The 63,197-nt window shown below is 36.8% G+C and overlaps 4 protein-coding genes across 5 annotated transcripts; 2 read left to right on the top strand and 2 right to left on the bottom strand.

The window, feature by feature from the left end:
* The first annotated feature begins 4,131 nt into the window (after window positions 1-4,131).
* LOC123307015 lies at window positions 4,132-7,279 on the top strand. The gene is made up of 2 exons (XM_044889216.1): window positions 4,132-5,743; window positions 6,528-7,279. Exons 1-2 carry the CDS (start codon window positions 4,132-4,134, stop codon window positions 7,277-7,279), a joined length of 2,364 nt encoding a protein of 787 aa, XP_044745151.1.
* An 850-nt stretch (window positions 7,280-8,129) lies between these two features.
* LOC123307367 (glutathione S-transferase C-terminal domain-containing protein homolog) lies at window positions 8,130-33,113 on the top strand. Of its 2 annotated transcripts, XM_044889651.1 has the most exons (4): window positions 8,130-8,292; window positions 8,363-8,508; window positions 8,584-8,857; window positions 31,392-31,417. In XM_044889651.1, exons 1-3 carry the CDS (start codon window positions 8,237-8,239, stop codon window positions 8,838-8,840), a joined length of 459 nt encoding a protein of 152 aa, XP_044745586.1. In that variant the 5' UTR covers window positions 8,130-8,236; the 3' UTR covers window positions 8,841-8,857; window positions 31,392-31,417. The 2 variants fall into 2 exon arrangements, with proteins under 2 accessions (XP_044745586.1, XP_044745585.1); XM_044889650.1 differs by lacking the exons at window positions 8,130-8,292; window positions 8,363-8,508 and having other exon boundaries at window positions 8,724-8,857; window positions 31,392-33,113.
* An 11,036-nt stretch (window positions 33,114-44,149) lies between these two features.
* On the bottom strand, window positions 44,150-47,248 carry LOC123308142. The gene is made up of 2 exons (XM_044890692.1): window positions 45,840-47,248; window positions 44,150-45,561 (listed from the first exon to the last, which is right to left on the bottom strand). The coding sequence occupies exons 1-2, from the start codon at window positions 45,933-45,935 to the stop codon at window positions 44,917-44,919; spliced, it is 741 nt and encodes a 246-aa protein (XP_044746627.1). The 5' UTR covers window positions 45,936-47,248; the 3' UTR covers window positions 44,150-44,916.
* A 5,637-nt stretch (window positions 47,249-52,885) lies between these two features.
* Window positions 52,886-57,217, bottom strand: LOC123307014. Its single transcript, XM_044889215.1, has 2 exons — window positions 56,837-57,217; window positions 52,886-53,578 (listed from the first exon to the last, which is right to left on the bottom strand). The coding sequence occupies exons 1-2, from the start codon at window positions 57,053-57,055 to the stop codon at window positions 52,886-52,888; spliced, it is 912 nt and encodes a 303-aa protein (XP_044745150.1). The 5' UTR covers window positions 57,056-57,217.
* Between the last annotated feature and the right edge of the window lie 5,980 nt (window positions 57,218-63,197).

Below are 63,197 nucleotides of genomic sequence, written 5' to 3'. Positions count from 1 at the left end.
AGCGGTTGACGGTTTGCACCGTGGCATCATAATCGTTGTTTACTTTAATCATTGATAGGTTTGGCAACACCACTCACACCATAAAAAATTCAAAATTTCAGCCAAGCACATCATAGAAGATAATTTGAAAAGAAAAAGAAGTCAAGGTTTTCTGACTGAACTTCTGTTGTCAAGGTGGGAAATTTGAACATTTCTTTTGGAGTTTCGGTGTTGTGTTTTGAATATTTGAAGTTAGAACATGGATAGCATCAACACATCCTATTACTCGAGGAAAAAGAGCCTTCTTGTGAAAGGACTGTTGAATTTGCACTATATCCTCATCTTTGGTCATTGTCATGAATTCGGAATATAATTTACCAATTGCTAATGAAACTGCAGCAATAATTCTTGATACTTTCGATACATCTGCATTTAAGAAATTATCAACAGAAGCCAACTGACCAGCACTAGCATAAAACCGCAATGTAGGTAGGGTAGCAATTGATTTATTGGGTCAACAATATTATTCATGAAATATCTATATATGTATAATATAACTAATTATTAAATTCCAAATCATTCTCCATATATGGCAGAAAAATAACACGGTTTCTTTCGTTGAACGAAATCTTCTGAAAAAAGTGAGGTCCATTCTTTCGAAATAATTTCTACTACGGGGAAAATATCTGGGAAATCCAAATTCGATATTGCCAAGTGCATCAAGATCATCATCAAGTAATATCTCATCTTCCAAATCATCCATTATTAATTCGAATTTTATATCGACACAAATAGAAAACAGTTGTCAATCGAATTTGAAGTATTACTTCAATCAACGTTTTAATCGAGCAAATTTCTGCGATTAGTTTAAACAAAGTTTAAAAGCCTTATAATCAACGTTTAGGAACGGTGCAACCCGGTTAGGGAATTAAACGTTGTTTAAGAATATAATCGTTGTTTAGAGAAACGGTGCAAACGGCCATTATGGTTGATTGAAGTAATACTTCAAATTCGATTGACAACTGTGTTTTCTATTTGTGTCGATATAAAATTCGAATTAATAATGGATAATCTGAAAGATGAGATATTACTTGATGATGATCTTGATGCACTTGGCAATATCGAATTTGGATTTCCCAGATATTTTCCCCGTGGACGAAATTATCTCGAAAGAATGGACCTCACTTTTTTCAGAAGATTTCGTTCAACGAAAGAAACCGTGTTATTTTTTTGCCCTATATGGAGAATGATTTGGAATTTAATAATTGGTTATATTATACATATATAGATATATCAGGAATAATATTGTTGACCCAATAAATCAATTGCTACCTACATTGCGGTTTTATGCTAGTGCTGGTCAGTTGGCTTCTGTTGATAATTTCATAAATGTAGATGTATCGAAAGTATCAAGAATTATTGCTGCAGTTTCATTAGCAATTGGTAAATTATATTCCGAATTCATTACAATGACCAAAGATGAGGATATAGTGCAAATTCAACAGTCCTTTCACAAGAAGGCTCTTTTTCCTCGAGTAATAGGATGTGTTGATGCTATCCATGTTCGCACTTCAAATATTCAAAACACAACACCGAAACTCCAAAAGAAATGTTCAAATTTCCCACCTTGACAACAGAAGTTTAGTCAGAAAACCTTGACTTCTTTTTCTTTTCAAATTATCTTCTATGATGTGCTTGGCTGAAATTTTGAATTTTTTATGGTGTGAGTGGTGTTGCCAAACCTATCAATGATTAAAGTAAACAACGATTATGATGCCACGGTGCAAACCGTCAACCGCTAAGCAACGTTTAAATATTAAACATCGATTAGTTTAACCATGGTTACCAGCGAAACGGTGCAAACGGGCATAATTCCTTAACATTTCTTCGAAATGGAAAATATAAAAATTATGTGAGTTTCATTCAAGAATAAATATAATATGAATAATAATCAACGTATGAACACCTTGTGGGCAACGTCTGCGTTTATATCCATCATATGATTTTGACATTGCCCACACGGAATCAGTTCATCTCTTTCTTATTCGATTAGAACGCATAAGCTCTTCTCTCTTTAATGCACCCAACCTCTCGATCTACTGAAAAGTCACGTGACAGTGAGTCTTCTGGTTAGTAAGTGGGTCCGTATATGTCGAATTCCTGACATATGGTTCAATATCAGTCACCAGAGTAACCGCTCTGGTAACTTTCGGTTACCAAATGTGTATATACGGACCATACGCTTGGTTGTAGATTTGACCATAGAAGAGGGAGTTTCACCCATAGACATATTAAACATAGGTCTATGGTTTCACCCCCCTGCTTTCTACTTTCTCTATGGCATAGAGAAAGGGAAAGAGACTCTCTTGTCTCTGCTCTAGGATTATAGAGATGACTCCATACATAGACATAGATATATGGACTGAGCAATGTCAGCATGAAAATGTCTTTTTTATAGAAAGAGAGAAATGATCGTCGGGCATTTACCTGTTTCTTTTTTGTTCACATAGAGGTGAGTGTGGATGAATCAAAATTCTAGAAAAAGACAACTGCACGCCCGACGTGCGTTTATCTCTGTAATTTTTTTTGGCCGTATTTCATGCATCGATATAAAGGGAAGGCACAGTCCATGTCTATATGTCTATGACTTGTACTGTCCTGGCCTTAAATTACCTTGCGCTGGTCAGTGATGCGTGTAGAATTCTTTTTACTTCGAAGATACTTACGAATGACAGCACTTTAAAGACACTTTACTACTCTATGGCCAAAAATCGTGATCGTCTGGTTGTGGTAGGACTCCACATTACGTAGGCAACCCAATGTACTTACCCTGATTACTAATAGAAAAACTGACGGGAGGTTGGGAGATTCGAAAGAAAACAACACATTTAAACCCAAACAAGAAACGTTTATTTCGGGTTTCATTGGAGACGATTTCCAATGTCATAGCTCTAGGGCGCAGCAGAGGGGAGGAAAAAGAGCTGCGAGAAAACCTCCCCTTAGAACAGCAACAACTACCTAATTTACTATACAGGTATGATTTTACGTAGCTACGGCAACAGATTCAACTGGCGAGAGAAAATCTCATGTGAAATGCACACTTGGTGGAATCATCTACAGCTACCAGCTCCTTAATGATGACTCTTAACCGATATTTCAGTGAGATGGGTTACGTTCAGCATAAAACCGTTCTGAATTGGGTAGGGTTCAGTCAGGCGGTTGTGGGAAGGATTAGACTCAGATGCAAGGGCATCCAGCCTAAAGGGTTGGAGACGCAGTTACAACGGTACCCGGCCTCAAGGGTAAGAGACGCAGCTGCAAGGGAATCCGGCCTCAGAAATCGACGCAGATACAACGGTATCCGGCCTAAAGGGTTAGAGACGCAGATACAACGGTACCCGGCCTCAAGGGTGAGAGACGCAGCTGCAAGGGCATTTGGCCTCAGAAATCGACGCAGATACAAGGGTATCCGGCCTGCAGGATACTAGGAAGGGCAAAATCCACAAAAGTTGTATGTTTGTCCAGTAACACAAATATGAATTATTTCCGCTCTTGGCTATCACGTTCAAATATGTCCTGTATTGACCAACTCCACCAGTGAAGAGAAAAATAATAATAATAAAAGAAGAGGAAAAATGATAATTAAGGGTCCTTAATGCAATTACAGTATTTACCCTGTTGGTCGTACCTAAGTAATCGAATCATTGGTTTGGCTTGGTGACGCTTCCGTGATATTTACAAGTATTCATAAGATAAGCACAAAAAAAGTATGTAGAAATTAAGAAATTAACACTAAGAATATAATCCCGCCAAAGCCTGTCCTAAGCCAGGTTGAAAAAGGGAGAAGGGGAGGAGTAACAACCTCGTTAAAAAACCAGGGTTCATCTGACCCGGATGATAGCACCCTGTTAGGGTCCCAAGCCAGGGTACGGCTAACCTGCTGCCTTGTAGGATCGATGTTGGCTCATCAAAGGCTAAAGGAAGATAACCTTGACTAAAAATTCCTGGTCCTCCAAGTAGGGGGTTTTGGCAATGGGCTAGCTCCTCATTACAAGTAAAAAAGAAATAAATGCTAAAAAACCTAATACACAGCCTCGGAAAGATTATAGATGTAAACGGATACGACCACGGAACGGAAATAAGGACACGATTATGGCAACCTGGAATGTACAAGGAATAAATAAAAAGTTGGAAGATGTGATAAAAGGATTGGAACACATGAAAGTGGACATAGCGGTACTCACCGAAACGAAGAAAAAGGGCAATGGAATCGAGCACATTTCAAACTATGTTCATATTTACAGTGGGGTTCCTAAAAACGAAAGAGCCAGCAAAGGAGTGTCAATACTGATAAACAAGAAATTCATCGGGAAAATACACAACTGGAACACAATAAACGAAAGAATATTATCGGCGAACCTAACGATCAAAGGACATAGAACAACTATTGTCGGCGTGTACGGCCCTAATGATGACTCGAACCAGAAAGAGAAGGATGACTTCTACACTACATTGGATAACACTCTCACAGCCCTCGGAAACCAAAGGGAAATTGTGGTTCTAGGAGATCTCAACGCCAGAGTGGGAAGAAAGAATGGAAGCAAAATAGTGGGTATACACGGAGAAGAGACACTTAACGATAGTGGGCGGAGACTTTTGGAGTCCTGTGAAGAACATAAAATGAGGATACTAAATGGGTTTTATAGCCATAGAGATATCCATAAGTACACATGGCACCAGGAGACCAGGGGTCTTAAGTCTATTATCGACTATATAATCCTCAAACAAGACACCAAATGGCAGACTAAAGATATAAGAGTGTATAGAGGAATTGAGTGTGGCTCCGACCACTTTTTACTCATTTCAAAAATTTATATCGCATATAACACTGATAGGCAAACAACAGAAGATAACATCCGAGAAACTAAAACTAATCAAAACAAATATAACCTTGTTAGTTTGAATGAACCAAGCACTAGAACCTTATTTCAACAAAGGCTAGATCAAAAACTTAGTGATCAATATTTGACGATGGAAACAACACATCTTTATGAACATGTAATGGAGTCCCTACACTCGGCAGCATACGAGGCCCTCGGAAAAGAAAGCCAACCCCACACGAAAAACTACAACATAACTTGGAACAGTGTATTAGAACAACAGAAACACATTAAACAGGCAGCATACAACAAGTGGATGAGTACAAAAAACATCAGTGACCATATAACATACAGAAGAGAACAAAATAAATATAAAGACCTAATAACTAAGAACAAAAATGAAACATGGGAACGGAAATGTAGTGAAGTGAACAGCTACATGGGCGGAACAAGATCAACAGTGGCTTGGAATCTGATTCGTTCACTAAGGAAAGATACTTCTCATAAAACGAATTTACAACCCATACCAATAGACAAATGGAAAGAACATTATGCTCGAGAGCTAAGAGAAGACAGACAGCCATATCTTGCCAACTCGCCTATACGGTGCTCTGTACAAGGAGAAACAGTTAACATCAACGAAGATTTAATAAAGAAAGTATTGAAGTCTATGAAAAATAGAAAAGCACCAGGACCAGAAGAGTTACCTGCGGAGCTCTTAAAGAATGGCTCTAATAAACTAATAAAGTTCCTAACGGAGTTAATGAACAGATATATTAACGGTGAACCGATACCATCTACTTGGAAAGAAGCATGGATAACACCCATCCATAAAAAGGGAAAAAGAGATGACTGCTCCAACTATAGATGCATTTCAGTCACAAGTACGATGAGTAAAGCTACATTCACAATCAATTCACGGGCCGAAGTGCACTTCGGCACGGAAGCTTAGCAGATGGCGTTCTCTGTTACCATTCACAATGAAATTCAAGACAAAATTTCTTGCAAGTTGCAGACTATCACTTCAGCAAGGAATTTCGTGCCGGCTATGGATGATGCTGATGCTTATGTTTTGATCAGTTAAATTTTTGGTTCATTTGAGTATTTAGTTCCAAGATTATTGCGAATGGTAAATTTCGTGCCGAAGTGCACTTCGGCCCGCGAATTGATTGTGAATGCAGCTTAAACTGTATGGTCGAATCCTCCGAAGTATAGTCGAGCAAGAATACGCATCACACGAAATAGAAGAGCAGGCAGGTTTCCGCACAGGACGATCATGTGTAGATCATATTTTCAGTTTGGTTCAACTAAATGAAAGGAAACTGGCTACAAACAGGGAGGTCCACCTTCTTTTTGTCGATCTAACAAAAGCCTACGACAATGTCCCTACCCAAAAGCTCTGGCAAGTCTTAGAAATGTCCTCAATAAATAACACAGTCATACAAGCCATCAAACAGCTCTATAATCAGGCAACATCTCGAATAAAGCTAGGTAAGAGTATGTCCGAAAGTTTTCCAATATCAAAAGGCTTACGACAGGGATGCTGTCTGTCCACCACGTTGTTCAAAATATATCTGAACGAAACGCTACGGAAATGGAGAAAATCTTGCAGTGGTATGGGAATACAACTTAACGATATAAAAACTTTGTACACTCTTCATTTCGCAGACGATCAGGTGGTAGTGGCCCAAGACAAGGAAGACTTAGAATTTATGGCAACAAGACTCTTCGCCGAATACGAAAAGTGGGGACTGTCTGTGAATAAAACGAAAACCAAATATTTATGCATTGGGCAGAAAGCAGATAGTTTACACTTGGAAGACAACATAGAAATTGGAACATGTAGTGAATATACTTACCTGGGTGCTCAAATTGATCACACCGGCCGAACAGAAACTGAGATTGGGCTGAGAATATTGAAGGGTAGAAGGGTCATTGGATGTTTGAACTCAATATTGTGGTCCAAAAACATTTCGCGGGAGAAAAAACATCAAATATATAATTCCATCTTTGAGGGTATAGTGCTATACGGCTGTGAGACGTGGCAATTGACTAAGGGTGTGGAACGTCGACTTTTGGCCCTTGAGATGGATTTCTGGCGACGATCTGCAGGAAAATCCAAAATGGACAAAGTGAGAAATGAAACGATCAGAAATATAATGCAAGTTGAAAGAACCATCATAGATGAAATCCAGAGAAGACAGCTGATTTGGTACGGGCATGTGGAAAGAATGTGCGACGAGCGCCTACCAAAGATGATACTGAAATGGACACCACCAGAAAGAAGAAAGAGAGGAAGACCCAAAAAAACGTGGTTTGAGGGAATAGAAAAGGCTATGTCCGAAAGAAATCTACATCCAGGGGACTGGCAAGATAAAAAGGCTTGGAGATTAGGAACCGGAAGGCGTAGGACGCTATGAACCCGGATATATATATATATATACACTAAGAATATTACATGACACAAGCGCATCCACCATGAAACAAGTTTATTATAATAACTAGTCCTCAAATCATAAATGGAATAGAATTGGAAGCAAAAAGGGGTAGCGTCCAAAATGGCGTCTGGCGTCCCTATGACGTGTTCAAGGAAAGAAAAACTCAGAAAGTAGGTTTTTATCTAGAATAAAGAAAATGAGTTATATTGTGTGTGAAGCACATAAATTAGAGACGGACGGAATTGGCCCTCGAGTCATTAACGAAATACTTTAACAATGAAAACTAATATGATGCATCAAGTACCCAAAACCGCATATTCGCAATAAAACCTTCAAATTAATAATATAAGAAACGGTAATAATGAAATGAGTGGTAACTTACGTATGGAATTCACTGAACAAAATAAAGAAAAAAACAAGCTTTGTCTTACTCAAAAATTCACTCTAGGAAAAAAAACTAACTAACAGGAAAAACCGGTTTAACTCGTTTCAAGAAAGGACGCTTAATGAAATCCCTTCTTCATTAGGAATTTCTTGCCTTTTCGATCTCAAGTATCTACTTGAAAAAGAGCGTCTTCCAGAGGGTTCTTAACGCTTGCGCCATCTCCCCTTTCAATTCAACAGCTAGTACAGAAAACCTCTAACATTTCATTTCTTACTGGTGGTCTTTGATAAAGTCCACTAGAGGGCAGTCGTTATGTCAATATTGGAAAAAAAAAAGCAGTCCACTACAGGTGCAAAGATTAATTAATCTTTGGTTAGGTGCATAGACATATAATCTTATCCATATGTCTCTATGTCTATGATCTAATCTAAGTTTATTAGGTCTATGGTTAGGTGTTAGGTTAGGTTAATTATATTCTCATCTTTGATTTTTATTTTTTATATTAGTGTTCTGTGATTTTCATTAAGAACAATGACCACATGTAATCTGTGACAATGATAGAATCTTGTCCAAAAAGGCGTATGTTCTTGGGAATAACTGTTTTAGGATTGTAAGTGGTCCTCAGGATTTATGATTATTAAATACCATATTACTGTGAAGTTACTGTCACTGTCTTATAGCTTAACTATATTGGTGTTGATCATTGAATCACAGTGGACAGAGGCTAGGGATATCTCAAGGAAACGTACATTTGTTATCGAACAAAACTCAACTTGTTGGCAACACGAAACTTATGAAATTATCAAGGATTGTGAACCTTGCACAGGTAGGTTTACGTTAGACTTTTCTCTGAAATGAAACAGAATATTATAACACTTTCAATATTTTCCTTGAACTATAGAGTCGGAGATAAATAGCAGAAACCTTAGAGTTTGTATGAAGACACACTATAAGGAACTATTAAAATGTTCAAGTGGAGAAGTAGTCCTTCGGAGTTGTGATAGTGCTGCCTATTATGATGAACGAGCATTTTGGACATTTGAGCTGTTTATGTTCATGTTATCAACTATATCTTTTTTATGCTTCATATCCCGTCAGAAGGTTTTGAATAAGCGAATGATGCAAAGAGTTCAGAGACAGCTTGCTAATAGTGTCTGAAAAGAAACCTGCAAAATGTAAGTTGAACCATATTATAATATGATAGTATAGAATAGTTTATTCATTTCGTTTCAACAATTAATATACACAACACAGATATGCCAAAAAAATATCTCGGAAACAATTTTTTTCTTCCAAGTTATGAGGTTCACACTGATGTATATAGTTGTGAATCCTCAGAAAAAGGTTAAACTGATTGATGCCTTGAAAATTCCTTGTTAAGGCATTAAACAATTTCATCGCTCTATAATGGACACTTTTCTCCCTTAGAGTTGAGGAGTGTATGGGTTAAAAAGTAGGGTTCAGTTCTTCTTGTATTAATAACATTCCTACAGCCCTCAAAGTAATACTGGTGTTTGTGGAGAAATAGAAGTAGTCTATATAACGTGCGTTCAAAAAAATTCGTCGTAAAGTAGGCTATGAAATTTTGAAGGCTGATGTTCGGTGGCTGAACATATGTCTTTCCTTGAATTACTTCTTCCCAAAATGTTAACAATGATGGCATTAACCTATAAATCGTAATTCTGTATGGAAAGGCACTTTTTAGAAAAAGTTACCTGTAAATTTCACCCAACGTTCGAAAAGCATTTCTTTCATTGAGTAAGATGACAAGAATCCAAACAATCTGAGGCGGTTAGAAGAATTCTTCGTAAAAGTTTTAACCGTCCACTATTTTCATACGTAAGAGACATGAATCTTGAATTGATCGTGGTATTATGTTTTTTTTTGTAAGAAGGTTCTGGCTACTTCAGTCATAAGAATAAATCACAGTAAGAATCTCAATAATATGTTTATTAATTCTCTATAAATATTGAATTGATTCAGTCGTTACTGAAAATCCATGACTTAACTAAAAGAACTGAATTACATGAAAATAGCTGTTGGACAATTTATTAAAATTCAATTCAGCTTTAAAAAGTCATGATGCTTTCTCCTTCATAACGTTCTGCTATTAAAGTTCCATAAAAGAAAGTAGGTCCACATTTTGCCTTTGACTGATGTATACTGAACTCCAATTTTTCTTGGATGCTACAAGGTTAGGTAATCACAACCTTTTCAGTTTTCTGATAACATGTCAATCTTTATGGAAACAAATGGATATCTTTTTTTCAAAATCGGGTGGCATATGCCAACGGATACTCCATCCACTTGAGATAAAACCCGAACAGAGGTTTGTCGAGCTTCTGTCATCATGTTTTCATTATTGCTGAACTCTAGAGTTTTCTTCTTTGGTCGACCACTTCCTTTTTTGTTTCAACATACCTGTTTCGTCAACACATCGCAAAACAAGACAATGGAAAAGTTCATACTTAATAACCTACAGCAACATAGGCTTCTATGAAATCGCCGGAACAGAATATTTCCATTCTCCTTCAATTTACTTCCCAATTTTGAAGTAGGATTCAATACTAAAAGCCTTTCACACGTCCGTAAAAACCATCTTTATAATTTGCTGATAATTTTAATTCAACAACAATCCAAAATGCTAAAATGACAGTCCACCTGGAAAATAGTAAAGCACGAGCTAAGAATTACGTTTAGACACGAAATATCGACGTTCAAAATTCCATAGCCTACTTGACGACGAATTTTTTTGAACCATAGACATAGAGACATGGACTGTGCCTTCCCTTTATATCTATGCATGAAATACGGTCAAAAAAAGTGACAGAGAGAAAAACACGTCGGGAATGCAGTTGTCTTTTTCTAGAATTTTGATTGGTCTACACTCACCTTGTGAACAGAACACCTTGTGAACAAAAAAGAGAAAGGTATATCCCGACGAGCTTTTCTCTCTTTCTAATAAATAGCCAATTTCATGCTGGCATTGCTCAGTCCATGTCTCTATGTCTATGTTTTGAACGCACGTTATGTAGAGACCATAGACTGTCAAAATGATATTTTTTTAAAGTGACCCTGACATGATTATTTATGTCCAAATGATAGTATAGATCTTATTGCCCATTTTTGTATGACGAAAACAGACTCAACATGGGTGGACCCTTCCTAAAAAATTATACCATAGAATAATCTTGACTGAAAGTTTGTTTAATAAAGGATCTTTAACTGTCAATTCAATGGTAATGTTAAAAGTGAGCTACGGTGTTAACGCTTAAATAATAATAAATTCAAGAAATATCATTAACATTACGCTTGACATTAACATTGATGTGAACAGTATCGTAGTATCTCTATCATTTATTATTATTTAAACGTTTACATTGTAGCTCACCGTTAACATTACCATAACCATTAACATCATTGTGAATTTGCAGTTAATGAGTGCCCCATTTCAGTTGAGAATCAACAATAATTCCCAGGAACTTAACAGAATCATGTACTTCTATATTATTATCCTGATTTTTTATGGTTTGTGGATATTTAATCTCAGATCGACCAGATCCATAAAATATACACTCGGTCTTTTGGATGTCCATTACTAGCCCATTATCACAACACCATTGTCCAACCAAGTTCAAAACATCACCTAAGATTTTCAGGACAGATGGCATATCCATAGACTTAACAAAGAAATTCGTGTCATCAGCATACATCATTGTCAGCACTCCATCCCCAAAAAAGGTCCAAATGAGTGAGTTCACATAGATAATAAAAAGAAGGGGACCTAGCATACTACCTTGCGGTACTCCCATTTTGATCTCTCTCTCCCCCCAGACTCATAGGAGTGCACAAGCTTCCAGACTTGCCAGCAAAAGTGCATGGTCTACACAGTCAAAGGCCTTGGGCAGGTCTAAAACCAGGCCAGCTGAGATCACCCCCTACCCCAATGCCTCAACTATTGCAATGTTGACACAGCAAAAATCGCTGTGTCAACATTTTTGTCCTTCATAAAACCATGCTGATATTTTGCAGTGATGTCAAAAATTTCCTGAAAAACCTCAGAAGCCTGTTTGCCAACAACTTTTCAGATCATAGAAAATAATGATAAGTTGGTTATTGGTCTATAGTTACCTGGATCTTCAGTGTCTCTTTTTTATGAACAGGCCTGATGACGGCAATCTTCAAATTATCAGGATAGATCCCTTCTGTAAAAGAGGGTTAATTGTATATGCTAAAGGAGTGCTTATTATGTTCAATGAGGCCTTGATCACACGCATAGGGATATCATCATGTCCATATGAATCCTGGTTTCTAAACGTTTTCACCACCCTAGTGATCTCCGACCCTGCAACATCAAAAGCAAATAAGGATTTCCCAAGCCAAGTCTGTACCTCTGAATGCTGCCTGATCTGACAAGCCACGTGTGAGGGTGGGTGCAATTTCACCAAAGTAGTCCTTGAATTCTTTCACAATGGTTAAAGGATCTCCACTCCTTACTGTTTCTTCTCCAGTTTTCCTTGAGGGACTTAATATGCTCTGTTTGTTTGAAAGACTTAACTACTTTTTTTTTTACTTTGGGGAAGGATAGGTCAAATCAATTTTTATTTATCATTCTTTTAGAGATAGTTCCTCCCCTATTGGTCCTAGAAGAATTGACGCTCACCCATTATAACATATTCCGTCCTTTCACGGCAAACAATTTCTAATATTCGAGTTTTTGGAGAAAGGTATCCACATCAGCTTGTGGAGTAGTATTAGACCTTAGAATATAGAATAACAGGAAGGAGCATATTGCTCATTTCAATTTGACCGGAATAGAGGAGAAATATGGCCGACATATATTTCCGTTTCAACAGTGGCGTAGGACAATGAAGTTTCCAAAACACTAACTTCAATAATCAGTTGATTCTGATTAATCAAAAAAATTTGGAAAGCACTGACGTAAAGTCAGAAGCTTTTTCACGCTCGTTCAAATTGATAATCAAAGCGGAAATTCACCCCGCCTAACACTGCTTGGCTATATACTTAATGGTATTAAGGTCTTTGACTTAAAATCACCTACGCCCATGGAGTGTTATTGTCATGGAATAACCTTGTTATGTCATGAAATTCAGAAACTCATAATAATTACCTGATATTCAGCTTAAAAAATCACCTACCTATGAATTATTCACGATAAAATATCCAAAATCCTTATTTCCAACAAATTTCAAGAATCCAAATTACCAAAATGAAGTTAAAACATCACTTTGTTCATTTGGCCACAGATAACAGAATCATTTGACTTCCAAGTCTGCCACTTTTCAAATCAGAACTTGGAAGACCAATATGGCCGTTTCCGTCGCACAATTCCCGTCACATTTATTCGAAAAAGCTCCTTCCTGATATTCTATGTTCTAAGTATTAGGGTACGTTCATACCGAAGATGCCTGGATGAGCGCGGTGGAGGTCGCGGTCGCGATCTTTACATCGATGTCAAAACAAACCTTCATATTCTAATGAGACCGTACATACCAAGGATGTTTCACCCGTTCACCCTCGCCGCTTATCATCGCGGTTTACAGCGATGTCGATCGCAGAACAAAATAGTTTGATTTTATATGGCGATCGGGCTGTTGCCGCGAGGTACCTTGCACGCTTATTGGCGCTCTTCAAATCACGTGACATTCACCAGGGTAACGTATTTATTTTTCAGTTCGTTTATGAGCTTTGACTGAAAGGAAAGCATCTTCGACATGTACTGCCAGGCATCGATGTAAACCTCGACCGCGACCGCGACCTCCACCGCGCTCATCCATGCATCTTCGTTATGAACGTACCCTTAGACCTATAGATGCATACAACTAGACGCTTTGAGTTATGTAAAGTGAACTGAGCTGAAGAAATTTCAATACAGTTTTTTTATACTCAATAATTTGATTTCATGTCTTTCGGAGCATTTATGAGAGCCCTTACAGAACAGTGCACTTCCACCATGCTTTCCTTTATCACGACAAAAGGCAGATACAGTAGAGTCCGCTCATAATGACATTGAGGGGAAATGGAAAACACGTCGTGATAACCAGTCATATAAGGTCACAAAAGCAGAATTGATGATATTTTTTATGGATTTAGTTTGAGAGAAAAGCGACAAATTATATGTTTCTTTTATTGAAAAAATTCAAATATATCATCTCTTACAAAAAAAAAAACTAAATATGAAGAACTATTCATTTTTAGAAAAAAAAATCAGATATATCTCGTATCGTATCAAACCTCGTCACATGAAAGGGGGTGGGGTGGCTCGAGAAAACGATCGAGCTGTCACTATAACCGGAGAAATTTTCCACGAATAAAGTTGTTGTATCCGTAGATAGAGGAAAGAGAAGATACCGCATTGCACAGCTACGAAGGAGAGCTCTCTGGGTCCAACATCAACTTGTTTTTGTTTTTTTTTTTACCCCAATCCGAATCTATCTTTTTCGGCATATTTTCCACAAATTACACAATTTCCTGGCATGCCGACAACGAAATTCTTGATACTCAAGTCTTAAAATGAACGAAACACTATTACAATTATCGAACACAAATACGATAATTAACATTCAAATATTGGGGTAAACGTAAACAAACATGGAGTAGATGCACAGTAAATGTCAACAAAAACATAGAGATGTTGGACACACTTTTCTTGTTGTTTACGTTATCTTCCCCTTCCTCTATCTACGGTTGTATCTGAAATCATGTCATTGTAAGCGACATGTCATTATAAGCGAAGTCATTAAATCCAAAACCTGTTGTAAGGAGTTTTAAATGAAACCAAACTTAACACTGCAATTGCGTCATAATACATAAGCGATTGGTCAATATAGTCGGCGCCATAATAATCGGATTCTATTTTACTAATCTATAACCAGGAATCTGACATATTTCCAGTTCATCTCGACATTTCCAATGTTCGGTGATCGCAACAATGTCTGCAGATTGTTATGCCACAAGAAGATTCAGTTTATTAAGTGCATTGCCCAGTGATTTGTACGTTTTGTGTCACCAAGCAGATGTCACGAGATTTAGTATTCCCTACATGTTGACAACTGCTTTCTGCCAATTTAAGCTTGATTTGTTCCTAATGAAATTGTTCACGAAATAAGCTGAAATATTTTATATTGAAAGGCATCTCGCACTGCGAAAATTAATTCCTTCTTCAACAAAAACTTTTATCTGAAATTGGGAGAAAACCAAAGCAGAAAAAGGTAAAATAATAAAATTAGATTCAATATGTCAGATTGACCTAGAATTGACAACCCAATTCAAAAAAGGTTCGGAAACTGAATAGCAGAGTTCCAGAATTGCATCTCGGAGGAAAGTGAGCGAGCAGATTTTCAGGTTACTTCGCTCTGATCGTAATAAAGGAACGGTATTGACGTAACAGATTGAAAAGATGAGATTCTGGAACGATTCACATGTATAGCCCCAAAACCATCCTCATCCTCCACATTCACAACTAGGGCTTTCAACTGAATTCCACCTGAAAAGTATACTATTGCAACGTTCGTGACCTGTTCTTATACAATTCAGAATACACCATATTTTCCTGGGAAAATCAAAACCAGGAACTCTATTCGAGGGATCGGTAACTAATTCTTTGTTGAAAATAGTGAACGTATTCCATTCAGACTGCCAAAGGTCTTTGTCCCTCATGTTTGAATTAAGAAAAGAGTTAGACCACAAAGGTTAACGCGACTTCAGTTCTGGGATCGTATTTTCTTCAATGTGGGATAGAATTGGAAACGAGTCGGGATAGGATTGGAAGTTATTCCAGGAATTCATGACCGCAGTCTGTCTACGAATATGAGGCGTTACAATGTTTGAAAGAACTGGTAACTATTAAATAGGTGAAGATCTAATAGTTCCAGTTATAGTTCTCATGGAAAGATTCAGCTGTGCATCAATTTTTTGCACATGAGCACTATTAACCCAAACGGGGCAACAATATTCAGCAGCCGAAAAAACCAAAGCTAGGGCTGCATCACCACCTCATGAAGTACCAGCTGGTTTATGAAGGATTTTATTCCTAGTTTTTAACTTCAGACGCAAATTTTCCAAATGGGCTTTGAAATTTAACAGGGAATACAGCTTAACTCCTAGATATTTAGGATTGAAGTTATGTTCCACAAAAGAATGACCGAAAACTACACTCAATTTTCTATAATTTTGATGATTATTCAAATGGAAACAAGAAACCTCGGTTTTATTTGGGTTAGGATGCAAATGCCACTAGAAAAAGTAATTCCTCAAAATTTCTGAATCTGTTGATAGATTATTCTCTGCGCATCTTAAATCGGAATGACGGAATGCGAGGGAATATCATCAGCGTAAATAAATTTCTTAGAAGAAGTCGTAGGGATATCACACAGATATAAATTTAAAAGAAGAGGTGCTAAAACTGTGGAAGACCGTTATTCAAAGTTCTGGAATTACTACTGTTATCATCAACAAAAACAAGAAACCTCTGACAATCTGACAGCATGTTTTCTAGCAAACGAACCATCTCATATCGTCATGTCGAGAATACGTGGTATCAGCTGCTCTCTGTTTTCGAACAAGATTGATCGTTGCGACGATCCAATTTCTTGCAAGTTATTTAAAAATAATTCCCATATCAAGTGTCTCAATATTTCCTTAGAGGATTATAACAAAATGCGGGAAAATATTGGCATCAACGGTTTTCTTTGTCCATCCTGTGATAGATCTTTAAGTGACTCCTCTCAGTGCACTCGGATGTATACTGATTTCAAAGAGAATGAATTAGGCTCAATAGTCCTTAATGCTGTACATGAAGCAATTGGGCCGTTGTACTCCGAAATGGACAAATTAAGGAATATTATAGTTTCACAAAGTGAACAAATAAATTCATTGATTGAAATAATACAAAAAATATCTGATGAAAAGGGAGCCCACTTATCTCCGTTGACATCTGTGCGAGATTCCCCAGGTAATACCCGGATTCGTACGTCTAGAGCTGATGTGCGGAATCGCGCCTCTGATAAGGTGGTTGAACATATGTACAGGGTATCCCAAATTGCTTGATTCTGGCTGTTTCTGGTACTTCTAGACTAGATGATATTTTCGAAAATGAAAAAGTTATGGCACATTTTCGAAATCGATGAAATATCAAAATTTGGTTATATCTTTAAAACAAATGAAGATATCGTGAAACAGCCAAAATCAAGCAATTTGGGATACCCTGTGCAGGGTGGGCAAAATTGGTGAATTACAACTTTTTCAACCCAACGAGATAGAGTAAAATGCATGGCACATTACGGTCGTCTTTTTTCGATAAACTAATAATGCCATCAACTGCATTACTCTATCTTTTTTTGTTTTCGAGTTATAGGTCAAAATTAAAATTTCAACTTTGGTCATTATCTCCATTTCTGTTTAAGCTAGGATTTTGAAATGAAAACATTGTACAAACACTTTTTTGATAGCAATCCAATGGCGTACTATGATTTTTCCAACAGGTATATTTGCTGAGCTATAAAATAAAGATGTATTTTTTCTTATGAAAACAGTAGTTTAAAATGACTTAGAGAGACTGAGGGAGATGTATGAAATATTTCTGAAACGGTAAAAAAATGGCAATTCTCTCAAGTCATTTTAAATTACTGTTTTCATAAGAAAAAACCACTTTATGTTATAGCTCAGCAAATAAACCTGTAGGAAAAAAATCATAGTACGCCACTGGATTGCTATAAAAAAATGTTTGTATAATGTTTTCATCTCAACATCCTAGCTTAAATAGAAACGGAGATAATGACCAAAGTTGAAATCGCCAAAATTTAAATTTTGGCCTATAACTCAAAAACAAAAGAAGATAGAGGAATGCAGTTGATGACATTATTAGTTTCTCGAAAAAAGATGACATGAATGGTTTATTCATGTTCCTCTATCTCGTTGGGTTAAAAATTTTTAGTTCAGGTATCACCAATTTTGCCCACCCTGTACATCACTGATAGACTCCATGTATCTACAGGCGGTCCAAACCAGAAAATACGAGCGGAGACAATAAAAACTCGGCAGATACATTGCAAATATCAGGCGAAACTTCTGAATGGAAGTTAGTTGATGGAAAGCGTGAGTCGAAGTCCAGGAATAAAACGTCCACTTCCAATCCGAGAAGTCGAGGTAATACAAGGATACCGATAGTAGGATCATTGAAGAATTCAACTTTGATCAGTGCTCCGAACAGGTCTATGGCTCATCTCCATGTTTCGCGACTCAGCCCTTCTAGTACTTCTGATGATGTACTGAAGTTTCTTGGGGACTAAATTCAAGATCCAGTATGGGAACGACCCAATATCTGTCTCAGTTAATGGAGTCCGCATTCTGGCCTGAGGGTGTAACTATTAACCGTTTTTTCCTGAAACGTCGGCCGATAGATCCTCCTTGAAGATTCAACCAACAATTGTGGTGAACTGATTGAACCAAGTTGCAGTCTATCATGCTACTATCAGAAGGCAAGGGGATTGAATTCTAGAACACATACCCCCGGTTTCATAAAGCTCGATCGGGGAATCAACGCTTGATTGGCGGATAAAAGTCAATTTTGTTTTCAATCAATAATTCAGTCAGGAGAATTTGGAATACCATTCTCCCACCGAATTATGATCTATATACGTCCATTCAATGATTATCAATTGCTACTTCTTCAATATATGTAGGAATGAAAAAGTTATACTGACTTCGTTTTTGAAATCGAGTAACTGTCAAATCTTTGATTGGGCAATAAAAGTTTTATGAAACCCGCTGTGAATTTCTTTTGCGGTATTTTGAAGAGTGATTATGACATTATTGGTGTAACTGAAACAACGTGGTGATGTGATGTCGGAGTTGATTCCTGAGGGTTATTGCGTGTTTCGGTGTGATCGGGACCTGGAAGCTACTGGTGCGTCCACTGGTGGTGGTGTTTTGCTGGCAGTGTATGAGTTCCTGCTCGTCAGCCCTTTCCATCTATTGATGTCATTGCTTGTAAGCTAGACTTAAGATCTCGAACCATTGTAATCGTTCTGATTTATATCCCACCGAGGGTCGATGTTTCTACACATGAATTCTTTTTTGATAACCTGTTATCATTGAATTGCATGTTGTGTGGATATTTGTTAATCTTCTGTGATTTTAATGCCCCATTTTACTATAATGATGATATTAATGATAATAAGTCCATTACTCTGAATGTTTTTTCGAATATTCTAAAATTGAAACAGTTCAACTACGTGCTCAATTGCAGTCGCAAACTTTTAGACCTCGTGTTTTCTACAGTAATATGTAGTGTAGAGGAGGAATCATCTCTTTTCGATGTGGAGGATTCTTATCATCCACGTCTTCACATTGTTCTTCGAAGTGTTTTACATAGCCTTCCTGATCTAGAACCACATAATTTTGTAAACAATGAGTTCAATTTCAGAAAAGCTGATATTCCTATTTTGTACCGGTATATCTATGAAACTGATTGGTCAGGTGTTCTGGAGGAGACTAATGATGTTGATTCTGCTTGCGGAATCTGTTATGAAATTCTTAATGGAATATGAGCGAAGACAGTTCCACATTCAAGTGTAAACGTCGAAGAAGGTTTCCATCTTGCTCAGTGGCGGCTCATGATCTAGTTCATTAGGGGGCTACTATTAGAATAATAATAAAAATATGAAATTTTAAAACCAGTTTACCGCAAAATTTGATGCAATTCATAATTCTTTTTAAAACATACCTGTTCTTATCTACTTGCTCGTTGTGCTTAGTAATATTATGCCGGTAAGCTGAATCTAATTGAGCAGCGATATCAGTCGTACCCAGAAAAGCTGATTCTGTCGAACAATTTACATGCTTGGCAGATAGCTCATGCTTCTTAATTTTTTCATTAACGTGCTTCAAATCTCTACATCCTGCCCTTGCCCACACGTTATCACTTCCAGCGGAGTTGAATAATAAACGCATTCACAGTATCACAGCCACATATCCACTTGTTTTTCTTATACATTTGTCTTGAGAATCGTTTTGTGTAAGAAGTTTTTGGAGTTTCATCTGCCTGGGTTAAATTTGAATCGGAAGTCGGTCTACCCAACAGTTTGATACTGCTTTTTTCCGTCAGCGAAAGCCTGGCGAAATCAGTTTTTAAAATATTTTGAACACTATTGTCCCCAATGATTTCAAAACGAACGAATACGAACACACGCTAGGTTGTCTATGCGCTAGCGGGTAGACTGAAGCGGATAGGGGCGACTTTAATCGTAGCCCTTTTACTCGTTAAAACTTCGTATCTGACCGACACGAAGAGTTGCGGGTGGAGCCGAATGACTGTCCGAATGCAAGAATTCGCGGCTATACAATTCATCGCCCATGCAGGGACGGACTGCTAGATTATGATTGAAATAAACAAAACTGAAGAAGTCGCATGAACGTTATACATTAATAAATTATATAAATAATCGTGGAATGCAATATTTTCATTAAAAATCGTATCGGAAGGTAAATAACATAAAAGGATTGATTTCTTGTATGGGGGGCTGTAGCCTTATATCCATAAAAAAATATAAAAAGTTCAAAACACGAGCTCTCTTAGATCGCTATAGGGTTCTGAGAGCTATATCGAAGGTAAGAATTGCAGTGGAGAACAAATTGTTCCTTCGGGATTCAGAGATGAAGATTTTGGGTGATGCATCTGACTTTTGGTTTTTCATTCATTCCCAGTTTCCTCGTCAGGGATTCTATTGGTGCCCTATCGATCCCGCTGTTGTATATCTTCATCATGGCTCTCAAAAATAACAAGTTCCCATCGTGCTGGAAAATGGCTAAGGTTTTACCGGTGTTGAAAAGTGGTGACCCAACTGATTTAAAAAATTATAGGCCGATCTCTATTCTTTCGAATTTTGCAAAGCTGAGATCACACAAACCGTCTGTTCCGATATTCCTGAACAGTACTATCAGTATTTCAGAAACGATGTCTATTGGCCCAGTCGTTCGAGTTCTATTGTTATTCGATTGCGGGCCAGTAAAACCAGCAATATCGGAAAAGGCCCTATACCAGAAAATATATCCTGCTGTGAGGCACTTGATAAGACAGGAACAACATGGCTTCATGTCAAAGAGATCGTGTACTACTAATCTGGCGGTTTTCTCTCAGCATGTTTCTGAGATTCTGGATAGAACTGGCCAGGTGGACACTATATACATTGATTTTCAGAAGGTGTTTGATAAGGTTGATGATAAACTTCTGATACATAAGTTGAGAACTCAGTATGGCTTCTCGGATGATCTAGTGAATTTTTTTATGTCATATCTGTCATGTCGTCAGCAGTTTGTCTACCTGGAGGCACGCTGCTCTGTAGGTACTTTATATTTCTTCATCCCAGGTAGAACCCTGGGATACACCAGATCTAGGTCCACTTCTGTTTATTATTCTTGTCAATGATTTGCTCGAAGGTCTTGATGGTGGGGACAGCTTTGGGAGATGGCATGGTGGAATGGTGATAGCTGTTGGGGAGCTAATTACTCCTGTTCGTGCATTGGCTTATGCCGACGATTTTAAAATCTTTTGTGATATAGGCTCTATTGAAGATTGCGTTCGCCTACAGCGTGCTCTGAACTCACTGTTGATTTGGTGTGGCAGAAATCTACTACCATTGGGCATTTCTTGGCATTGTCTTCGATCAAAGATTCACAATCGTTCCTCAAGTTGGTCATTTACTTAGTACGACGTCAGGAATGTATGGATTCATCTTGCGTAATAGCAAATATTTTTCTGACCTGGGAACCATGATTTTGCTGTTCAATGCATTTATGAGGAGCAAACTGGAGTTTGGATGCATTGTATGGAACCCATACAACGAGTGCCATAGACATCACATGAAGGCTGTTCAGAGAAGTACTTGATATTCAAGTAGGAGGGTGTTTATCCCGAATTCATAAATTCGGTGCAGTTGACCTTGATGTCAGGAGGGGCGTTGCTTGTTTGAGGTTCCTTCATAGACTCTTGAAAGGCACTGTTGACTGTCCCGATCTACTCGCTAGAGTAGGATTTCATGTACGACGCCCAAGTTCAAGATCCGCACACTAGTTCAACCTTGCTACACCCAGAACAAATATATTGTTACAGTCACCTGTGTATATGATTTGTTCTTAATTCAATTAGTTCTCACATCTCTGTGATATTCACTCTGACATGGTTTCCATGATATGTAAAACTTTCATTAATTTTTGTGATAATAGATATGAATGTTAATTTAGAATTGTTTCTGTTAGCAACTTGTTTACTTTTTTAGTTTCACTGTTCATTGCTCTCATCTCCTTGTAATTCAATTCAATTCTATAAGTTACCTATTCGCATTTTAGTTTATAGTTTTTGTAGATTTCCTGTTACTGGGCTCTGCCTGTTGGAAATAAATCTTTATTATGATGACTTTAGCCTTGCGGCTTTCACACTCCTCTCCAGGAGAAAATTCACTTATCCCAGATATCTCAGATATCAAAAGGATTAAGCTCTGTTGGAGCCCTTTCCAGGTTTTCGGGCTCGTGGTGGTGGTCGGGTCCGGGTCGCTCCTCGGCTCCCTGCTGTCGGTTGTATTCCTGCTCCACCCGCACTTCCTGTCGGAGCAGAGGGTATTTCTCTGCATTCCCCATGTACTTGCGTACAGTTCTCGCCGTTCCGAGCAGTACCGCCTTCTGCATGACTCTATAGATATTTTCGTCCAACTGAAGTTTCCTCAAGTTCTCTAGTAGTTTCTTCTGTATCAGGCCTGTAGATGAAATGACAATAGGGATGGTCTTGATATCTTTCAGCTTCCACTGTCGAGATCTCTGTATTTTGAAATTTTTTCAGTGTGCCTATCTAGAAGATTGTTATTATTTGGAATGATGATGTTCATTTTCCAATACAGCATCCGGATGGTAATTGTAATAAGGAACCTTTCTCGAACTTCGAAGTTGGTGTTTTAGTGCCAATGCATCATGTCTATTTTTATACTCCGTACCCGCGAACTTCTGACATCCCCCGGTGATGTGCTGGATAGTTTCATGTGTCGCACAGCCATAACGACAGCTATCGACGGCCTCTGAGGCATCCTTGGCGATATATTTCATGTAATTTCTAGTTGGAATCACCTGATCCTGGATGGCGAGCATGAAGCCCTCTGTCTCAGGAAACAACCTTCCGGAAATCAACCAATAGTTCGACGCAGATATGTCGACGTAATCATGGTTGACCTCGTTCTGGTGCCTTCCAAGCAAAGGTTTGCCAATTAGTTTCTGCATTTTTCTTTCTGCAGAGTGTTTGACGGTTTCCAAGTGATCCTGTTGTAGCTTCAACGGCGTAGAACTATCAGCAACACAAACTAGGAAACAGGAAATATTTTCGAAGTCCTTCAATTTCCTGGGACATACGGTTGGACAAATCAACAATTCCTCTACCGCCTAGATATCGTGGTAGCTCTGTCCGTTCTATTGATCTTTTGGGGTGATGTTTATTGTGTTTAGTCAGCATCGTCCTTATATTTCTCTGTAAAGCTGCTTAATCGGTGGTCGTCCAAGAGAGGATACCGAATGAATAGCTCAGCGCCGAGCAAGCGTAGGTGTTGATCGCTTTTATCAGATTCATGCTGTTAAGACCAGTTCTCCTTATTCTTCTCAATCTTCGGGTGAACTCCTCCGTTAATTCTTTTTTCATCTGGCTCTGATTGATTTTTCTTGCCTGTTTTATGCCCAGATGTGTCTCCTTCCTTTAATGCTTGAATTTCTGCACCATCCTTGAGTTTGAACGTACCATCTTCTATTTTCCCTCTCGTTATGTTCAGCAGTCGAAATTTTTCTAAACCAAACTTCATTTTGATGTCTTCCGAGAATCCTTCTACCATTTTCAGCATCTTTTGCATTTGTTTCTTGGTAGATGTGAAGAGTTTCGAATCGTCCATGTAAAGGAGATGATTCAGTTTCATCATAGTTCTACTGCCGCTTTTGATGGAAAATCCGTAGTTCCTAGAATTCAATCTATGAGACAAGGGATTCAGGGCCATGCAGAACCACAGATGGCTCAGCGAATCTCCTTGGAAAATTCCGCGTCTTATTGGAATAGGTCCTGTTGTAATGGAACAATCTGCTGCTTTCATTTGAAGACTAGTACGCCAGGTTGACATGGCGTTTTTCAGGAACTTAACAATATTGGGATCCTCCTTGTAAATCTTCAAGATCGTCAAGAGCCATTCGTGAGGTATAGAATCGAATGCTTTCTTGTAGTCCATGTACGCAGCGTAAAGATTCCTCCGCTTGGAGAACGCTTGATTGCAGATAACTGAATCTATTATTAGTTGTTCTTTGCACCCTCGGCTGTCTTTGGTGCATCCTTTCTGTTGCATGGCGATGATGTTACTCCTTTCGCAATGGTTGTGAATTCGGTTTGAAATGCACGATGTGATTAATTTGTACATCGTTGGAAGACATGTGATTGGTCGGTACTTGGATGGGTCCTCTGTATTCCTTTGGTCTTTAGGTAACAGGTATGTTGTGCCATGTGTAAGGAATACTGGCATTCGTTGAGGATTTTTAATGACATCATTTATTGCGGAGATCAATTTGTTATGCATGATCCAAATTTTCTTGATCCAGAAGTTCTGTAATCCATCAGGCCCAGGTGCTTTCCAGTTTTGTAGTCCTCTGATAGCTGATTTTACTTCTTCAATTGTGATCATGTCATGCTGCATCGGCTCATATTTTATAGCTTCAGATTTTTCATCTTCAATCCATCCGGTATCTCCATTGAACTGAGCTTTCGTTGATAAATTGTTCGGTCCAGAATTGTTCAATGGCTTCGCTTCGGTTCTTCCGACTTTTCGAATGAATTATTGTCTCTTTTCCGGCTATAATTGCTTTTATATCTCCTCAGGCGTTCCGCATACAGACTTAATTTTTGCTTCAGAGTGTCGAGGCAATGGTCAGCTGTAGCATTCTCCGTCTCTCGTTCTGTGAGTGTCCTGTTTCTATCCATGATCTCTTTGGCAGCTTTCACAGCCTTTCTTCCTCGATTCCCGTTCAAGTACTCCGTCAGTCGTCCAAACTCTCTTCTTAGCCTTTCTGTTTTTTGTTTAAGACGTTTCTGCCATGCTGGCGCGTGTAATTTGTGTAATTTTGGACCATCGTTGTTCGTTCGGCGAATTTTTGCCCCTATGGTTTGCGCTGTTGTTAGCGCCGCACAGTAAAAAACTAGATGCAGATACTCCAATGAACTTCCGTTCTGTAGGTACTCAGGTAAAACGTCCTTATTCAAGATGTCGATTATAAGTGACAGTTTCTTGGATGTATTGAGTCGGGGAGGTGCTATTCGATGAAGAGGATCTGTCCCTTCCAGTTCGGCGAAGTATCTCCTCATGTCAGGGTCAACTTGTCGGTGGAGCTCTTCCCTATCGTCCTGGTGTTCAGGCTCACTTGCTGTGCAAGATGGATTTTCAGTATCAATGTTTTCTGGGTGTTGTTGCCCAGGCATGTGAATTTCATCAGAGGTGTTGGTGTTATTCTCTATTGCTAGCGGACGGTGAAGTTCTCGTTTAATTGCGTCGATTTGGTCTTAATGCAGACCAACTTTCTTTATTCAGAAAACATAGACCACTGAAATACATAATCAAGGCACAAACAATGTTACCAACAATATCGAATATTATGGGTTTATTTTTAACATACCCACTAGCACAAAATATTCTATGGTTCTAACTTAGATCTCTCAAATTCTAATGGCCGTATGCACCGTTTGATTGAACGAAGCTTAAGCTCTAAAACGAGTTTAAGCATAGAATCTCTATGGAAAAAAAAGATGTTTAAGGAATTGATCTCGTTCAATGGAACGGTGCAAATGGCCATTAATCTTTCAGAAAAACACCTACCCTTTCATAACAAGCTCTTGAAGCCTGCTTGAGATCGTTCTGTTCAATTTCAATATTTTACCTTTACTATCATTTATTTTCAAACCCTCAGGCACAGCCATAAATACTTTTTCTGGCAAAAAAACATTTAAGGCTGTTCTGACATCTATATGTGTAATATCCAAATTCAATTCAATCAACAGAGTAATCAACAGTCTCAGAGTAGAAAATCTAACCACCGGCAAAAAAAGTTTCATGAAAATCAACACCAGTTTCCTGTGTGAAACCTTTAGCCACTAGACGAGATCTATACATTATTTTCAAAATCGAAATTGCGCCTGAACACCCACTTACATCTGCATCTCCCAAACTCAAATAGTTAAAAAAATCTTCATAAAGTTTAGGTTTCGGAGCTTTACTGGATTTTCTAAGTGTTCCCGGTTTTTTTTTGGCTTTCAACAGTATCATTGTTTTGAGGAATTTTAGTTTCATTTGGATTTGCAATGCGGTCTGAATTTTCAGATGATTTTCAATATTTCATCAGCTTCACGAACCAATTCCTTGGTAGGTTCTTCCTCGCTCATCACATATACACTTTCTTGGTTTATCTTTCTGATTTTCTATTATAATGACCCCCCTGCTTCTGCTATAGCCTTTAGGGTTGTCACTGTAACTATGGAGAGTAGAGAGAAGGAGAACGATCGCCGTACTAAAATTGTGTCTTCATACACGGGGAAAATAGGAGTTGCTGCGATCGCTAGGTTGATCGATAAGGGGTGGGAATTTAAGTATCAATTTGAAATGAACAGCCTTCATTTTATTCTAGGTTATGGGTCATCGTAGTTTTTTCTGATGATTTTTCGAATACCTTTCTTCAAATCTATATTAAATATGAGTTCTCTGAATTATATGCAGTAAAATACAATTCACATTATAAAGGGGACTAAGCAATCAGCTTTATTCATTCATAATAAATGACGAAATCAATCGTTGAAACCATATTATGTTATGTTATACCAACAAAATTCTTCAAGGATATCTATTTCTGAACCACGTAGTTTTATTAGTTAGATATTCTTATTCGGAAGAGTCTACTTTTCACGAGGGATGACAACTTCGATTTCGTTTATAATGAATCCATCATCTTTTTTGATATCTTCATGGCAAAAGTGCTCTTAACACACAAATTGATTCCGAGTCGATTCTTGAGGTGAGGTTTTTTCCAGATTGGCTGTAGGTGACCTATTCCATAGATATATACTGCCGCCTTTTCGCTTTTATGGAATCTGTGGGTATTGTAATACCTGAATGTTCGATCGCCATGATTATTGGGGAAAACTTCTCATCCAGCATCAACGATCCAATCCATTCTATGTTGAATCCCGTTCCTCGTAACTTTTGTACCGTTTCCAGAAATTGATTCACATAACTCGCCATACACTCACACCTTTTTAACCGCGTGGAAATCAAAATCCAAACTGATTCTCCTAATAAAACCGGAATCATTAACATTGAAAATTCGTATTTCACAGGAAAACGTGAGTCCTGCATCATGAAAATTATACAAAATATTTTTTAGGGCGATAGCATCAGATATTGATTGGAAAAAATGACTTCGGATGAGACTCTAGGGTTGAATTTTCAATCCTCAACATTCAGAATTCGTATTTTATAGGAAAACGTGATTCCTGCGTCATAAAAATTACACAAAATATTCTTCCGGGCGATTGCATCAAATATTGATCGAGAAAATTGACTTCGAATGGAGGTCTGGGGTCGGATTTTAAAGCCCTAACTTTCAAAATTCGTATTTCATCGGAAAACGTGATTCCTGCATCATGAAAACTGTATTAAATATTATTTAGGGCGACAGCATGAAATATTGATTGAAAAAATTGACTTCGGATAGAGCTCTGGGGTTGATTTTCAACCCCTAACTTTCAAAATTCGTATTTTATAGGAAAACGTGAATCCTGAATCATATAAATTATTCTTTAGGACGATATCATCAAATATTGATTGAAAAAATTGACTTCGGATAAAGCTCTGTGGTTGAATTCTCAATCCTCAACATTGAAAATTGTCAATTTTTTTCACTAAATATTTGATGCTATCGTTCTAAAGAATTATTTTCATAATATCCAACCGAAGTCAATTTTTTCAATCAGTGTTTGATGCTTTAGTCCTAAAGAATATTTTGTCTAATTTTTATGATGCCGTAATTACGTTTTTCTATGTTATACGAATTCTCAATGTTAAGGATTGAAAATTCAACTGCAGGCCTCATCCGAAGTCAATTTTTTGAACCAATTGGGCAGTAGGGCAAAAGGAATATTTTGGACTTCGGATGGGACATCGGGGTTGAAAGTTTAACCCTTAACTTAATTTTCTTTTTGCCCTACTAAATCATCGCACAAAATCTGTTTATGCTCCGTCGCCGTTTTCTCTGTGAAAAAAAATAACGCTAAGGGTTGAAGTTTCAACCCCGCCGTCCCATCCGAAGTCCGCAATTTTTCTGCAGAATATTTTCCGCAATTTTGTCAACAAAATATTTCTTCCTATTTAATCATCGTACAAAATCTGGTTGTGCTCCGTCCCCGTTTTCCTTGTAAAAAAACCGAGAGTTTAAGTATCCACTCCATTGTCCCTCCAAAATCCGCAATTTGGTCACGGAATATTCGTTTCACCATATCAAATGTGTCCGTGCCCCGCCGTATTTCTTCTTGTGAAAAAAAAAAACGAAGAATTCCGTTACATTTGCGCGAGAAATCTACGAAGATATATTGAAAAATTCTTAGCCTACTATAGAACCAAACAAAATTTCAATGTCAAAATATTTTTTTACTCAACATATTCTCCTCTTATTGGGATTAGTTATCGGGTGAAAACGGAGTCAGAAAAGCCACCTTTCGCTACCTTCTGTGCAGCTTCATCAGAGATCTGAAATTTTTTTAACAAAAACAAATCACAATGCTATTAAAAACACAAAAAACATTTTTACAAGTTTTACTCACTATTGAGTGAGGTTTCACAAAAGCCTCGCTCAGAGCAAAATACTACTACTGGTCTGAAATTAGGTTCTCAGAAAACATCCGACGAATCTTTATGAAAAACACTTGAATCTTCAAGGATTGTGCAAATTGATGCAGATGGGTTCGGCTATTCTTCTTATTTTTCGAATCATAGAAAGAGAAAAATAATCTACTAACAAACACGGTACTAACCTACACCAGAGAGGTAAGAAGAAGAAACCCCAGAGCCATTTGTTACATTATTATGTTTTTTCTTAATGAGATGTACAAAATTGCAGTAAATGCGATACAGGGGAAATAAACTCCATTTACTGCAATTTAGTACATCTCATTAAGAAAAAACATAATAATGTAACAAATGACTCTGGGGTTTCTCTTCTTACCCCGCTGGTGTAGGTTAGTACCGTGTTTGTTAGTAGATTATTTATCTGTCTCTGTGATTCGATGTTCTGTGAATATAACCTGTAAGATAAGCCGTACCGACAATGTAATTTTTGTTGGAATATATGAAAAATAGTCGAACTCATCTGCATCAATTTGCACAATCCTTGAAGATTCAAGTGTTTTTCATAAAGATTCGTCGGTTGTTTTCTGAGAACCTAATTTCAGACCATAGTATTTTGCTCGGATGGAGCGAGGCTTTTGTGAAACCTCACATTGAGTGAGTAAAACTTGTAAAAATGTTTTTTGTGTTTTTAATGGCATTGTGATTTGTTTTTGTAAAAAAATTTTCAGACCTGTGATGAAGCTGCACAGAAGGTAGGAATCAATAAAGAGACAAAAATACATTATACGAGTCGATAATCTTCCCAAAAAAAATTCTCCTCTTAATTGGATACATTTATTACAGCGAATCTGCAACGACTCTAGACCTTTCAAAAAAAATGTTTCTTCTTGCTGCGCAAACCAGACCTCCACAGCTTTTATTACCTCCTCGTTGGAAGAAAATTTACGACTCTGCAGTATTCACGCCCATGTTTGAAATAAGTAAAATATCGCAGGAATTTGGACAGGTTGAAAAACAATCACTTATGAATTCAACGTTTCGGAACTATTTTATACAACTAATAAAAGTATTTTTTTTTAAATTTGTTATGGGAAGTCAAGAATAAATTAATAAACAGTCCGACATGACAACTGACTACATGATAACAAAAATAAGAATAATGGATAATAATGAAAAATTGTTTGTCTGTTTGTTTCGTGTTTGAGAGTGGTCAAAAATGTCGAATTGTAAACTCCGGTTATTGTTCTATCCTTATTCAAAGAATCAATCATGATTGCTCCATGGCAATCCCAAAAAACTGCAGCAAGAACTTTTCCAGCAGATTTTTTGACACGAAACTTCTTTGGTCTTGGAGAATCATAGTGTCGCCATTCCATCGATTGTTGCTTTGTTTCTGGATCGTAGAAATGTACTCAAGTCTCATCCATACATCCATAGTTACAATTCGGCTTAAGAAGTCTACATAGTTTACAAATCGAGCCCATATTGGACGCTTTTGGTCAACATTCAAACATTTGGGGATCCATTTTGCAGCAATTTTTCTCATGTCCAAATTGACGTGAACTATATGATGAACGCGTTCGTATGGAATATTCAGTGCTTCAGATACTCGTTTTAGCCCAATTCGACGGTTGGATAAAATCATGTCATAAACTGCATCGATATTTTCGGGGACTGACACAGAAACTGGCCTTCCCGATCGGTCATCATCTTCAATGGAAAATTTACCTCTTTTGAAGCTTGCAGTCCAATTTTTCACGGTCTCATACGAACGACATTGATCACCAAGGGTATTAAGCATATTTTCATAAATCTGCTTACCTCTTAACCATTTTAAATACAGGTACTTGATGATTACTCGATACAATTTTTCGATTTTCACAATTTCGGTGGACATCTTTTTTTAAATTTATTTATTTTTTGACCTCAAATTTCACACTGACACTTCTAATGGGTCATTGTTCGTTGCTATGGTAAAGTAATATTTTTTTATGGATGGAACTGGTGTAGGCTAACTAGATATCAATACATCCTCGTATTTTCGACAGTGCGCCACTGGTCCGAGACTTCGGCTATCTCCGTCAAACAGTCTGCCAACTTCACACCAGTGTCAACACGACGTGTTGATAACATGGTTGTAAACGAGCTTGCTCTTCTGTGAGCCGCTTCCCGCTTTACACCGAAGCCGAAGGTGCAAAGGGATGAATATAATCATTTATCGCCCAAATATGATTTTCTTCATCAGAAATAAATACTGAAGATAGGTCACATTGATTTGTATATTGATACGAAAAACCACTTTGAATGTAGCAATATTTCGAATCAAATCAACATTGTGAAAACTGATTAGTGTGCGTTATCCTGGAGAGTTAGATACATGGCATCGCGAAGTTTCCCATGAAACTTTTCTAGCTCTACAAAATTGTAGTTGATAATTTTTCTCTATCTCTTTTAGTTTGCTCAGCATCGTCCTTGAGATAGAAAGGAACGGGCTCATTCCGAAATTTTCAATAATTATCGTCATAATTATACGCCTAAACCTTCCTATTTTATCTATTTGTTAAAATCGCATGGAAATCCGTCCAGTATCTTTTGAGTTTATCGCGAAGTGACAGACGCAGCGGAGGACTTTATTATTTTATAATACGTAATGAAGCTGGTCAAACTAAATTCAAGCATATGCTTCTCCACAAAAATAATGAATCAAGGGTGACACGTTCTCCTTCTCTCTACTCTCCATACTGAAGTAGAAAGTTTCTTCATGTTACTCAAATAACTTGTTTTGTTTCAGGTCTTGGGAGAAATCAACAATTTATATCAAGGCCTATAAGGAAGATTCTGATTGTTATTCTATCTCAATTGAATCACTATCGATTATTTATGTCTTTGCAGTATGTGAATCCGAACATTTGGAATTGAAGTTGAAGTTGATTTCATCCCCATTGGATGTTTGTATAAAATTGGATACTATCAATGTGAAATATAGTGTCATTGATGTTGAAAATATATTACCTAAGTTATCAACATATTGTACGTGGCCAATCATCACTGTTAATAATAATGTAATTGCAGGAGTGAGTTCTGTTGCCAGGAAAATAATCCAACAAAGTAATAACACGAAAGTTGAGTACTTGTTGGGATTCAGGGGCAATTGTCTTATGGCATGCAGTGAGGTTTCTGTGTGGACAATGTTTTGTGAAATAGATATGCCCCAAAGTTTGAAGCAATTGCTTAGAGATATAGCTACCAACGCCAATAGCATTATAATTCCCAACTGTTTATCAAGATTTGAATACCATTTATCACAACCTGTCAAAATTCATAACATATATAAAGTAGCTCGTAACGAAAATAATAAGAAGTTTTCAATGGATATTCCTAAGGACGCGTTAAATCTTGCACATAAATATGCAGAGGGACCAGCCATGACAATATCAGACATCATTTTATTTCCTTACTTCCATATATTTTTCAAGATTTTAGATATTTATAATTTACAAAAAAAATTTCCACTGACACACAATTGGTACAAAAACCTGCTTTATGAATTTCGTCATCAGCTTGATCTCATTTTACCCTCTGTTTCAAACCAATTGGATATTATAGTTGATGGAAGTTTCACCAAACAAAGCCTTTATAAATCCGATATGTCTCAGTATAAAATGGAGAAAAAGAGCTTCACCAAACAAACAAATATAGAAAGAGCTCTTCAAATTATTTCCTCCTCTAATATATCAGTTATGAATTCCAATTCATTATATGGTTCTGATATAGGGTTCTGTTGGAACAATGTGCCTCTTGAATTGAATCCACGTGGAGGTTCCTTACCAGAAATGAGGGCTGATAGAAAATGCGAACAACTTGAGAGCATGGCAAAATCGTGTATCAAAATTGTGGGAAATTCCGTTTCCACTATTGTAGATTTCTGCAGTGGAAGTGGGCATTTAGGATTATTGCTGGCATATTTATTACCGAAATGTCATGTTATACTCGTCGAGAATAAGGAAAAATCTCTACTGCGAGCTACAGAACGAATTGAAATTCTTGATCTGAAGAATGTCACAGTGGTACAAAGTAATCTGGACTACTTCAGTGCAGATTTTCAACTTGGAGTCTCCCTTCATGCATGTGGAACTGCGACTGATTTAGTTATGCAGATGTGTGTGAAGAAGAATGCTAATTTTGTGTGCTGTCCATGTTGTTATGGTGGCATTCAAACATGTCATCTGTTGGATTTTCCAAGAAGTAGAAGTTTTCTGAGTTTGAAACAACTTACTTACAAAGACTATCTCAGCTTAGCACATGGTGCAGATCAAACTCATGATGATGAAAATGCTAAAACAAAACAGGGATATTTGTGCATGGATATCATTGACACTGACAGAAAATTGTATGCTGAAGCATTTGATTATATTATTTTTTTAGGAAAATTGCAGCCAGTTACATGTACAAACAAAAATAATATGCTTGTTGGTATTAAAACAATTCAGGAATAGACTTTTGTTTCATTGTTGCATGAATGATTCTCTAAACACATCCCAGTTAACATCCTAGTATCTCCTCCTAGTATCCTATGGTGATTTATTGATTATCCAGAGTTACAACTTGATTTTTAAGACATGTAACATTTTCAGTACAAAATTCACATAAAAGTGCATAGAATATTTTGGAACGAAGTTTGAAGACAGATTGAAAGAAGTTTAAAACGTTTCATATGCAAGTTTAGTTATTAAAGTAATAAAAACTCCACATAAATGAACTATAACCGAGGAAAAGCATCACGACGATTTCAATTGGTGTCCACCCAATAAACACACACGTGTATTATACGTTTATATGAGGTGGGGGGCGTTGATTCAAGGATACTCGTTGAATTTTGTAACGTTATCTCGAAACCTAAATTCCACCATACGTTGATTTCACATATAATCAACGTTTATGATTAAGCTGGTTACTGATTCCACTAACATGAAACGTTGTTATTTCAGTGCAACCTCAACGTGTATTCAATAGGAAGTGAGAAACATTAAATTAACGTTTAATACGATACCATTCAACAACTCTTTACTGTAGTAGATATGTAACGATTCTTTAGCGTACTTCCTCAACGTATATTCAATAGGAAATAAATAATATTACATCAACGTTGTATACGAAATCATTCAACAACTCGTTACTGTAGTCACGAATATGAAACGTTTTCTTGTCTGTGCCAAGTAGTAATAAAAAGAATGAGTGGCCTATATGTGGCATTGTAAGAGCAAAACCGATCACTTTTTTGAAATAGATTGAGTATATTTTACCAGTTACCATTAGTTATGAGATCTGCTTATAATTTGAATCAATTCAAGAGATTGGTAATGGTAATATTAAGAATAGATATTGATCGGATGACTGTTGATGTACATATATTGTAAATATGATGTTATGAACTTTGTAGCTTTAAGCTAATGGAATATTCACTACTACTACAACTACAACAAAAACTATAGGGTGCAGCGGTCTCGTTGGCAGCGATGTAGGGTAGGACGCCAGAGGTATTAAGTTCGAATCCCGGTGGTGATGGATGTTTGCGGTTGTCTCGATGGAGCTACCCAGCGAGCACAAACATCCCTGGGATGTTTTGGGATGTTTCGAAAATGTTGGCATGAGGATGTTTCTTTGAAACGTAATATGCACTTCCCAAAGAGGTCTCCAAAGGCTATTGGAAATCTTTGTTTGTTCTGATCTGTGCCAGCTGTGGCATTTCTTCGTCTACCTACAAAGAGGTACTGTCGAGTTGAAAATAATGTAAACGTGTGGATATCTTTTCTAGACGTCGCATAGTTTGCCTTGAGAGGTTCATTCCAAATAAACAATATACAATTCACCTATTTCATTTTGCCGCCATTTCCACTTTCTTCGTAGTTTGGACTGTGGACTGTTCGGAGTTGAAAGTTGATTGGTGATTTGTATAATATTAACTACTTCTGTGTTGGTTTTGATTGTTAATTTAGGATCGATCTCTTCATAGTAACCAAATACAATTAATAAGTAAGTATTACATGAATTAAATGTATAGTATAATGTCCAGAAACATACATATAACCTCAAAAGAATCCACGCTGCTTGGTTAATATTATTTGTGTCAAAGATTATAGAGTTAACTCTATAATCTTTGATTTGTGTATTTGGGACTAGGTATAAGAGATCATTGTATTTTGGTTGGAATAATCGAATGGTATATGGAAGGTTATTAGAATTATTCAAGAAATGACTTTATAAAGTTTAAAGCCATATCATCGAGGATTTCAACATATTTCGATAATCTATCTCTGCCGTTGATAATTCCCAAAATATTTTGTAAGATTTCTCTTCCGACGATGATAATAATCATTCATCACTTGTGAATCACAAAATAATTCAAATTGTCCCAGAAAAGTTCTTGTTTTTGAAAACTCCTTTAAATTGTTCCATCTTTGAATACCAGTACAAATAATTAAATAAATAAAATCGTTTCGCAAATCAACCTGTTCAGGAGCTATATAAAATAACTCAAATATTCCAGATCCTTTCATGCAGCTATTTTCTCTGTTATTTTAATTGGAAAAAATCATCTTAACCTTCATATATTTTGTGAATTAATTGTTTGAGTTGTGTTTTTATTTTGTAGAAGTGATCCATAAAAAATTCCAAATCACTAGGAAAGTATTCGAACTCCATGCCAAAGATTGGTTTAGGCATATTAGGCAGAGGAGGAGGGACGATAAAATGAAGGGAAAATAAATTTTTCATAAATTTTTTTCATTTTCCCTTTCGGTACATCCAATATTATAATCAGTTTGTTTTCTATTATTTCTGTTTTTTTCATGTTAAATGTGATATTTCTTTTTGGTTATTTATGTTTGTTTTATTGAATGTGATATATTTTTTTGTTTATTCTCCCTTTCTGTAGTATAATATTAATCAATTGTTTTTTGTTGTTCAATTTTTTATGTGAAATGTGATTTCTTTTCCTTTTGTACCTGTTGGAGTATCATTAAAATATTTTTATTCTTATATAGTATTTCATTTAAAAACTTTGTAGTTCATTTAAAATAGAATGTGGTATCCTCAAACATTCAAATGAAAGAAAAAAAGCCTCACAAAAGAATTTCATATAAAGTCTTACAAACAGCGATTTCGTGTGCGCAAAGCGCTTTAGAAATGTTCTATTGTGTACATGAAAAGGCTATCAAAAAAACTTCTGAGTAGTTCTTTTTGTGACATCCCAGGGACATCCATATAATAGCCGCCTGCGGCGGACATTGGCTGTTCTATAAAAGTTCTATTCATGTATAAACAGAACATCGCAGTGGATGTTCAATGTCTCGAAATCTCTTACTTTTAACATCTCTGAGATGTTTTTGTGCTCGCTGGGTAGTGTGAAAAGAGATATAATGTTGGCTAATGGGAACAATCACAAGACCAGTGGGTGATGGGCAGAAATGCAAATAAATATTTATTTATTTTAGAATCAACATTTAAATTTAGTATTATAGCAACGTTACTTCAATCGAATGGCAACGTTATATTCTCGTAGAATTTCAATTCCGAAAACATTGTCCTCTACGTTACTGTAACACTAGAACGAAACGTATTTCCTAACGACATTTTGCCGGTTTCTCAACGTAGCATTACTAGAAGAACTCAACGTTACTTCCACGTATCTGTGTTTATTGTGCACAACTTCAATCTATGACGCAAAAATGCTTCAAGCGAATAGTTAGATGGATAAATATCTTATTCGTAGAGACCGCCACTCGAAGACGGCTTATCTCGGAAAAAATGAGTCATTGGCATGGAGGTAAAGGAAGGGAAGGCAGCATATTCAATATTTCCCTTGTAACAAAAGAGTCACACAGTTTCTGCCATATTATTATTATTATATTAGCCTTTCGGGAACTGCGATCATGTAAAACTTTTGTTCTCTACCCTACTCATTCGTAGGAACCCAAGGAGGTCACTGATGGTGTTGATGAAACTGATAACATCCTTATGGGTACCACTCACGAGGCGTTTTCTCCGGGACTATCAGGTAGAGCATCGATGCCGTAGAGGATCCCATCTGGCGATATGATGCTAGGTCGGCCACACACGGTGACTAGGAACCTTATTCGAGTGTAGCATCAATGAATATCCCTCGGTCGCCCGAGTACGAGAAATCCCCAAATGTTGGGGATGACGATAGTAGGGGCTGGTCGGTCATACACGGGGACTTATGGTGGGTATTGCTCGATAGTCCCTACTGTATAGTCCCGAGAAAACGCCTCGTGAGTGGTACCCATTAGGGGCCTTAGCCGTTACTTTGTGAGTATTCAGGACAGGTTTCCCCATATGAGTGGTTTTTAGGTCCGCCAGCTGTGGACACTTGCTTACCATGTGTTCAGCTGTTTCTGCTTCTGATCCACGGAGCCTACAAATCTCATGTGCTGACTTACCCATACGGTGCAAATGATATTTGTACCGACAGTGCCCTGTCAGCAGTCCCACCATCGCCCGAAGCTCAGCTCGTGACAGCTTTAGCAGCTTTCTGGTGTAAGTCGGTGAAATTATCACGAATTTCTTTGACTGAATAAGTCCAGGAGTTTTTCTCCAGAGGGTTAATCTGTTGTTCAACTCCCATTGTTGGACCGCTGCCTTGTATTGGTATTTTCCAAGCCCACAGAAAGGCTCAGGTCCAGCAGGTATTAACCTCGATTCTCTTTTTGCAAGTTCATCGGCTTTCTCGGTGTCCCTTTCTGATTTTGATCCATCATAGAAAACTACGTGGATGACTTTTGGTCCAAACGATTCACGAAACTTACTGCCCTGGGACGGTCAGCTATAACCGTTTCAGAGGTCGTTTCGAAATCGAAAATGATTGGCATAACATTCAATGGTTTCGCCAAGAGGTTTGAGTCCAGTTGACTCAATATCCTCATATATCCAACCCAGTTTCTGGGTAGTAGATTCCCGTTAAGGGATATTCTTATTGCTTCTAGCAGGCTACAATTCCTCACATATAAGTGTAGGGTAGGCATATCAAGTACGGCCTCAAGCGCTGCTGTAGGAGCTGTGTGCATAGCTCCCGTAACACCAACACAGGCCAGCCTTTGCAGTTTCTGCAGCCTGCTGCTTATGGCGACCTCTTCGGTTTTCTCCACCATGCTAAAGACGCATAGGTGACAATAGGGCGTACCACCGCTGTGAATAGCCAGTGGCGGATTTACCATAGAGGCTGAGTAGGCTGCAGCCTAGGGCGGCAGCAAATTTGGGGACAATTTTGTTTGCACTAATTATAGAAACTGAAATACTTGGATTTCGTAGATATTCTAATATCTATCTACATCTGATTTTCCCTAAATATAAAAAAAACTGAACAAGTATGGCATCATCACTATTTTACTGTTTCCCTCTTATTTCGGCCGCATTGGACTCTATACTGAAACTTCGTGTGGGTAAAAAATTTTGATAAAACCAGATTATGAATCGTTGAGATCTGTTTCTTCGGTTCCTACGAAAACACAATTCAAGAAATTGTTGTCCAGAAGTTCGTATCTATGACTCTATGTACAGGGTTGGCAAAATTCGTTGTCTACTGAGGGGATCTCGAGAACTATAGCAACTAGAAGAAAACGGATGACACATTCTCGAGCTCTTTTATTTTATTAATAATCCAAATCTGAAAACAGAACCGGCCTATCATTTCTAGATTTTGAGTTATAAACAAAAAATTGGGATTTTGAGGATTTCGAAAAGTTCTCATAACTTTTTTGTGTTTGAAGTTACAGATCTGAGTTTTAACTTAACCTTCTCAGTCACTTTTATACGTAGATTCCACTGACAGAATCTTTTTTTCCAATTCAAAAATAACAAATTCAATGAAGGTTTGCATTTAAAAAAACGAAAGTTCGCCTAATGTTTCGAAATTAAAAAATATTTGGTGCTCATCAGTGGATTCTACGTAAAAAAGTGACTAAGAAGAGACCTTCTTTGTTAGGAATTGATCAATATCTTTCATTATGAAATATGGATATGGAAAAAAGGTTCTTGCGGAACACTGTTTAGGGGTGGCTATTTTCTAGTAAGTCCATGACTAAATTTTATTTCATTCAGAAATAAACGTTCTATTTTTTTGTGAAATCTCAACTTAATCGTTGCGTTGTAAAAATGATCTGGGAACTCGGGAACTGACACATCGGTTCCTTAGGTCACAATAATTATGAGTAGTTTTTAGGACCACAGTGTACAAATCTCAAAGCTACATTTTCACTGACACAAAAATTGTTCTTAATATTTTGAACTGAATAGTTATGGTAAAGGCGGCAAAATTTGAATAGCCTACTGGCGGCAAATATGTAAATCCGCCACTGTGTATAGCCACACTACCATTTTCGGTTTCATGTCCCAAGTCTTCCCAAAGAGTCTTTTGTAAGCCCACATGGCCACCGTGGCTCTGGAAAGAGTCTTATCTATGTGTTTTCTCCAGTTGAGTTGGCTGTCCAGGATGACACCTAGATATTTGCACTCGCTGGAGAACTTCAGAGACTGGCCACTCAGGACCAGCGCTCTGAAGTCGAGTTTCCTTTTTCTTGTAAACGGAATCAGTTTTATCTTCGAGGTATTGACAGTTAGCCCCTCCTCCTCGCACAACTTTTCGATAATCCTGAGAGCGGTTTGCATTAGGCTGCTCAGTGGGCGTTCATGCTTGTCTCTCACAATCACCACTCTGTCGTCGGCGTATGCCTGGACTTTAAAGCTACCTGCCGTTAGCCTCTCCAGAAGACCGTCCATGATCAGACTCCGCAGCAGAGGTGGTTCTTCCTTTTGAGGGTATCCCCTGCACGTCAGCACGGTCACTTTAGTTTCCCCCAGGTATAGGCTGTTACGGTTCGCTCTTTCAACATAGCTGATATCCACTTAACAGTGGAGGGTTCTATCCCTTTCCGTTTAGCTGCATTGCATATGGAAACATGTAGGGTATTATCAAACGCCCCCGAATGTCTCCAAACATTGCGAGCTGAATCTCCTTTGCCCCAAGGGTACCCTCCACCTCTTTGAGAAGATGACCCTTGCTTCACTTCACGATTCTGTAACCCCTTGCATAGTTGACCTTGAAGTGTTCATAAATTCAACACCATTTTGAAGCATGGCCGGAAAGATATACCATCCATGCCAGCTGATTTGAAGGGCTGAAAGCTCCTTATCGCCCATTCAAATCTATCTGGTGTGAATAGTCTGGCAGCTTTCTGACGATCCCACCTGGTGGGGTTGTGTATCTCCCCAGTCGGGATCTCATCTCTAGTGCTAATCTGCTTGGAGCCAGGAAAATGAGCCTCCAGTAGAGCTCCCACCCAGTCAACCAGTTTCAGTCACAGGGAAGTTGTTGGGAATTAACACTGTGGAAATGCGACTTCACAATGTTGATTTAAAAGAAGGCCACCAGTATTTACTGGAGAGTGCTTAATGTCCGCAACATCGCATATCGCGGGTAATTACCCAGTACATCACATAGTAGGTGTAAAAAAAGCACCATAGACGGCAACATTGCGACTTCTCATTTTGAAGGTTTTTGGAACGATTATTTTGACAGAATAAACTACCAAAGTGTATCCTCTATTGAAGTTATATTCATGTTCAATTTGATAATTACCATCGTGGCAATCAATTTGCACTCTATATTCGAGGCGTTCCGGAGCAAAAGTGACCCAAGCTATAATTTTTCTGAAATTGAATTAACAGTAAGAACTGCCAAAAAATGAATCAAAATTTTATATACTCGTAACCTCAATTTCAGAAAAATTGTAGCTTGGGCCTCTTCAGCTCTGAACGCCTCCTTTGTACCCTGTGTTTACTCTTACCTACATATATTTCGCATTCTGCTCTCATTCTCAAAAAGGAAATGGAACAACTATAAATTACTGATATCTTTTTATTCATGATTAATATGTTTCATACAAATCCAAATAAAGAACATATATCTTGTTATAAATCTTCATTCCACTTCAGGAACGGCATGGTCCAGCTAAAGAAGAAAAAATCAGAGCTGTATTGATAGTAATAAATTGAGTGTCATGAAAAATCTAACAATAGTAAAAGGTGATTTTTTCCAGCACAGTATCTAAAATAATAATTTGAAGTTCTCTCAATGATTCAAATCAATTCCAAGTTTGATTTTGAGGGTTGTGAATGTTATTTATGACATTCACCTAAATTCATATGAGGTATGTTGAAAGTTGAACGTTACAAAGGTGCAAAAATGGGGAGGATAAGAGGGCCAAGAAGTGATCATGATATAGTCATTATTTCAATAGGTTATATAACTACTCACCTTTTACTGCACGTTAATTAATCAATCAACGTCAAGTTACACTTAACTAAAACGAAATTCAATAATAGAACAGCTCGGTTAAAAAAATTATTCTCAAAATTCATTCATAAAGATTTTGTTTGTTCATTCTCTCAACACAACGCAGTCACAGCACGAAACACGAATAGTCACACCACGTTTTGCATAGCGGGATTTAGGTTATGAGTTAACCTCGAGACCATGATAAATAGAACATTTCAGACAGTTACTGAAAGTTTTTCTTAGAGAAGTCGCTGGGTAGAGTTCATCGAAATTTATTCACAACACCTCATTTCATGTTCTTAAAATATCACAGATTCAATATTTCAAAAACATCAACAGAGAGAAGTCGCATAGTAGTAGCTATGTTCACTTCATCGGAACATCTCGATATGATGTTACATGCAACCACTAGGGATCTAAAGTTGAGGAATTCGCAAACTTAACAATATGCGGACGTTAATGTCCACAATGTGAAATCTTAAGTACATCCATGAAAATTCTCAAAGAAGTTCTTCAATGCGATATTTTTGGGTACTCCCTGCGACTTACTGTTACATTTCTGGTTGACTGGGCAGGCTCAGGTTCATTCGTGAAGCCCCCACATGGCTTCTTTATTTGACCAATTGGGTTGGAGTGATCCCTAGAAAGTACTTTTTGAAGTCTGGCTGATAGGGCTGTCTTATTTATTCCCTCGCAGAAACTTCTCCAGGACTGCCTTTTGGCTTCCCTATCCTCCTTGTTGTAATTAGTCAGGGCAAGTCGATAGGCATTCCAGCAGCAGCATTCTCGCTTAGCCCTGTTGAAGGCTGTTCTAGCCGTTCTCCTGAGGTTTTCAAGTTGATTATTCCACCAGGGAACGTCACTGGAGATCGTTTTCTTTCTGACTGGACAGCTGTTTTCGAATCCTCTCTTCAGACATGACGTGTGAATTGAGCAGAGGCATTTTCTAAATCCTCATTTGAGCTGATGCTGTATTTCAGGCCTTCCAGTTCAGACTTTAGATGGGCTACATATAGTCCCAAAGTCCCAAAACAGTCTTCCTGGGTATCCTGTATTCAACATCGGGTGAAGCCCCAGATAGAAATTTTAGTCTTCAAGACGTCTTTGGTTGGTTATGTTCGGACGTATGGTGACCAACTTAGTGACGTATGTGAGACCTTATGGTGACGTTAATAATATATCACAGACTTCTGAAGACGAATGTGGAAGACGATTATTCGGTACTTTTTACATCTTGCGTACATTTTTCTTACGTACTGAGGACGTTAGTATTCTTCTGAAAATTTTAGAATTTCATGGATAGCAATGAAACAAAAAACAACATAATGTGAAGCAACATTGATTGTTATATTTTTTTACTCTTCCCAGCGAGCACAAACATCCCTGGGATGTTTTGGGATGTTTCGAAAATGTTGGCATGAGGATGTTTCTTTGAAACGTAATATGCACTTCCCAAAGAGGTCTCCAAAGGCTATTGGAAATCTTTGTTTGTTCTGATCTGTGCCAGCTGTGGCATTTCTTCGTCTACCTACAAAGAGGTACTGTCGAGTTGAAAATAATGTAAACGTGTGGATATCTTCTCTAGACGTCGCATAGTTTGCCTTGAGAGGTTCATTCCAAATAAACAATATACAATTCACCTATTTCATTTTGCCGCCATTTCCACTTTCTTCGTAGTTTGGACTGTGGACTGTTCGGAGTTGAAAGTTGATTGGTGATTTGTATAATATTAACTACTTCTGTGTTGGTTTTGATTGTTAATTTAGGATCGATCTCTTCATAGTAACCAAATACAATTAATAAGTAAGTATTACATGAATTAAATGTATAGTATAATGTCCAGAAACATACATATAACCTCAAAAGAATCCACGCTGCTTGGTTAATATTATTTGTGTCAAAGATTATAGAGTTAACTCTATAATCTTTGATTTGTGTATTTGGGACTAGGTATAAGAGATCATTGTATTTTGGTTGGAATAATCGAATGGTATATGGAAGGTTATTAGAATTATTCAAGAAATGACTTTATAAAGTTTAAAGCCATATCATCGAGGATTTCAACATATTTCGATAATCTATCTCTGCCGTTGATAATTCCCAAAATATTTTGTAAGATTTCTCTTCCGACGATGATAATAATCATTCATCACTTGTGAATCACAAAATAATTCAAATTGTCCCAGAAAAGTTCTTGTTTTTGAAAACTCCTTTAAATTGTTCCATCTTTGAATACCAGTACAAATAATTAAATAAATAAAATCGTTTCGCAAATCAACCTGTTCAGGAGCTATATAAAATAACTCAAATATTCCAGATCCTTTCATGCAGCTATTTTCTCTGTTATTTTAATTGGAAAAAATCATCTTAACCTTCATATATTTTGTGAATTAATTGTTTGAGTTGTGTTTTTATTTTGTAGAAGTGATCCATAAAAAATTCCAAATCACTAGGAAAGTATTCGAACTCCATGCCAAAGATTGGTTTAGGCATATTAGGCAGAGGAGGAGGGACGATAAAATGAAGAGAAAATAAATTTTTCATAAATTTTTTTCATTTTCCCTTTCGGTACATCCAATATTATAATCAGTTTGTTTTCTATTATTTCTGTTTTTTTCATGTTAAATGTGATATTTCTTTTTGGTTATTTATGTTTGTTTTATTGAATGTGATATATTTTTTTGTTTATTCTCCCTTTCTGTAGTATAATATTAATCAATTGTTTTTTGTTGTTCAATTTTTTATGTGAAATGTGATTTCTTTTCCTTTTGTACCTGTTGGAGTATCATTAAAATATTTTTATTCTTATATAGTATTTCATTTAAAAACTTTGTAGTTCATTTAAAATAGAATGTGGTATCCTCAAACATTCAAATGAAAGAAAAAAAGCCTCACAAAAGAATTTCATATAAAGTCTTACAAACAGCGATTTCGTGTGCGCAAAGCGCTTTAGAAATGTTCTATTGTGTACATGAAAAGGCTATCAAAAAAACTTCTGAGTAGTTCTTTTTGTGACATCCCAGGGACATCCATATAATAGCCGCCTGCGGCGGACATTGGCTGTTCTATAAAAGTTCTATTCATGTATAAACAGAACATCGCAGTGGATGTTCAATGTCTCGAAATCTCTTACTTTTAACATCTCTGAGATGTTTTTGTGCTCGCTGGGTTCCCATCCCTCCTGGTCTTGTGTTCGTGCACATCAGCCAACATTATTTGAATCCTAGGTACAAGACACCCACAAACATCTATGACGACGGCGGGATTCGAACCCGCTACCTCCGGCATCCTAGCCTAGTTCATAGACCTAATAATACATGAACAGGCCTTCACGTAATTTTCCCGTTCACCGCATCGAGGAATACCCACGAGAGAGAGGGAGGGTGGTAGAAAAGAGAGATAACAGCAGTCCCTGGTAGTAAACATCAAGCTGGTAGCTGGTAGAAAAGAAATCAACATTGCCGCTTCAACCAAGTTATCGAGTAAACTCGGGAATTCTACCGGTCCACTGATCCTCCATGTTGCATGGACAAACACAATTGCATAACATCAACGTATCATACATATTGCAACGTTCCGTGTTACATAGCAAAGTTCCGTACACGATCTATTCGTTATCTGTCCAACGAAAGCTCTATGTCCGCCTTTCGCTATGTATATTGTAACGAAACTGCAATATTACATGTTCGGTACACAAATAGGTACTTTGTACCTTACATGCTATGTGCAAAGGATGATAGCTCTGGTACAGAACATCTGCTACCAATTTGAAATATAACCTCAATAAATACAAGGACATCCAAAATTCAATGGATCGCCATATTTGATGAAATTGTACTTATTTGGGGCAAAAACTGTACCAAAACGATAATTTATTGTTACACCTGATTGATTGTCAGTATTCACACTTGAGACTTTTTTTAGTAACCTATGTCTACGATCCGTGGTTGTCTCCCGCTCCGACCTAAAATTCCTTCTCATTCCAGGCTCGAACCTGCTTACTTACAATTTTGTCAAAAAATGTTGATAGTTTATTTTTGGTATTCAGATTCATCAAAACTAGCTTGAGAAGTTCTCGGACATAAACTTCTATTAACAAATCTTCTCTTCCAAATCTTTGTTTCAAACTATCCACTGCTTTAACATAGTGACCTTTAGAAGCAGGGTAACTTTCCACAATTTGTCTAGCTCGAGAGCCTGGTGTGGTAGCTTGAACTAAATATTGTAGTTTATCCTCCTCCTCTATATCAGAATCTTCATCAATTCTGCTGAATTGATTCCAAAATCCAAGCCAATCTTTCGTTTCACCACCAAACTGTCTGAATTGAAGTTTGGGAATCTTCAATTTGCTTCTGGATTCTGATTTCTTGGAGACACTGCCTTGACATATTAACTTATCGAAACTACATTTTATCTTGTGATATTGAGAACTCATCGTATTCATCAATTCCACTTCTGCATTCATATTCGCTTCTTCTCCTGCATCCAACATTAGATCAATCATGAGTTGATTCAGTTCAGATACTTGAAGCATTATTTCATCCAAGACTTTGATGCTACTCTGTATTTCTAGGATATCGCATTTTTCTTTGGAGAAATCTTCTTTCAACTTATCATAGATCAAAAGGATAAGTAATTTTTGTACTCACTGGATATATTCTTTATATAGAATTATTATAGAAATATTATATAATTATTATATAGAATATTTATATTCTTTATATAGAATTTTATTGATATTATAAAATTAATCTTCTAGAACTCCTGATGATGCCTGGATGGCGAAACTAGTAGAGTAGATTTTAAATAAAGAATATATCCAGTGAGTACAAAAATCACTTATCCTTTTATAATGTTCCTGGATAAAGGCTACATTTGTAATCAAATCTTATCATAGATCCTCATAAAAGCTGTTCTTTGTAGAGCTAAGGCTTTCTTGGTTTTTTCCATACCTGTAATAGAGGGTCCTGTCACGGTCGCCATATGTTAGAAGTGATGTTTCCTCAGTGTGTAGTTCCCTAGCTATCAGATATGGGTGTACCTTTTTGAATTGAGGGCCAAATCTACTTATTATATCAACAACTTTTATTTCAATAAATGTATTTGACAACTATGACAAGTTCTACTCAAAAAACATTAGACATCCTGACAACTCGACGATCAACATATATTCGAAAAACAAAGTAGGAGGATTCTTAATTCCAACAACTACGGTTCAAATTGATTTTCGTTTGTATATTGAGACAATTCACATTGTTTGAGATTTCGTTCTCAATGAAAATGTTCTCCAAGAAATCCAGTCTGGTGAAGTTTTTTGTATTCGTCTGCAATAGGATTTTTGAGTTCTTTTCGGGTCTGAAGGAGTGCTTGTTGAATGACAGGTGGTGACCAAAAACAGACTTGTCCACGTTCCTTAGATGTTCCTGTATTCTCGTTCTGAGGGGTCTGCATGTTCTTCCGATATAAGAGGCGTCACAATCCTTGCAATTAAGTTTGTATACTCCCCTTTTTTCCAGTGTGCAAGTTTTTTCTTTGTTATTAATTAAAATCTGCCCAAGAGTGTTAATGGGTGTTGTTGATACTTCTATATTGGAAAAATGTTGTTTCAGGGTTTTTATCGATTTTTCAACCAGTTTTTTGTCCAAGTGGGGGATTGAAAAGTATTTTTTATCTCAGTCTTCGGGAATTCTCGGGTATGCACGTTCTGTGGTTTGTTTTGCCCGTTTTTTCTTTATTAATGAATCGACCATATTAGGTTCAAATCCGTTGTTAACAGCTATTTGTTTTATGCTATTTAGTTCCTATTTGTAGTTTTTCGGGGGTAACGGGATTGAAAGTAGTCTGTTTGTCTAAGAGTGGAAAGCTGACAATTTTTGATGTCAAGAATGGTTAGAGGCAGCGTGTTATCCGTTTGTGTGGGCTTGCAGTAAACATCTAAAACAAATCCAACATCATCCTTCATAACTGTGACATCTAAAAAATGTATTTGTTTGTTCTCTTCTAATTCAATGGTGAACTCAATATTAGGGTGGAATTTGTTTATGTCCATTAAAAGGTTTTGAGGTGTTCTTTGTCCATTCCTTAGAATTACGAAAATGTCGTCTACATATTTTCTCCAAAGTAGTATTATTATTATGTATAATCCATTTATAAAATTGGGTTTATCCCGTTAATAAATAAATAAATAAATTTCGAATACCATCTTGAGACTACTTGAATATATACATATGTTTGAACCTTATACCTAGTTAATATTTAAATCATGCGCATATCAATATATTACATTTTGGTCGCCTGGCTTGTCGTCGGCCTGGACCAATTGGTTCGCAGGCTTCTTTCCTGGCCTTTTCTGACGCCATCCCCCCTTTATGAGGAACTTCATCCTCTTCCTGGCAGCCCCAGAGAGTCTATGTACTTTGACCGCCAACTTCTCGAGGCCTTTAACGACCACCTCGTCACTGCTCCTCAGCAGCATTTCTTCGGCCAAGGGGCTAGAACTTACGCCCTACTCCCTAGGCTGGTTGAGGCTTTCTTCTTCCTCTATCTTTGGCACATTAGGGCTAGTGCCAGGCCCTCCTCCTTCTTTTTTTACTAGGTCCATAGTTGGTCCCACGAGTAGCTAGGGCAATATAGTCGCCAGTGGCAGAGCCCCTGGAAGGCATGTTCATATCAAAAATCTGAAGCCCTCTCTTGAAGAGGGGGTGTATAAAATATAAATACAATCATAATGAATCATAGGTGATTCAAGAAACGTCAGCATAAAGCCTCCCATTGTACTTTGAATTTTGAAAATGAACACTTCTTTGAATGGTTGCATAATTAATTTTTTATGGAATATATATTTTATCACTCAAAAATAACCCTAAACTTTGGATAAATGTGGTGGACGAAGAAAAAATTTGAATGGGGACAGTCAACGTGTCAAAAATTCATCCATCGAATATATTGTCCTTTCCAGTAAAATTTCCTTTACTTTTTCACCAAATTTTTTGATGCTCAAATTCCTCTCATTCTGAGGAAGTTTATTGTACAATTTTAGGCATGTGATTTATAGGCTGTTGTAGCTTCTTCAATCTCAGGTATGAAAGGGCGAAGTTTTGTTTGGTAAGGATAGCGTATGGAAGCTGGAGTAAGTTCTAAATTTGTCCTTTTCCTGATGTGCCTATTTCACACAAGAAATAAAGAAGGATGAGGTGACGGTGAGTATTCTCTCCCTCGCAAAGACAGGCCTGCAACTTTCTGTTTGCTTCATACCACATAAAGTTCTTATTCCTTTTTTCAGTTTGAGGAGTACTCTCTCGATTCCACTACTTTGTTCCCACATAATGATGCCATAGAGCATGTGACGTGGCAGATTTTTGCTCCACCACAAAAGGAAATTTCTTCACCGATACTTTCATAATAGGACCTGACAATCGAAATATTTTGGAGGAAAACCGTTATAATATCATAGAGGGGCTTTACCGATTGATATTATGTCATTGTTTTCCACCGACTAGTCCCATATTTGTAGCGGAAACCGTATATGTCTTTCAGCATTCATATATTTCATATAATTCTTTTCGTTCAACCGTACTTTTTCTGAGTCGAAGAAGGTTTTTCAATTTGTTTTTTTTCCTTCTCTTCAATTGTTTCTGTCTCATTCCGAGCCGGCTGATTGACCGAACAATTTGAGTGTATCCAATGGAGAGATGAGTTACCCATAGTGGTGCAAGTTTTCCGATGAGAGGGGTACTTCTTCAACGCCCCGTGCTGAAGAGCGAATTAATTGAGATCGAGGTGCAAGGAGGGTGTATAAGGTGTTTTACCGTTCAGGACAGTTAGATATACGAAGAGTTTGAAAGTTTAAGGCAAGTCAAGTAGCATTTTTATTCCTTACGTAGTGCGTACCTGAGAGAATATCTTCGCTATTTTCCACGTTCTTTATTCCGTTGGACTGGCTGAAAATATACCTACCTACCGTTTAAACTTGATCTAATTATTGTAGGCTGTGTAGAGTGCCGGCTTCCGTGACCGTTCGACCGCCGTTGGGTCCCCGGAGGACTCTGGGTTCCTACCGTATTTTTCTGGAGAGACCGTATTTCATCAGTCGCCCCACGCCGACCAGGCCGCCGGTTGACATCAACATTTGTTATTACTTGTACATTTCTGTATATAATTTAAGCCAGTAGGAATAAAGAACTGAACGTTTATTTTGTTGCCAGTTATTTTTTCCAGTGAGAATTTGTTCCCTAAATCAGTTACAGCTAGATATTCGTCAGAAGAGGTAGGTTCTCTTTTTGAACGATTAAAAACCGTCAGAGGGCAGAGACCAAGAAGACGCTACTACCCTAGTTTTCACTGCTACCCTTTTCCACTGATCATTTAAGTCTACCCGGGCTCTGTAATTCTTTGGAGATTCTGTGAGGGACGTGGGGTTTGACTGATTGCTCCACTGGCGCCCGAGCAAAGGTAAGTAGCGTCAAGGGTGAGAAAATAAAAGCCCATCACAAGCATTCGGATATGGAAGGCGGAATAGTAAATTAACTTGGCGGCTTCCACATTCGCAATCTGTTTCATACTCTTTATCAGGTATATGGCAGTCGACAATCTCCCACATTTTTAGGGTCACCGAGAGAAAGAGAAAGAGAGAGATAGATAGAGAGAGAGAGACAGGGTGCACTGCAATTTGACCTGTACCAGCCTCCGTAACGATTTCCGACGACAGAGGGAAAGCCAGGCTTTCAAAATTTAACCGTATTTTCCTGGAGTGACCTTATTCAATTGACCGTATTTTATCAACCACCCCACGCCGACCAGTCCGCCAGTTGGCATCCAAATTTATTTTTACCTGTATATTTTTCTGCATATAATTTAATTTAGGCGAAATAAAGAACTGATCTTGCAAATAGATTCAATAACTTTTTTGTGAAGGCTCCTGAAGTTAAATGTAGAGCTTCAACGACTAATAGGTCCACATCTAATGACAAGTCAATATTTCTGATGCCATATGTTGTAGGGGAGTTTTTCAGCTTGATGAATTCTAATTTAAGATCAAAGCGTTCTGCAGGTTTTGATGATATTTCCGGATTCGTGATAAGAAAGTGTTTGGGTTAAATCTCCGAACCTTCTACATATGTCATAAACTTGTCATTTGAAAACGGATGCATTCCTCAGGGACGGATCTAAACTTTTTGTCGCCCGGGGCAAAAGTGAATTGTATTGCTGACCAGCATGAAAGCATAACAGCCCTATGCTACAAGGGGCCCCGTCGCACAGTGGTCCGAAACACCGAAAAGCTGGCCAAGAGTCCAAAACGTTTTCGATTCGGGTGGAAGTCTGTATTCAGGGGTTTTCGGTCTCGCTGATTACGAATTTGAAGACAAAAAGTGGAAACACAAAATGGCGGATCCAAAATGGCGGAAATTTTTACGAAAACGTACTCAATTCGGGTAAATGTCTGTACTCGGGGTTTTTTGGGGTCGCTAATCACGGATTCGAAGTCGAAATGTAAAAAAAAAATGGTGGATCCAATATGGCGGAAAATTTTTTGGGAATCGCATTGAATTCGGATAAAAGTTTGTACTCAGGGGTTTTCGGGGACGCTGATTACGAATTCTAAATCAAAATTTGAAAAAAAATATTTCCCACAAAAAAAAAATATTTGCCACAAATTTTAAAATTTTTTTTATTTACGGGGTTGGAGGGTGTGTGGGGTGGTGAGGATAGAATTAAAATATAGAAGTTACACTTGACACGAATTACGTTTATTTATTTGGAATCGATTAGTCCCCTTATTCAGGAAAAAAAAAACACATCCTAAACAAGAACCAACCTAGGCACACATCATCGCGTAAACATTATCCCGAAAACCAAAAATGCAGCCAGCAGCAGCTAATTTTTGGATATGTTTTGATGAAATTTCTAAGCAACAGTTCACATTTAGTTTCAGGGTGGGGTTCGTTGGGGGTTTTGACTTATGGCTTTTTCTAACACGACTTTTCAGAAAGTAAAAAAAAAAATACCACTACTTTCATATTAATGATTTTACATTTCATACATCTTTAACAATAATATCGAGCAACACATTTAAAATCTACCTTTTTTCCAGAGAAAAATTCCATTTAACATAATCAGAATCCGTTCACTTTTCGCGATTCTAAACGTGTCTAACCCAGTCAACCAGTTTCAGTCACAGGGAAGTTGTTGGGAATTGAATGAATGAATGTTTTATTGACTGAATATCAGACAAAAGCCATTGACCTTCAGTCCTTCAGCTCAGTACAATTAATAATAATAATAGTATACATTTTACATAAATAAAAAAATATATAAAGTAATTAATATTATAAGGATATAAATATGTAATGTAATGTGATGCGATGTTGAGGTTATGTGCTACCATTTCTCGCAGTTTTTTGAAAAATTTTTTATTCAGTTTGGAGATTCTATCAGAGATACGTTCGATGTTCGTCATGGAGTACAGTAAATGGTTGGGTGGATTGTACAATTTGTTACATGGGTGTCTTATTCGGCTTATTTTTCTCAGTGCTGTTCTTTCTGCAGTTTCCAAGTTTTTGATAGCTGGTTTTTTACAATTAAGAAAAATGTGGTGTGCGTATTCTAAGATTGGTCTACATATTGTTGCGTATATCTTGCTGGCATTCTTCGTGGTTAGACCTTGGTTCCTCATTACTAAATTGGAGAAGCACTTTGCTCGAGATATGGCTTTCTTCTTCATTAATTTTGTGTGCTGGTTGAAGTTGAGTTTCTGGTCTATGCATACCCCCAAGTATTTAATTCTTTGTTCGGTTGTCTTATGTTTATTGCACACTTTAATTGTTGGGGAGTTTGCTGAGGGCCTATGATTGAATATCACAAACTGCGACTTACGTGGATTGGGTTTCAGACGCCATTTTCGAAACCAGTCTTCTGTTTTGTCCATGAGTTCCTGTAATTTCTTAATGCACTTAGGGAGATTCTTTTCATGTGAAATAATGATGGTAACATCTGCATATTGTAGGATATATTGCTGAGTGTTCTGGTGTTGTTCTTGTTCTGTTGTGAACATGTCTGCACCATATAGGTTTTAGAGGAGAGGTGACAGTGGAGTGCCTTGTTTTGATGTAAATATGGTTGATCTGTGGTTGTTGATCTTGAAAAAAAGGGTTCGGTTTTCTAAAAAGTTTCTGATGATATTCAATATAAAACGTGGTGTATTCATCAGGTGTAGTTTGTATAGGAGCCCTTTATGCCAGACACTGTCGAACGCTTTATTTATGTCTAGACTCACTGCAGCAGATTTAAAATTTTTTAGTGATGCATTCTGAGTATTTGATACTAAGATGGTCAGAGGATGTATTGTTGACTTTTTCGATTGGAATTCGAATTGAGTGTTGGGTATTTTGGTTTCAAGATGATCCATCATTATCTCTTTTATTAGTTTTTCATAAATTTTTCCCAGAAATGGTAAAAGAGATTGGATTGATTGGACTGTAGTTTTCGGTCTTTGTATGTTCAGTATTGGTTTTGGCTATGGTGATAATGCTTGTTTCCAGATGTTGGGGAATATTTGGTTTTGAAGACAGTATTCATGGATTTTTATTAAATGTTCATGCACTTCCACACTCAGTTCTTTAATTATTCTCCATGGAATGTTGTCGTTACCTGGGGCACTGTTTTTTTTATTTTTGTATGATTGAATAATATTTGTCTTTGTCAATCTTCATTCCAGTTTCTGTTCCTGTTTGTGTGTCAGCGAAATATGTTTCATACCATTTATTTACTCTATTTTCGTGATCTTTATCGTATATGCTAATTTTATCGTAAGCAAAGGCGTTCTCGTAATGTTTGTCAAATAAATTAGCTTTTTTTTCGTCTTCAGCATATTCTACTCCATTCTCTTTCAAGATTTGTATATCATTATGTGGCTTATATTCTGAAAGTTTTTTTATTTATTGGTAGAAGGTTCTTCCTTTAGCTTCGTTTATTCGGTTGCAGGCAGTGGTCCATTGATGTTCTCTGTACTGTGCAATCATTTTTTGTATGCATTTGTTGTATTCGTTCAGTTTTCGTTTGTAAGTGGGATCTCCGAGCTTGCAGTATTCCCTGTATATCTTTCGTTTGTTCTTAATTGATTTAATTATATAGGGAGGAAGCTCATGCCGGAAAAAGTCTTTCCATGTAGTAGGTGTGTTATTTCTGTTGGATTTGGAAAGGACAACAGAATATGCATGTTGTGGATCTGTTTTTTCCCTTCTAGGGCCGCGAGCTATCGTTTCTTTGAATGATAGTATTTTCTTCTGCTGTTGTAATTCTTCCAGTGTTTTTTGTAATTTTTCTTTGTCGTTGTTGGATTTCAGCAAGTATCCTATTTTGGTTTTCAAAATTACGTCTTTGTTTTTTGAGTTTTTTGTGTTCCACAAGTCAGACATCTGAATTCTGTCTTTGATTTCTTCGTTGTTTACCATGATATAAAATAGGTTATCGTATTCTGTATTTTGAATACCTTTCATCTTGATGGAAAAATTTGAATGAATTGTTTTTGGGGTGTATTGTTTTATTTGTTGTCCTTTTTGAATTACGCCGCTTCCTTTGTTGTTGTTTACAGTTGCCATGTTTATTTCTTGTGTTGTTTGTCGAAGAACATCCCATACAGCACATGACGTCCAATGGACGTACATTTTATATCCAAATGAAGTACAAACGTCCACGGACCTTATATGGAAGTCCAATGGATGTATATTTCTGGACATTTACTGTACGTTCAAAAATGGACGTTTTATGGATGTCCATTGTACTTTAAATAAGGGATGTTGGACAAACATCCATATACGTCCCTTATTGGACATCCTCTGGATATACAAATCTGGACCTTAATTGTACTATCAGAAATTGTACGTTAATGTACGTCCATTCAACGTACAATTTTGGATCAACGTGAATTATCCATGAATGTACATCTTTTGGATGTTCGGATCTGGATATAAATATGTACTTCCAGAAATTGTACTTTTGTGTACGACAACTGGATGTATCATTTTCTAGTATCTATAATTATTCGTTTCTCAACATTCGTAGGATGTACATTTCTGGACATTTACTGTACTTTCAAAAATGGACGTTTTATGGATGTCCATTGTACTCTAAATAAGGGATGTTGGACAAACATCCATATACGTCCCTTATTGGACATCCTCTGGATATACAAATCTGGATCTTAATTGTACTATCAGAAATTGTAAGTAAGTGTACGTCCATTCAACGTACAATTTTGGATCAACGTGAATTATCCATGAATGTACATCTTTTGGATGTTCGGATCTGGATATAAATATGTACTTCCAGAAATTGTACTTTTCTGTACGACAACTGGATGTATCATTTTCTAGTATCTATAATTATTCGTTTCTCAACATTCGTAGGATGTACATTTCTGGACATTTACTGTACTTTCAAAAATGGACGTTTTATGGATGTCCATTGTACTTTAAATAAGGGATGTTGGACAAACATCCATATACGTCCCTTATTGGACATCCTTTGGATATACAAATCTGGATCTTAATTGTACTATCAGAAATTGTACGTAAGTGTACGTCCATTCAACGTACAATTTTGGATCAACGTGAATTATCCATGAATGTACATCTTTTGGATGTTCGGATCTGGATATGAATATGTACTTCCAGAAATTGTACTTTTCTGTACGACAACTGGATGTATCATTTTCTAGTGTCTATAATTATTCGTCTCTCAACATTCGTAGGATGTACATTTCTGGACATTTACTGTACTTTCAAAAATGGACGTTTTATGGATGTCCATTGTACTTTAAATAAAGGATGTTGGACAAACATCCATATACGTCCCTTATTGGACATCCTCTGGATATACAAATCTGGACCTTAATTGTACTATCAGAAATTGTACGTTAGTGTACGTCCATTCAACGTACAATTTTGGATCAACGTGACTTATCCATGAATGTACATCTTTTGGATGTTCGGATCTGGATATAAATATGTACTTCGTACTTTCTGTACTACAACTGGATGTATCATTTCCTAGTATCTATAATTATTCATTTCTCAACATTCGTAGGATGTACATTTCTGGACATTAACTGTACTTTCAAAAATGGACGTTTTATGGATGTCCATTGTACTTTAAATAAGGGATGTTGGAAATAACAGGAATGTGTAAGCAAAGATATACCCTTGTATTGCTGTCATGTGGGTCTCGGCTCTCATCGAGAGTAGGTACATACTGACTGTGTTGAAACCCAGATGTTCCGCCCTCTCATAATTATTCCTTTTTTTACTCTGGAACTTTCGTCCCAAAGACCGAAACATTTATTTTTTGAGTTTCATTTGAGTGACATACAGCGAAATATAGAATCAGAACAGAATATATCTAAGAGAAACTCATTAATCTGTAATCAGTGGATTTTGAAGTGGACTCGACATATTTTGTAAATTTGTGAATATTTTGGCTTTAGCTTGTTGAACTACTTTTGAGGTATAGTGTCTAGTTCTAGTTCCAGTGTGTGGTGCATATATTTGATAGTAACGAGGTGAGTCGAAGTTTTTATTCTTGAGGGAAGTGGCGAATTTACATGTAGATAAAAAAATATAATCTGATGGGTAGAAATGTTGAAAGAATTGAATGTTGAATGCTTATACGAACCACGAATGTTTATCTCTGTTTCATGTTAATTTAATGATTTCATTAGTTATAATTATATTCATACTATCGTAAAAAATATATTTTTGTCTTTTCACAACCATGAATATCTATTATATTTGGTAGGGGGACAACAATATAAGAATATGAAACGAAATTACGAGAAAATATCCAGAAATTTAATTTTCAATAGATATTATCACCATTTTATTATAATTATAGTATGGTGATGTACTGACATATGATATGACAACAGCAAAATTTCAATGAAATAAATTTACAGAAACGGCCATACACTCCAGTAAAGGGGACAGGAAAGAGATAGAAGAGGCTATTTCTAAATGGCTTCGAGGAGCCAACAATAGAAAATCATAAGTGTTTCCTATTCAGTGTATATATACCTATATATCTGCTTCTTTGTTATTCAGTTTTTTTTTAGTTTAGATATATTCTTAGGGGCAGTAGTCCAATGTTCAAATTATACTTACTTGTTATTTATTTTATTTTAATTTTTCACATAAAGATGTAGAACATTTCCAGGCATTTCATTTTTCAATAATCCCAATTTCCTTATAATTGTCAATAAATATATGTGTTGATAGGTGGGATTTTAAAATACCTTTTTCGAATCAAAATTAAAAAATGCTAACCCCTACAAAATGGGCATTTGTGACTCCCAAATAACGTCCACTTATGTACAATGAATGGTCCAGAAAATGTCCGAACCTCACTGGATTTAACATCCTATGAACGTACCTACAGGATGTACAATGGACGTACCTGTATGTTCGTCCATTGTACATTCTGTAGGTATGTCCATAGGATGTTAAATCCAGTGAGGTTCGGATGTACAATGGACGTACCTGTATGTACGTCCATTGTATATCTTGTATGTACGTCCAATGTATATCCTGTATGTACGTTCAATGTATGTACGTCTAATGTACATCCTGTATGTACGTCCAATGTACATCCTGTATGTACGTCCAATGTACATCCTGTCTGTACGTCCATTGTACATCCTGTATGTACGTCCAATGTTCATCCTGTCTGTACATCCATTGTACATCCTATATGTACGTCCATAGGATGTTAAATCCAGTGAGGGTCGGACGTTTTCTGGACCAAACATTGTACATAACTGGACGTACAATGGATGTCCGTCATGTCCATTTTGTACGTCCAATGGACATTCAATGGATATACATGTGCTGTATGGGATATATGTTGGAATTCCCGTTATCGCGTTTTGAGTAATCAAAACATGGTGACGACGACCTTATCGCATCTGTATTCGCAAATGGAAATGCAATTTTTTTGGTTTGTTGGGTTGGAGAGTTTGGGTTTTTACTTCGTTTTCTTTTATGTCGGACTTTTTTCCATTGCCCATCATCTTCAATTTCCATTTCCGTATATTCACCGCCACTGGAAGAATTCATAATTGTTGGTTTTCAATCCTGGTTTTTCACAGTTTTCACTTTTCGAATTATTTCTCACGAACGTTGCGAGCGATAACCGAACTCGACAGATGTTGCCCATCGAATGTGTGTTGGCAATTACCACTGTAGATATGCGACTTCACAATCTTGATTTAAAAAAAGGCCACCAGTACTTACTGGAGAGTGCTTAATGGGCCATATTCATAAAATAGGAGTGAATGCTTTCACTTCAGTTCATTGAAAAGAAATTATACATTTTATAAGCAACTGACAAAGATAGTATTATAGTGAAAGCAAATGCTTTTCTTTATGCATACGACTCAATGTCTGCAACATCGCATATCGCGGGTAATTACCCAGTACATCACATAGTAGGCGTAAAAAAAGCACCATAGACAGCAGCATTGCGACTTCTCATTTTGGAGGTTTTTGGAACGATTATTTTGACAGAATAAACTACCAAAGTGTATCCTCCATTGAAGTTATATTCATGTTCAATTTGATAATTACCATCGTGGCAATCAATTTTTACTCTATATCCGAGGCGTTACGAGCAAAAGTGGCCCAAGCTACAATTTTCCTGAAATTGAATAAACAGTAAGAACTGCCTAAAAATGAATCAAAATTTTATATACTCGTAAAGTCAATTTCAGAAAAATTGTAGCTTGGGCCTCTTCAGCTCTGAACGCCTCATTTGTACCCTGTGTTTACTCTTACCTACATATTTTCCGCATTCTACTCTCATCCTCAAAAAGGAAATTGAACAACTATATGAATTACTGATATCTTTTTATTCAAGATTAATATGTTTCATACAAATCTAAATATATAAAATAAAGAACATATATCCTGTTATAAATCTTCATTCCATTTCAGGAACGGCATGGTCCAGCTGAAGAAGAAAAAATCAGTGCTGTATTGATAAATTGAGTGTCATAAAAAATATAACAACGGTAAAAGGTGATTTTTTCCAGCACAGTATCTGAAATAATAATTTGAAGTTCTCTCGATGATCCAAATCAATTCCAAGTTTGATTTCGAAGGTCGTGAATGTTACTTATGACTCAATAATCACCTAAATTCATATGAGGTATGTTGGAAGTTGAACGTTACAAAGGTGCAAAAATGGGGGGGTTAAGAGGGCCAAGAAGTGATCATGATATAGTCATTATTTCAATAGGTTATATAACTACTCACCTTTTACTGCACGTTAATTAATCAATCAACGTCAAGTTACACTTAACTAAAACGACATTTAATAATAGAACAGCTCGGTTAAAAAAATTATTCTCAAAATTCATTCATAAAGATTTTGTTTGTTCATTCTCTCAACACAACGCAGTCACAGCACGAAACACGAATAGTCACACCACGTTTTGCATAGCGGGATTTAGGTTATGAGTTAACCTCGAGACCACGTGTTGATAAATAGAACATTTCAGACAGTTACTGAAAGTTTTTCTTAGAGAAGTAGCTGGGTAGAGTTCATCGAAACTTATTCACAACACATCATTTCATGTTCTAAAAATATCACAGATTCAATACTTCAAAAATATCAACAGAGAGAAGTCGCATAGTAGTAGCTATGTTCACTTCATCGGAACATCTCGATATGATGTTACATGCAACCACTAGGGATTTAAAGTTGAGGAATTCGCAAATTTAACAATATGCGGACGTTAATGTCCACAATGTGAAATCTTGAGTACATCCATGAAAATTCTCAAAGAAGCGTTTCAATTCGATATTTTTGGGTACTTCCTGCGAATTACTGTTACATTTCTGGTTGACTGGGAAACTGGGATGTCCTATTTTAGACACACGATGAGCGAACGATTTTCATGCTTAACGCTCATGAATGGTAAGCGATTCCAAACCAGATAGGGACGTTTTCGCTTTCTTAATGGTTATAATACATACAAGAGGTACTACATTTAACTATTTCGGGATTTCGGACCACTATGCGTCGGTGCTCTCCACTGGCTGGCGCCGATGAATTGAAAATAATTGAGGTCATTCCATTACACAAAAAGGGGATGACTCCAACATTTTAAAAAAGGGTATAGCCGGGTGTATACGAAAAATCTGCCCCCGCGACTTTTTTGATTTAAACACAGGGGATCGATTTGACATTAAACAAAATAATTCACCCCGATTTTCAACTGTTTATTTCCAACGGTTTTCAAATTTTTCGAAAAGAACTGTTTTTTCAATTGAATTTTTTTTTTCGACTAAAATTCAAAATTGGTTGATGGTGATTTTTTTTATCGTTTTCAGTAGTAAGAGTGATAAGGAAGACATTTCATTATGACTCTCAGTTGAAAATCTGATTTTTGAGAGCAGATATAAAATAATAATATTTTTTTTTTATGTTACTCAAAAGTGTCCACCACAAAACTTTGCCAGAAAATGTCTTTCGTAGTTATCTAACCTCAAGAAATTTTTCATTTTTTTTGAAGTGGTGGAACATAATAGAAAAAAATTAAAACTATTTTTTTTTCAAAATACTATGTTTCATGCATAGAAACACTTATGCTGCGAACAAAATATGTAGAAAACTATTCTTCAACTGAGAATACATAATTCATTTAATAATAAAAATTCAATATAATACCAAATTCATTTATTTTATTGATACAATAATCATGAATCCATCATTCGAAAATTGGAGAACATCAAAAAATTGGCGATAGAAATTTTTCTATGCAAAAAATATAGGTTCACATTCGAAATATTGAAGACTACTATAAATATCGGTTAGTCTTCGTCACTGTCTTCATTAACTACAGCATTAACTCTTTCATTTACAAAGAGGCGACACAATATTTCAGCAGGTTTTACTACTTTTGCCAAATATCGAGCGTGAGAGAGATAATATGTTATGGCTGAAATATGAGAACAGCACCCTACAGTGCGTCTACCATTAGCACAATCACATCAATATCGCCTTATTCCAGAAATCTCATTATTTTCTGGATCATAGTCAACAAAATAATGGTATGTTTTTGACTTAATATGTCGAGACCTCACTTGTAGTTTGATAATATTTGGTGTTGAGTTTACGTATTGCAGTGTTATTGTTCCGTCTTCATTTATTAACTCAGGTAAGTAAGAAACAGCTTGAGACATTTGATATGATCCCGTGAAAAAAATCTTCAATTCTTGTTCCGTTAATTCAGGAAAATTTGTCAAATCATTTGAAAAGATCGTACTGAACGGAACTTTTTGTCTCGCCCAACGATTTATTTCTACCTCCAACGCCAACGTATTATCATGATCTTTTTTCGATTTCATTGCAGCCACAACTTTTTCAGAAAGATCAACATCAGAATCCAGTCTTCCTCCAAATTCGTTATGTAAAAAAACAAGAAACTCGACAAAAAAACGTGCTTTAGGACGCAACTTATTATCTAGTTTATGATCCAAAAGCTTAAACTTTTGCTTGATATCACCATGCACAGCTTCAACTACCCAACGAATTTTGGTAACAAAACGAGATTGATTTGACTCATTTGAGGTAAGCTGCTTGCGTTTTCCTTTAAAAGCTGGCATCATTACTCTAAATCCTAGTTCTCCCAAATATCCTACGACATCACGAAAGCCTCGATCAACTACCATTATGTCACCTTCCTTGGTAACCTGATAAGTCCATCCGGATCACTCAAGATTATTTTCATAATGTCAGCATCGTTCATATTTGCAGTGTAAGGCCCAAGCATATCTATCACGAAGCCATTTGTGGTGCATATTGTGAATGTTTTGCACAAAGGCACTTTTTTTTTGGCCAGAGTAAGATTTTCTTTGGTATTCATTATTTGCGCTTTTTTGATGTCTAATGTATGTTCCATCACAAATAATTACTACAAGTCGTCTTCAAGGTTATATAATTTCTTTGCTGTATTCGATGTGTTAGAGATTAATGTTTCTCTACTGACGGCATCAATTCCAAAATATAATGGCAAAACATCTTCAAATGAGGACATCACTGCGTTACAGCATTCAGATACCATTTGGTCTCTGTCTAAACCAAAAATCGAAGATATTACAGCATTTGAATTTCCGGTTCTTAGTTTGAATAAAAATATAACTAGAGCTTGAGTTTGCGATTCACAGAACTCTTCATCGATGTTAACATCTCTCGAAGATTTATGAGTTTTTCCCATGTAAGACCCGTAAATATTTCTAACTGCTTCTCTGAGAACGAGTGATCTCCGATTCTGTTAATGATAGATGAATCGTTACCAATAGCAAGTTGGCCAAGTAATTTTCTTAAATCTCTTACTTCGATAGTGCTATTATTTGAGTGAATTCGAAAGCTATTAATATCATCATCGTAGAATCGCTGTTTTATAAGATGTTCCTTGCAGCATCGGTTGCCGTGAGGAATAAAAATTCGCCGTTTAGAACATACTTGTTTGCGTGCTTCAAATGGTACAATTCTGATATTTGTTGAAGACCCACATATACAACAATATTTATGGGTAGCGATTATTCGGGGAAACCCTAACTCTACAATTTTCAATTTTTCTTCCATTTTTTCTTCAAAAAAATATGAAGGGTCTTCAGATGATGATATGGTTGAAAAACTAGTTGAAGACGATAGAGAATAAATTGGCTCTCTGTTAACACTGACTTGATCTTCATATGAATTTACTGTTTTGATTTTATTAATGGTCTAGTTAAAATTGGTCGACATTTACCACAAAAAATGTTGTTAACGACAACTGTCTTTCCGATTTTACGGGTCGCCATATTAGCTTCATCTAGTGTTATAATTTTTTTTTACGACCTACTGTCTTACGAATATGAACATTACAGTTAACGCATCTCTCATTACGTGGGTCCATGATGAGAACTGCAAAAACAATAACGTCTTCAATGAATAGTGAATGTATACATAAATATAAGTAATATTTTACTTACTCCAACGATGGCATATGAAGTAGATTAAAGAAGTGTAACGAAATCAATCGAAAAAGAGCAATAGATAAATGTATCACATGAAACTGGTTCAAGCAGAGACACCTTTTCTCTATGGGTTCAACTGATAACTATCAATGTTGGTATCATAGAAAAAGTAAATATGTACTTTATTTATGGTTGGTATTGGATCCTAATTTTTAGATTAACTCCAACAAGCAACTTCACGTTGGTGAATAAGATTGCAGCGCTAGGGTGAGCAGTTACGGAAATTGTCCAGATAGTTATACTTTTCTTATTCTGAAAATCTATCCATTCTTTTATCGGTGTTGTGTTCCTACTCTATTTGGATTGTTTTATTTTCACTGAAAGAACACTGAAGAACTAAACAATACTGACTAGCGTGATTTGAAATACTCACGGATTAAACTAAAAAGATTCCTAATAAATCACGTTAGACATGCCCCCGAAGGCAAGAATGCAAGATTCTTTTCAAAAACAAGGAAATATATAGAAGCTTCAATTATGATGTTTTTTCTATTTAGTTGATTTTCGAGTGGAAGAATAATTGTCTGTAGTTTTGTTCGCAGCATAAGTGTTTCTATGCATGAAACATAGTATTTTGAAAAAAAAAATAGTTTTAATTTTTTTCTATGTTCTACCACTTCAAAAAAAATGAAAAATTTCTTGAGGTTAGATAACTACGAAAGACATTTTCTGACAAAGTTTCGTGGTGGACACTTTTAAGTAACATAAAAAAAAAATATATTATTATTTTATATCTGCTCTCAAAAATCAGATTTTCAACTGAGAATCATTATGAAATGTCTTCCTTATCACTCTTACTACTGAAAATCACCATCAACCAATTTTGAATTTTAGTAGAAAAAAAATTCAATTGAAAAAACAGTTTTTTTCGAAAAATTCGAAAACCGTTGGAGATAAACAGTTGAAAATCGGGGTGAATTATTTTTGTTTAATGTCAAATCGATCCCCTGTGTTTAAATCGAAAAAGTCGCGGGGGCAGATTTTCCATATAAACCCGGCTATACCCTTTGTGTTTTTTTTTCTAAAGAGATTGCTTAAATTTCTGGAAATTCATAAGATAATTCGTAATATTCAGTTCGGTTTCCGTCGTAACCTCAGTACAACTGACGCTGTTCATGGATTATTGAAAAGTGTCGCAATGGCTCGGCGCCTGCTGGAATTTTTTGTGTTCTGA

The sequence above is a fragment of the Coccinella septempunctata genome, chromosome 2 (assembly GCF_907165205.1).
Source record: "Coccinella septempunctata chromosome 2, icCocSept1.1, whole genome shotgun sequence".
Taxonomy (NCBI): Eukaryota; Metazoa; Arthropoda; class Insecta; order Coleoptera; family Coccinellidae; genus Coccinella; species Coccinella septempunctata.
This window is presented reverse-complemented; position numbering and strand designations above follow the sequence as displayed.

Coding starts and splice junctions, on each gene's coding strand:
- LOC123307014 (XM_044889215.1), bottom strand. CDS start 57,055: ATGAATTCTTCCAGTGGCGGTGAATATACGGAAATGGAAATTGAAGAT. Junction 53,579..56,836: donor ACGGGAATTCCAACATATAT/CCCATACAGCAC, acceptor GCTGTATGGGAT/GTTCTTCGACAAACAACACA.
- LOC123308142 (XM_044890692.1), bottom strand. CDS start 45,935: ATGGCGACCGTGACAGGACCCTCTATTACAGGTATGGAAAAAACCAAG. Junction 45,562..45,839: donor TTATGAGGATCTATGATAAG/ATTTGATTACAA, acceptor ATCTATGATAAG/TTGAAAGAAGATTTCTCCAA.
- LOC123307015 (XM_044889216.1), top strand. CDS start 4,132: ATGGCAACCTGGAATGTACAAGGAATAAATAAAAAGTTGGAAGATGTG. Junction 5,744..6,527: donor TAGATGCATTTCAGTCACAA/GTACGATGAGTA, acceptor TTCATTTCGCAG/ACGATCAGGTGGTAGTGGCC.